We start from the raw sequence: 69,456 nt of genomic DNA, 5'->3' as shown, positions 1-69,456 counted from the left end.
GAACCCTGATTAAAACTCGTCTCTCTGTCTTCACTAGATGACAACAGCAACCAGAGCTCCATCGCCGACTCGTCTCCAGTGAAACAGGAAAACAGTTGTAGCACCAGCCCCACCCCGGAGGCCACCAACGCGTCCCACCGCGAGAACAGCGAGGCCAAGACTGACCAGAGCCCGGACAGCAAGAGGGGTCAGACACACACACACACACACACACACACACACACACACACACAGCTTTGTAAACACCAAACACACTGCGAGCAGGTGTTAACGTAGCGCGGCTTCCTGTAACGACGCAGATGCCGCACAGCTGTGGCCACGTCGCTCCCCTCGAGACTTCAACCGACAACCTCCCTTCAGGTTTCTCTACCTTCAGGCTGATCTGATTCATTCCGGTCTCTCGTCTGTCTCAGTCAGACGATGTCCAACGAGTCAATCATTGTCTTCTCCATCACACAGTGATGAATTAATATTGAAAACAGGAAGTGTCTCTGCATGAACAGATCTGACTTCTTGTTGCTGTGCAGTTACTTCACACGACCACACCGTGTCATTAAAGTGTCAGGATCCTGTGTGTAGTCTTTCCTCTGCGTCTGTCCTCATGTGTCCATTCTGTTTCTGGTCCTCAGGTAAGAGCACCCCGTCATCAGAGACCTCAGAGAGAGCACAAAGTGCCAAGAGAGACAGTCTGTCCTCAGGGGAGAAGGACTCTTCAGACAGCAAAGCCACTCAGGTACCAAACACTTCAACCATGCAGGGTGACATGTGGCTCATCAATCAGCTGATTTCTCTTAAATTAAAGATCAGAATCTTTAAAACACAGAGGTCTGTGGAACAATAATCAGGACATTGTTCAAACGCCGCAGACAAAACGTCCTTTCTCCTTTTTCTTTTTTCATCCGCGTGGAGGCAGAAATCTAAAAAAACAGGACACACCAAACAAAACGCACAGTCACATTTATCATCGTTTGTTTCTTAACTGCTCCCACGTCGACTTCACTTCTACAACTGCAGCCGTAACGCCCGCGGCCCCGAGGCGCTCGCTGAATGCTGAATGGATATTTATAGTAACACGGATACAGTCGGGCCTTTTAATAACGACACGAGTGACCGCAGGGTGCTGCCGTCCTTGGAGCATGTGACACCATGTAAAGAATATCTCCACACACACACACACACACACACACACACACACACACACACGAAAGCACATGATAACGTAATAATCGGACTGAATCGTGGCGTTTGTGAAGCTGTTTGGAGGAGGAGCTGTTATTTTGACTTGATTAATTAACGGTGACAGACGAATCCTTCGTGGCGTCGATCATTGACGTAGCTGATCACCACATCGCCTCTTCTTAAAGCCGCCTCTAAAACTCTTGACTGGCTTTTACTTCTGATCAAAAACTAGACGAGTCGACAAGGCTTCCTCCGTCAGCGTCCTCTTCACTCTCTTCTCCTCTGCCATTATGTCCATAGAAGCTGCTGAGCCTGGTTACCTCCTCTTCTTCTTCCTGGTAGTCCGTAACACTTGTGGTACAAACACTCAGTCCGTCAGCTTGGCGGTGAGTTCATGATGGACAGTGAAGTAAACTGCTGACAGCTGTAGCTGCTGTTAGCTCATGTTAGCTCAGTCTGTTAGCTGCTGTTAGCTCATGTTAGCTCAGTTTGTTAGCTCAGTTTGTTAGTTGCTGTTAGCTCATGTTAGCTCAGTTTGTTAGCTGCTGTTAGCTCATGTTAGCTCAGTTTGTTAGCTTCTGTTAGCTCAATCTGTTAGCTGCTGTTAGCTCAGTTTGTTAGTTGCTGTTAGCTCATGTTAGCTCAGTTTGTTAGCTGCTGTTAGCTTATATTAGCTCAGTTTGTTAGCTGCTGTTAGCTCAATCTGTTAGCTGCTGACGGACTGGGCTAACATGAGCTAACAGCAGCTACAGCTGTCAGCAGTTTACTTCACTGTCCATCATAAACTCTGTAAATCACAGAGAGTTGAGGCGGAGCAGCTGGAGGACATCAGAGATGTGTGTGTGTGTGTGTGTGTGTGTGTGTGTGTGTGTGTTGTTCTCATGTGTGTGTGTGTGTGTGTGTATGTGTGTGTTGTTCTCATGTGTGTGTGTGTATGTGTGTGTGTGTGTGTGTGTGTGTGTGTGTGTGTGTGTGTGTGTTGTTCTCATGTGTGTGTTTTGTGTCTTGTCTCGTAGGATCTAGACGAGGAGGCCCCGCCCAGCAAGAAAAGCAAACAGGAGTCCTCATCTCAGGACTTTGAGGAGAGTTAAACGTTTGGGGCTGAGTCATTTCTCTCCTTCACCCTCCTCCTCCTCCTCCTCTTCTTCCTCCTCCTCCCTCTGCACCTCCCTCCATTAACTCTAGATAATTTAGGGCTAATGGATACACCAGCTCTCCTCCCACTCCTCCTCTCACCACCCTCACCTCCTCTTCTCTACCCAAACTATACCAAAGGGAGAATGGACGTCTCTCTTCCTCCCTCCTTCCCTCCCCCTTCTCCTCCTCCTCCTCCTGCCCTCCAGTTTGCCACCTTTTGCCCTAACACTCCTCTGCCACAGAGGGAGAATGGATATTACCTCTATTCACTGGTCCCCCTCCGTGCTTCCTTCCAGTTCTCCACACTTTTTCACTAATGCCAAGAGAAGCTCTGAACCCGGGGCTGCAATCCCCTCCTCCTCCTCCTCCTTCTCCACCACCTCCTCCTCCACCTCCTCCTCCTGCGACCAGGTGGAGGGGGGACGGCGCTGTCAGCCGGAAGCCCAGCCACCGCCAGGCCAGAACACACAAACACTGACCTGCATCTGTGACTAAAAGAGTTAACACTGGGGATCTGAGATTAGGACGAGGTCGATCCCGGACGCTGCTCTGAGACTCGTTTTTCAAACATTTTCCTGCTAACGGTTTAGCTCAGGATACCCGAGAGGCTAACCTGGTCTCAGATCAGCGTCCGCCGGGGTGGAACCTCCACCCTAAGACCACACGTCACGTCAAATCCTCCCGATTCGCCTCCTGTTAGACTAATGTTCTATATTTGTTTAGGAAATGTTTAGGGTTTTTTTCTCAGGAGGGTCAATGCACTGTTATGGTATGTCACAATCGATCACAGATAGATTTGCTGCTGTAGTGGAAGTCTTTTTTCTCTATCCATGAAAAGTTCTCCATTCACACGTTAGTTTGTGGTTTCGTAGACGAAGAAGACGACGGTACAGGTCGAGATGAAACCGATGAGTAGTGAGGACAGGCGTAGGCTAGCGTAGGTCCTGAAGGCGTGCCTTGAGTTGCTACGATTAAATACACGTTTGTTTGTTTCTGTTTTTGTTTTTTAGGTCAAACAGGTTTTGAATTACAAGTTTGGTGCCATGTTTGTTTTTTGTTTTTTTGCCTTATAATCATCACTAATTAATATTCAATACTTAGATTTAACGTCTTGTTTTAACTTGGAGTAGTTTTGTTTTGTCGAGTTCAGAGGACTGATGCCGGTTTCCGTCGTATTTCCAGCTGCTGATTAACGTTAGGCTTAATCAGCTTTGTGTGAACTCATCTGGAAAGGGCTCGATTTGTAACGGACGTTCACTCGTGTGTAAAAAGTTAAAAGATAGAGACCGGAGGCACTTAGCGTAGCTTAGCATAAAGACTGGATACGGGGGGAAACTGCTAGCCTGGTCCTGTCGTCCAAGACAGTTTGTTTGTTTAATTACTGTAAATTCTTCCGGGAAGTCACTACTTCCAGACAAGAAATAGTCCCGATACCAGGCTAGCAGTTTCCCCCCGTTTCAAGTCTTTATGCTAAGCTAAGCTAAGCGGCTCCTTGTTCCTTTTTATAATTACGATGCCTCCGCCGCAGTCCCGGTTGCTGTAAGTCTGCTCTGTTGCTAAATTACCTGGCGGTGAACTTGTTTGGCAAGGGCTTGATTTTTTTACATGTTGCAGCTTTAAGCCAGAGCCAGGAGGCACTTAGCGTAGCTTAGCATAAAGACTGGATACAGGGGGAAACTGCTAGCCTGGTTCTGTTCTACCGACACCTCCTAAAGATCAACACAAGATTTTATTTGTTCTGTCGTCCAAGACAGCTCATTTGTTTAATTACTGTAAAAAAAAAAAAAGATTTCTTCCGGGAAGTCACTGCTTCCAGACAAGAAATAGTCCCGATACCAGGCTAGCAGTTTCCCCCCGTTTCAAGTCTTTGTGCTAAGCTAAGCTAAGCGGCTTCATTGTATAAACGTGAAAGTGGCGTCAGTCCAACTCCCCCAAAATGTGGAGCTACTCCTTTTTAAAACAGTTGGCGACTGGAATTTGAACACTACCCAGAAATACTTTGAGTTTTGTCTTTATTTTTTATTCCCACACAAGATCGTCATCACAATCACATCTTCTAACGTAACATCTCCAAACCTCATGAATCAGAACTCCTCGACGCCGGTCTGGATCTTCTTCAGGTGGCACTTCTTTTTTTTTTTTTCCCCCCCGGCCGCCTTTTGAAAGCAGAAACAGAACCGGCTGCTGGGTTGGACTGTGTTTTTGTTTTTTATTACCCCATGTGATCCACCATCACGACTCGTATTTAATCACTTCTCATGTCTGTTCTGTGTATCACTACTTATCTACGACCTACGACAGAAAGGGTCCAGTCTTTTTAGCTCAAAACATTGGTTCTAATCCTCCTTCAAGGTGCTGTCTGTTGGCTGAATCCATACACGGGTGGCATCCAGATCTTGGGTTTTTGTGCAGATTTGTGCAATTTACTTGAACTTTATATTAAGTACGGATTCAGACCTATGACCTCTAAATGTTCAACCTCACACATGTTAAGATTTAGTTTCATTGATCGATTATATTGTGAACAATGGATTGGAATCAATAGAATCACAAACCAATGACTTCACGACATCACAAAGGGGCTGTAGTAACACTTTACGACGCAGAATTACTTGATCAGATTTCAACAAATCAGCATTCACATGGATGGAGAGAAAAGAAATAATTAAAAAAAAAAACAATTGTCTCAGTTTAGAGGATGGATTAGCATATACCTCATTCCCAGTCCAGCAGCGCTGGAACTTAAAATGCTATTGTATTGACATTAACAGTTATAAACAGCATTATGTACACTCAGTTTAAGAAAAAAAAAATCTCACTTATGTTGTAGCTTTCACCTGATTGAGCCGATTGCTTATAGTTTGCTCATAACTGTGTGTTTTTAAAAAAAAAGATAAAAAGAAAAAAGAGCTGTGAGATATAAAATCTTGTTTTTTTTTTTCTTGGGACCATTTTTTTGTTTCACTTTAGATCTTGTACAGATTTATGGTTTGGTTTGACTTATTTATTCCATCAGTAGTGCTTGGTTTTTATCATGTCCAATGGTTTTGTTTTCTTAATAAAATTCACAAAAAATGTTTTTTAGCCTTTCTGTTCCAAGTGTTTGTTACGTCCCACTGTGGTAAATATGTCCAGCTGTACTATCCAGCTGAGTATTTGTCCTGATTACATTACTTACTAACAGCAGCAGCTGATCTCACTGCCTAGTCCAGCAGCAGTCAGCCCAGCTCGGCGTCTGTCTTTCAGCCTTTTATTTCACCAAGCTCTCACCAACCACTAAAAGTCAGTCCCACATTTACTCTTGTCCGGCGGCTTCTTGCTCGCTCACTCTCTCCTTTTCTCTTCTTAGCTTCCTCCGTCAGCGTCCTCTTCACTCTCTTCTCCTCTGCCATTATGTCCATTGAAGCTGCTGAGCCCGGTTACCTCCTCTTCTTCTTCCCGGTAGTCCATAACGCCTGTTGGTACAAACACGTCGGGTACCCGTCGCTCTGAGCTCACCGCCAAGCTGACGAACTGAGCTAACATGAGTTAACAACAGCTAACAGACTGAGCTAACATGAGCTAACAGCAGCTAACAAACTGAGCTAACATAAGTTAACAGCAGCTAACAAACTGAGCTAACATGAGCTACCAAACTGAGCTAACATGAGTTAACAGCAGCTAACAAACTGAGCTAACATGAGTTAACAGCAGCTAACAAACTGAGCTAACATGAATTAACAGCAGCTAACAAACTGAGCTAACATGAGCTAACAGCAGCTACAGCTGTCAGCAGTTTACTTCACTGTCCATCATAAACTCTGTAAATCACAGAGAGTTGAGGCGGAGCAGCCGGAGGACATCAGAGGGAAAACCAGAAAACATTTCCTCCATAAAATATGATCCAGTTTCACCAGAATCAGTGAAATAGTTGGTGCTGTGTGACTTAGTGCCGTAAAGCGTTACGTACTTCTCCCGACCCGGAGCCCAAAGTTACATAGTGTGAGAACAGACGTACGAATGACGGAGACACCGTTCAGCTGATCACAGGTCAGCGTGGATGTCATCTGTCTTTTTCTCTTTGCATTGTCGAGTCTTCACAGAGATGAACTGTGTTTACCGACTACAGTTTTCTGAAGTGTTCCTGATGTAGTAATATCCTTTACACAATCGTGGGTTTTAATGCATCGCTGCCTGAAGCATCAAAGGTCACAGACATTCAGAGATTTCTCAGATTCTCTGGACTGAGTCCTGACAAATGCTCTTAAAACTGTGAACTCTCTTTCATACCGGACCATTATACTGATGAACCTGTTCACCTGTGGAATGACCCAAAAGACTTTTTTTTTTGTTGCTCCTGTCTAAACTCTGTTGGAACGTGTTGCAGGCTTTAAATTCAGGATAAGTCTATATTTACAAAAAAACAGCATTACATTCATCAGACACCACGGAGCAGCAGGAAAGACGGACACCACGACTGAAATAATAAGTCTGAATTACTGAAGTAAGCCTGGTTTAACAGGTAATCTTCATTTATTAAAGAGTCCCCCATGAGAGCATAAAAAATGGAGCAGACTCTTTGTGTGCTGGCCGAACCTCTCAGGAGTAAATGGATCTGGGGATGAAACTATAATGAGCGGCGCAGCAGCTAATCTACGCTGTCCTGTGAGCTGGAAAGTGGGTTTGATGCTCTCAGAGAGTTCATACTGGAGTTTAAAGAAAAACAAGACGTGCACACATGGTTTGTTTTCTTAGTATTTCTATTGGACTGTTCAGGAGTATACAGTACATAGAAAACAGTGACATTTCACACCACGTCGACATCTGTGAAACGGTTTTCAAACCCATTTTCTCGATGCCGCCTGAAGTTGTTACATATAAAACATTACACGGATAATTAGACGCTTCACTTATAAAGTACACAATGTTTTAAAGTCTATACAAACGGGGAAAACCTCCTTATACAATGTCAATCTTATCAACAGGGCAGAAAAATAAAGTGTAGTACACGTAAAAGCTTTTTCTTTTGGTCATGGCACCGTGTGCACGTTTATCAGAGGAAGCCTCCGATTAGTATTTACAAAGTGTCAATGGTTAGTGTGTTATTATTATACACGGTTACACTAGAAGATTCAATATGATCCAGAATTGTGCTCAAGAACAAGAAAAGTCAAATACACGTCGCTGTACAGGCTAAAAAAAGGAACGCGTCGACAGTTTGAGGAAACTCGTTTGTTCGCCTTCGAAACAGATGAAAACTGAGTATCAGATGACGTTATGACAATAAAAACAATAAAAACAATAAAAATGATGCAGCAGAAACTGAAATTCATTCATTCCTTGTCAAAATCTGGAGCCTACATTACCCACAATGCCACTCAACTACAGAGCAGCTACAGACGAGCTCACTTCTTTATAGATTCAGACCAAGCTGACTCACGTGACATCACTTGAGGCGATTTATCAGCTTTCGTATGGCTCGCTCTGGAGCCACTTAAGACTACATTACCCACAATGCCAAAACAACAGTTCAGGTGGAGATTCGGGCGTGTCATCTTAGTAGTGAGCTACTAGCCTCAGGTAGAGATGAAGAACAGGTAAGTTTCATTCTGACTCGAGTGACATCACTTTCAGCGACCTATCAGACTCTGCCTACATTACCCACAATGCCACTCAACCGTCGACTGGAGATTTGGGTGTGTTATGCCACTATTGTCTAATGCAGCCTCGAGTAGAAATGAAGAGGTTAGGCTGATGCTGACTCAAGTGACATCACTTGAGGCGCTTTTATCAGATTTATCACTTTGTGGCGTTGTACAAATTTTTATAAAACTTTCCTCATAGACGCACGTCAGTCTTTTCATCTTAACTCTGCGACAGAAAGCGAATAAACGACTTTCCCAAACTGTCTCTGCTTCAAAGTGGGTGTCACGAAACGAGGCAGCGCGTCGACCTCTCGCTTAAAAACCACAAAGCTAAAGCGCTGAATGTTTCCGCTGAATCTTTAAAGTGGACGGTGCAAAACTACGTCAGCAGAGGCTTCTCTCGTTTCCTCTGGGTGAGTTCCTGTGCTTCCTTCCTGTACTACACCTAAACTACAGTAGTCCTAGTACAAGACTATACACCTTTAATCAGTGCTAGCTTATTTCCCTGTAGGAACGTCACCGGTTAGTGAAACATCAGACAATAAATAACAAAATGCAACAACTTCTTCATCAACTACAACAAATCCTCAGTGGCGTTAACCAAAATAATCCCATCACAACGTCCGTCCGGTAGCTGTTCCGTCTTTTTTATGAACTAATAATCTCAAATCATAAGACGACGTAGAGAGAAGTCCTTAAAGTGCTCAGAAAAGACGTGAAACTTCAACTGCACATGAAGAAAATGTGATTGTGACGAAAGCTCCGGAGCTAAACGGACTTTGTAGTGAGATTATTCTGACAAAAACAAAAATATTGTAAAGACACTTTATACAAAAACACAAGTAAACCGACCTTCATGTGTAAATAAGTGGAGTCAGGTCCACTCCATGAACATCTCATGGTCTTCTTCGGCTGAGTAACACAGTTAGGAGTTAAATCTGCTGAGACGCAGCTGAAAGGTCTGGAAAAAAAAAAGTAAGTGACTTTGGAAATTACAGTTTCAAATGTGAAGACTTCACCCGTGTCATGAAGTGTCATTGGTTTTTCCACAGCGGAGTGTTAGGGCCACCAACAAACTGAACACCACTCAGTTGAATTAAGTCGTAATATTCCGAGAACACATCAAAATATTTCAACAATTAAGTCACAATATGTTTTTAAAAATAGTCACTATTCTTTAGAGAAAGTCGGAATATTACGATGAAGAAAAGTCGGAATAATTTGAGGAAAAAGTTTAAAGAATAGAGTCGTTATATTTTTGAGACGGCTGTAAAGTGTGAAACTGCAGTTCCTTTAACGTCCACCTGAGGCTGGCTCCAGAAGTGAGTCAGTCTCCATAAGTCCCCATGTCCAAATGTCCAACTTCACAGCAGAAATAAACATGTTTACAGCCTGGTACAAAAAACAGTTTTGGTCTCTGTAGCTAATTTCCCCGTTCATGACAACTGTACTGAGGGTGAATTTATATACAACTCACCTGTTCACATTATATTAAGGCTTAAAGTTATGCAGGGTTAAGAGCGTGGACGCTTTGATTGACAGGTGGGTGTGGTTACAGGTGGCTCTAACACTCCGTTGTGGGTTGACAGAAGAGTAAAATATCATTAAACATATAAAATTAGTAAAACGTTATACATACATACATATATATATAAGTTTACGTAACATGGCAGTATCGCTCTCTGATTGGTTCGGAGCCGCACACGCTGAGGAATGTAAAAATCTGAAGAGGTGCTTCTTCAGTTTGATCTGTGCTTAAATGTGTTGCATCGTTTTTTTTTTTAAAGCCCCCAAAAGAACACGTGAAACATCATGCTTAATTTAGAAACAAAACAACAACACGTTAAAAACGACGAGTGCAGAGGACGGACGAGTCCTCTCGTTAAAAACATCGATATTGCACCAAAGCAGCATATTTGGACGAGCAGAGTTTATCTTTAGACACAGAGGGTTTAGATCAGGACGGTGGCTACCAGTGATATGCATAAATACAGTATAAAAATACAATATGGAAAAATCTTAGTCGGGAAACGTAGTGGGAGGGTAAAAGGTTTTTTTTTTGGAGCCTTTAGAAGGTCTGATCATCGTTGCAGGACTCCGTGGCGTGTCCGAAGGCCTCGCAGATGTCGCAGTAGGGCCTCTCGTCGGCCGGGTTGCCGTGATAAGTGGTGTGAGGTACGGAGTCCGGGCTCTGCGCCTGAGTGGGACAGTCCTCCGTGTCGTGGAGGTCGAAGCAGTCGCAGATGTCGCAGAACAGACGCGGAGTCGCCTTCTTTTCCCGCTTGGACACGCCTTCGACAAACCTGCAGAGAAAAGAGCGACGAGGACGGTTTAAGATCTGATGCCGTAGAATATAAATCAAATATTACACACTTCTGTTGCTGTTCATGTTTCTTACCCGTCAGTCCCGTCGTTGCCGTTGAACTCGGCCAGCGCGAGCTTCTTCAGTTTGACCTTCAGCTCCTCGTTCTTCCGCTGCAGGTCCACGATCACGCTGTTCAGGAAGTTGATCTAAAAAGAGACAAACAGGACGCAGATGAAAAAAGAAAACGAACAGGAAGTGATTCGATGACATATGTTGTAAGAAGCGTCCTGACAGTCTTTACTTGTCCTTCAGCGAACTCCTTCTCCTCCCTCAGCTGCTCCAGAGCGCCGTCGCCTGCAGACGGAGATCAGAGGACAGGTTGACAAAAGGAGAAGACGCCCAATCGGGCTGTTTGATTGGTCGAATCGCCGCCGCCTCACCTGAGGGTGGAGCTTCGATGTCTTCTCCCTCTGAGGCCTGCGTTCCCATGAGCCTTTGCTCCAGGCTGTGAACGCGGCCCTGCAGCTGAGCTTTGTCTCTCTCCAGCGTCTCCACGGCCGACTGCAGCGTCTTAGCCACGGCGTTTTCTCCTCGCAGCACGGCGATCTGCGGCGACGGAGCAAACGTGAAAACCCTCGAATAACACAGAGTGACGATCTGAAGACGACGTGACACGGTCGTGTGTGAGTACCTCGTTCCTCAGAGTTTCCAGCTCCCGGTCTTTGTCTGTGGGTTTCTGGAAGTTTGTGTCGCCCTCCATTTCCTGATCCGAGACAGTTTCTCTGCAGGAAAATGAGATTTGAAGAGAAAGAAATAAAATAAAACGTGACGTCGTCTTCATTTACAGAGCTGAGAACTAAATCAAATGTTTACCAAGTGAAATTAGCGTTTCACCTCAGTCTCTGTGTACATTTTAAAATCTAAAGTTTGACAGCTGACACATGTACTGGGTCTTTTCCTGTTAGTATAAAAACATTAAGAATCTTGATTTCTTGAACACAAACTGCAAAAAACAGTTTGATGAAATGTAACAATACATGAAATTGTATTGTTTGGCATTTTGGACCACCGGCAAAGAGGAGGTCATCAGGCCTGAAATGTGAGGGAATGCTGACAGGGAAACAGAGCTAGTGTCGTGCCAGAACAGGAGCTGGGCCTCTATGGACATAATGGCAGAGGAGAAGAGAGTGAAGAGGACGCTGACGAAAAACATTTTTATGGAGAAAATGTTTTCTGGTTTTTCCCTCTGATGTCCTCCGGCTCCTCCGCCTCAACTCTGTGATTTACAGAGTTTATGATGGACAGTGAAGTAAACTGCTGACAGCTGTAGCTGCTGTTAGCTCAGTTCGTCAGCTTGGCAGCTCACCGCCAAGCTGACGAACTGAGTGTTTGTACCAACAGGCGTTATGGACTACCAGGAAGAAGAAGAGGAGGTAACCAGGCTCAGCAGCCTCTATGGACATAATGGCAGAGGAGAAGAGAGTGAAGAGGACGCTGACGGAGGAAGGTTTTACACACTGAAGCTAAATCACAAAAATCTCTTTGTAATGTTGCTTTAATACGCAGATGACGCTGGATTTTATAACTCCAAAAAATAAAGGACTAAAGTCAGAAACTATGACTTCAGTATAAATTCAGATCTCATCTGTGGCTCGGTGGATTAATAGAGTTGTGAATTTTTACTATCTGCCCTGAAAATCAATTGTATCAGCAGCCAGCTGACGCCCCGACGTCGCCTCTGCTCTTGATAAATGAAGCTGGATGTGAAGCGGGTCGTTTCTCTGAATCACGTCTCCCGTCTGTCTCATATTTACCTGAGCACACTCCCCTCTCCCTGCAAACCTATTATTTCTGCTCTAATTCTACATCACCCCTCTATTTCCCTCCGGCCACCGCCGCAGAGCTGTCAGCTGCTCCTCGCCGCCTTCTTCTTCCTCCACTTTACTGCTCAGATCTTGCATCACGTTCACGGCTTTGATCCACGACTGTCGCCCTGCCTCGCCCGTCTGTCATCTCCACTTTATCAAACATTCACTCTCAACTCAAGTCGCCGCTCTGAGGCAGCCGCGAGATGTTTTAATCCTCTGATCGCTGAACTGAGACGACACAAAGTTTCTGTTCAACGGATTAAACAAAGACGGCGAATGGATCCTCAAACCACGTTTAGAAAGTCTTGTTGTTCAGACACAGACGGAGGTGGAAGAAGTACTCAGATCCTTCACTGCTACTATTACAAGTAATCTTACTCGTGTTAACAGTGTGCAGGCTCGTGTATCAGTGTTGTAGTACTCCAGATCTGTCCTGGTTTTGAAGGTGTCACCTCGGTGTCTGACAAAGAGGATTTTATTTCACGACTGCATCGATGTCACTAAACTGCTTGTGCATTGTCTGATCCTGGTCTTAACCTCTGCCGGGTCTCAGTACCCGGATACTACTAAAAGATACTAAGTTTTTTTTTTTTTTTAAGTATATATTTTTGGCCTTTTATGCCTTTAATGATAGGACAGCTGAAGATAGACAGGAAGCAGGGGGCAGAGAGAGAGGGGGAATGACACGCAGCAAATGGCCGTCCGATGCGGGATTCGAACTGGGGCCAGCTGCAGCGAGGACTATAGCCTCTTACACACGAGGCGGCCGCTTAACCCACTACGCCACCGACCGCCCCTAAAAGATACTAAGTTAATACTAACTACTAATAGAAGTATCCGAGCTCTGCTACACTTCTGGGAAGATTAGTCGTATGGTACTACATGTAATGCAGTAAAAAGTACTTCCCTCTGAGAGGTCTAACGCAGTATAAAGTATGTCCAAGTTGTACCTAAGTACAGTACTTTAGATTTATTCCAACACTGGACACAGAAAACTGAGAATCTGATGCAAAGTTGTGGTTGTAAGTTCTAAAGTTCTGAGAAACGTTTTGATAAACACAATAAATATCCTTAAATGTTCATGTAACTGCACTATAATGTGTTACAACTGATTTATTAACTGCGTATGTACTGTTTATACTTATACATGACGTATTTCTGCAATATCACACCACCACAATTAAAATAAACATTAGAAATACACGTGACGGCGACTGTACATTAATATTAATCTATGTTTATCAACTAAATTATTAAGAATATTTAAAAAAGATTCAATTTAAAGTCAGAACATGACTGAACTAAAGAGCACGTACGTGTGACGAACATATTTCTTAGTTTCTTACCTCGTCTTCATGTCTGTCTGTTCACGGCTGCGCTCCACATTGTGCTGAGAGACACACACACACACACACACACACACACACACACACACACATTTAAATAGAAGCTAAACCCGTCTGAGCTTCAGTCAGAGCGGGACAGAAATCCTCACGATGCCACAAGCTGTTAATCAAATCACTGTTTCTGACTTCAGGAGATCGATGACGGGATGAAGGAGATTGTTTATACAATAAAGATTTTGTAAAGGTCAGTACCTCCTCGAGATGCTGAGACTTCTGGGAGGCCAGCTTCAGCTCCTCGCTGAGAGGGAGAACAAAGAGAGAGAGACGAGGAGTCAGACATGCTGTAAAAACACACGGCAGTGTTACATGAAGAACGGCATCAGGATATTGGACTGAGCCTGTAATCTGTGTGTGTGTAATCAAAGTCAGACTCGGACAGCAGCGTAGACGTGTGTTGTTGTTGTCGTTGTCTGGGAATTTATGGATCTGGATATTTTTGGAGAAACTGGAATTCTCTCCATGTGGGTCACTCGTCCGGTCGGTGTCAGAGGAAGTGCTCTGAAGCTGTGACGGATGGGGCCCGGTCTGAGCGCCATCTGGATGGAATATTTTCCCCGCCTGCTGTATAATTACGTTGGCCACGCTTCCAACGGCATCCAGGAGGAGTTCAAGGGAAAGTGCACCAGAAAAACACTCCGACACCTGCACACTCTACCAGGAGGGAACACACTGCAGATGTTGCAGTGAGCGGAGCAGCTGAGGCTTTCATTACCGCTGGGTTATGATCCAAACACCATCTACACTCTTTAACAAACTGAAAGAAATGTTCAGTCTAATTAAAGGTCCACACTAACGGGATGCAGAGGCTCTGCAGCCACCAGGAGGCGCCCTCAAGCTGCAGGTTCAGCCTCTCAGTATATTTTAAATGAAAAGTGTTTTTATCTGTAAAGTAGCAGCTCAGTTTAAACTACAACAGAACCATTATCCCTATTGTTGGTTTGTTTTAATTGTTTATTCACGTTCAGCTTTTTGCTGAGTATTGTTCTTACTAGTTTTTTATCGGTTGCACATTAATATTGTATCTTTATTCATTTAAGTAAGTCAAGTTATTATTGTTTTTTATTGTTTTTGATTGGTGGAGAGTTTTTTTTTATGTCACCTTGTTTTTAAAGTTTACATTGATGAATGAACTGAAGTCGGTTTTATTCTTCAAATGTGACAGATCATGTGAAAAGGTTCAGCTACAAACTTTCATAACAATTATTACGTTTCCATGACTCCTGATTTCTTCCTCTGGGTCTCAAACTCTGGTACCAGCGGTGGAACGTGACCTCCCTCTGGTGGTACGTGGAGGAAACTCTGAACTATTTAAATAATAAATAAATTAATTAACATAAAACACTATGAAAATACTACATTTGAAATCAGCTGATGATAAGCATTATTAAGTAATATTTAGTTTGTTTTCATCGCATCATTCGTAAACGAGGTCTCTGCACGCCGAGCTCAAAACTCGTTAGCGATCATGTGATGATGGTTTAACCTCTGGGGAGCAGCACAGACAGAGTTTTGGGTCTGATTAGCAACTTGAGACGCGAGAACAGACAACTGCCGGTGGATCGCACACGGACTGCGCTCAAACATGATTCTACGAACAGAAAGCAGAACACTTCGCACACTGTTAAACACATTGTATGTGCACAAATTATTCATGAACACAAAATGTGTTTAGCTGCTGTATTTACCGGATAAAACAATCGAGATCTGACCTGCAGTAACACCAGAAACAGCCCACACATCTGGGCTGTGGTGCTGACAGCTGCTCGCTCTCAGACGCCACAAAAGCCACATTGATTCCACACAAACACACACACACACACACACACACACACACACACACTCTGATGTCAGCCTTGTTGGAGCCAGGCGGTCCAAGCTGGGAGGAGAGACGGAGCGATTACATAACAGCAGCAGAGCGAGGAGGGATGGAGGAGCACATTGTTGGGAGGAGACAGGATGAGGACGGAGGGAAGGAAACGTAGTGAAGCCTGAAGATGTTTGACATGATTCCTCTGTATATAAATGTTTGAGTTTTAAATGCAGGAGGATGAAGCTGCTCGCGGGGTGTTTGTTGACATTTTCTGTCTCCATCTGCTCCTCCTCCTCCTCCTCCTCCTCCTCCTGCAGGATGCTACACGTTGATGACTATAATTCAGCCAGTTACATCCATCTGGAGCCGTGACGCCACCGCTCGGGGTCTGATGACTCGAGGGAGGTGTGTCAGGATGATGTAAAGACTCCACAACACACACACGTGCAAACATGCTTCCACACACACACACACACACACACACACACACACACACACACAACCTATAAATAGACGTGGGCGTGAGGCTGGAGATTCAGCACAAACACAAAGTCAGGTGAAAAAAGCCAGAGCGAGTATTTTTACTCTCAGCTGAGCGAGCAATCAAAGCTCTGCTCTAATTAGAATTTTAATGAATTTGTTGCCATGCCAACGCCAAGTAGCCTGTTTAAAAGGACCGTACCAACCGTTTTTAATTTTCTGCACTCGGGTCATAGCAAACAATTCGCTTGCAGTATCTGTGCGACTTCAGCAGGACACACACGTGTCCATGAAGCTGCAGCCACGTCACGCCACTTTGCTCTCCAGGGTTCCCACATCTTCTTTAGCGTCAAATTCAAGGTCTTGTCAAGGACTTTCAATGCCAGATTCCCTCAAATTCAGACATCATCAGACACAGATCGTGGTTCGTTAGTAAAGTGAATAAAAGGAAGCGATGCAGCATCACAAACAGCCGTGCACCGTGTTCGACGACACCTCGGACTGGTCCAGTGTTTTTCTTTCGTACTTCGTCATGACAGAGTTAACCAGAGTTCATTTGATGGAAAAAGAAGGTTACACTTCTCTTCCTGAGATTTCCTGTTTGGAGCCACGATTGCAGCATTTTTTCAACCGTTCATTTGAAATCCGCTCACTAACCTGTCGTATCAGGCTGATACTGAAACCAAATATTTAAGGAGACACAAAACTAATTGTAAACGACATTCCAGCGATCACAACATTTATTTTCATTAGTATTTTGATGGTTTAATATGTCTTGAAATTAGGAACCACTGCCTGAATTTAAATTTAAACACCCTCAGATTTATTTTCTATTTCATATTCTGTAGTTTTCACTTCTGCACGTTCAGCGTCGACTGTCAAAGCTGCGTTTTTATTTCAGGGTGTCACAGTGAAGTCTGTTCTTATTCGTCTGCATGTTTACACTGAAGCTCAGTCATGTGTCTTTAATATGCTTTCTCACATTTTGATAGAATAAATGTGACTCCAAAGTGACTTTTTCCTTCAGGGTTCCCACATCAACTTCAAGGACTTTAAGGACTTTCAATTTCCAGCATATTCAAAAGGACCTGACGTGGCATGGTTTGAGACACAGATTGTGGTGAAGTCAGACAGCAGAACGTCGCACTTTACTGATTTCTTTTTTAAACTTTCATCGAGGTCACAGACTTCCCGAGCGCTCGTGGGAACCAGCGGCTCATCCGGAAATCTAAAAACTAAAACGAGCATTAAAACTGCTCAGAAAAACGATTTACAGCGAGGACTCACGCTTAAAAAATGTTAGCGTGGAAGCCGGAGCACCCCAGGGAGTTTTCTTACTGTGATTATGAGTATTGTGCATTGTACTCCACTCCGACCATCATATGCATAATCACATAATAGCACCCTCTGGCTAATTATGGGCTTTAAACGGCAATTTTAAAGCATATTTACAAGTGGAAGCGTCTCTCTGGAGAGTTACAGACGGAGCCACATTTATAACACATTCGACATTTCAGTGTGAGACCACTGCAGACAGACTGACCACACCGGCCGGCTGGGGGTCAGCCCTCAGCGGAGACCCACGGCAGGAAAAAACACATCAGTTCTCCTCAGCACTCACATTTCCTTGCAGAGGACTCCGATGCGCTGGTTCTCCGAGCTGCTGCGCTCCTTCGACAGGCTCAGCTCGTCCTGGAATTTGGAGTTCTGCTGCTTCAAAGCCTCGAGCTGCAGAGGAGCAGACAGACGGAGGAGAGACAGTCAGAAAGGACGTACACAAACAAAAGAACATCACGGCTGAAATGCTGCTGCACTCGGACTGGATTTATTTCTCCTGGTGAGCTGATTCTGACATGATCTGCCCTCGTCAGTGATTTTAATCCTCTCCGGAGTGCAGTCATGTTTCACCTGCATCGCAGCACCAATTACAGCCACGATTACCTCTGAACAAATCGCCGAACTCGAAGGTCATCCTGTGATTTAAAGCGAGTCCTTGTTATTTAAAGAAACACCGGCATTAAGGTCCGTTTGGTAACCAGGACGATGGCAGAAAAACTTAAAGGTGCAGTGCGTAGGTTCAGTGTATTTAGTGACATCTAGAGGTGACGTGTGCAACCGACTGAATACCGCTCACCTCCAAGCATGAAGGATAAACTACAGTGGGTGTGAAAATATCCCTCTGTAGATATAAAAGTCACATTAAGGTAATAAAAAAATAATGATTCTTACTAATTGAGGTTTATACACACACATGAAAACATAGTTATGTGTATGATATTAAACCCTGGACCTTTAAAGCCATCAGGAGAGCAAGAGCTCGTCCAATCCATTAAAACTGTGCAGAATCAGCTGTTAGACACTTCCTGTTTGCAGCGTATCCCCCGATGAACGGACGACGAACACCGGATTATTTTCTAAAACGTAAAAATGTGACGATTCTCAGCCGAGTTCTGTGTTTCAGGAGGATTTATGGACGTTTATTCGAGATAAAATCCACATAAACGTCAGAGCACTTAGAGGTTTATCCGACCGACAGCCCAAAGATATTCAGGTTATCATTATATAAGATGAAGTGTTGTTGCTTTAAAAAGTTGCTGATTGTGGCAACACCCCAAGGTTCGAGGTTAAGACGGCAACCATGAGCCACAGCGACTCTGGTTCGAGTCCAGAGACCTTTGCTGCATCTCGCTCTGTCAGTTTGTAATAAAAACCTTTCACACACACCCATCGATTAAACTTCAATTTAGTTCAGAAGCTGGAAGAGAAAAGAGAAATTCTGGGTCATTAAGAGCGACACAGCACTTTGATATTCCTGATGAGTCAGCAGAGAGCAGGACGCATTCAGTCCACGTGAAACTAAAAATAAAAAGCCAGACAGACGTCAGCGCATCCAACTTCACCTCATGCAAACTTCTCAGAAATCATCAATTCAAAGTGCGAGTCGGACACGTGCGGCTTTAAATCAGCAATGATCAATAATTAATTAACAAGTATGACTTTTAAATCAATGCTTCTGCTGCAACCGGCTTCAGTTTGACAAAATAAAACTTGTGTATAGCTTCACACAGCAAGCTGTCCGACGCGTTACCAGCTGTGGGAGTTTCTGACTTTTTAAAAACACCTCGGTGTTTATCTGCGGAGCGTGCTCACACACACACATGCAGAATGTACACAGGTTATCTGCTGGGTCGCAGGACAGAAGAGAACAAACACACTGCTTCCTGCTTCAGTGACAGAAAACGTCCTTGAGCTGCCGCACACAGTCCCAGTTTCTTACCTGGTAGTGAGGCGAGTAGATGCTGCTGGAGTAACCCTGATGCAGAGCAGCTACGTCCATACCTGCACAGCTCAGCGCTGCTGGATCTCAACGCTACGCTCACTAAACAGCAGCAGCAGCGTTGTTGTTGTTGCTATGCCAGCGTTCAGCTTCTCTCCACAGCAACACGCACAGACTGACACAAGCCGGGCATCAATAAACCAGCAGCTCGTCCCGCCTGCACGCTGCCAGAGGGAAATGGAGAGAGCGTCGCCTGAGCTTCCTCCCTCCCTCCCTCACACACAGTCGGGTTAAAGAAGCTGAGCACTTCCATTATGTAAGCCAGAGTAAGCTCCTCCCCTCCTCTCTGCCTCTCTAACAACATATGTGCACACACACACACACACACACACACACACACACACACACACACACACCTTCATTCAGAGTTTAACGTGGATCACAGAAAACACGAGATGATAAAAACAAGCAGAGATTAATCTCGTTTGTTTGATGTGTCAAACACGACCTGAATGCAGCTCGTTAGCAATTAATCTGTTATTTCCTCGATTAATGGGCTAAAAAAATGTCCATGTGATGCATTTAAACAGCTTTTTAAACGATTATTACTCCAAAACCCAACGGCATTCAGTTTACGGTCACAAAACACTAAGACATCCAGAAGATTTCCACAACTGAGAAGCCAACAGACCAAAAACATCCAGAAATCGAACAGAAGAACTGCAACACAAAACACGTTCATGTTTGTTCTGTGACCGGTTCTGCTCCACGGCCCAAAAATATTCAGTGCAACGACCACAAAGACTGCAACGACCGCAAAGACTGCAACGACCACAAAGACTGCAACGACCGCAAAGACTGCAACGACTGCAACAACCACAAAAACCGCAACGACTGCAAAGACCGAAAAGACCGCAAAGACTGCAAAGACCGCGAAGACTGCAAAGACCACAAAGACTGCAACGACCGCAAAGACTGCAAAGACCACAAAGACTGCAACAACCACAAAAACCGCAACGACTGCAAAGACCGAAAAGACTGCAAAGACTGCAACAACCACAAAAACCGCAACGACTGCAACGACCGCAAAGACTGCAAAGACCGCGAAGACTGCAAAGACCACAAAGACTGCAACGACCGCAAAGACTGCAAAGACCGCAAAGACCGCAAAGACTGCAAAGACTGCAACAACCACAAAAACCGCAACGACGGCAAAGACCGTAAAGACTGCAAAGACTGCAACAACCACAAAAACCGCAACGACCGCAAAGACTGCAAAGACCGCGAAGACTGCAAAGACCACAAAGACTGCAACGACCACAAAGACTGCAAAGACCACAAAGACTGCAAAGACTACAAAGACTGCAACGACCACAAAGACTGCAAAGACCACAAAGACTGCAAAGACCACAAAGACTACAAAGACTGCAACAACCACAAAGACCACAAAGACAGCAACGACCAGTTGGAGACTTTTGTTACATCTTCCTCTTATAAAAGCTTAAAAAAGACAAAAAACAAAGATGGAAAATAACTAAGTGCATTTACTCAAGTGAAGTAAGTATCTCAGAGTTGTACTTAAAGTACAGTACTTGTACTTCACTACATTTTGGAGGCAGTATTAAACTTTCCACTACAGAACTTACTGTTACTTTCCTGACTGGTAATACATCAATAAGACTTTGAATGCAGGACTTTTACTTGTAACAAAGTATTTTTACAGTGCGGTATAAGTACTTTAACCGATGGTAAAAAGACACAAACAATTCATCCACCATCAAGTTCGTTTGATCGTTCAAATCATTTCAGCTGAGGATCAAACAGACGTGTGACAGCACGAGGCGAGAGAGGCCGATCTCAAGTCAGCCGTTCATTAAATACAGCAATGTTCTGTCCAGCCAGGCATCGCATCACACACACACACACACACACACACACACACACACACACACACACACACACACACACACACACGCTGACATGTGCAGTATTACATCACAACCTACAGTAACACGGCTGAGCGGAGACAGATGTGATAAATAAATAATAAATAAATGACGTGTTTGTGTCTGTCATGTACAGAATATTTAAAGTCCACAGAGTCTGCTGTTGGTTCGTGTTTTTCTCTGCGTGTTGTCTGTTTGTTTGTCAAATGTTCTGTTTGTTCTTTACATGTTTGTACAGCAGGAAGTTCATTTCTCGTGTTCATTTTTAAATCCTTTAGAAGCAGCTCAAAGTTTTTTCAAACTTGTTTTTTTTCCATGCTCAGTTCTTTATGTTTTCTTTATATTTTAACAATTTGCTCGTGTAAAACTCTTTGTGACCTCGCTCTGTGAACGCTGCTTTACTAAACACGCTTATTTTTATCTGCACAATAACAGTACACTGAAGAAACGAATACCTAATCATCTTTATTTATCTAAAAGTTCTGCAGTTTGTCACACTGTGATGAGGCTGTAAGCAGATACGATGAAACATCTGTAACTGCTGCATATTTATACAATTCATGTGATAAATATGATCAATACAGTTTTTAATTAATCTATTTAAGTTTCACTCCTCATAAAAACTCAGCAAACCCGACCTGATGAAGGCCATGGAATGCAGCTGAAAGACGTTTATTATATTTTATAATTAAAATATATAACATTATATAATCTGCCTTCAGGTCTACTAGATCTACTGTTTATAGACCTGTTACAGATCAATTATACTGACAAACTGGAAAGTAATTACTTTTACTCAAGTACTGTACTTAAGTACAATTTTTAAATACTTTACTCGAGTATTTCCATTTTCTGCTACGTTATACTTCAACTCTACTTCACTTCAGAGGCAGATACTGCACTTTGTACTGAGTTTGATTTAAATCCTGACGTTCTCAGACGTTTCTCCTTAAATCACCAAGAACAGCACACGCAGGCCCATGCCCGAGGTGACTAAAACAAACACCCCCAAACAGAAAGCATGTTCACATGTCTAATCTGCTCTCTGTTTCTCTGGCTGTCATGATGCCGACTGATCTCACCGAGTGGAGATGAATGCAGGCGAGGCGAGAGGGCAGCAGAGAGCTGCAGACGGCAGGTGGAGCGCGGGTGGAGGAGCGGCGGCGTGGATTTTAATCAAAATAAATAAAAGAGGTACAGACGGTGGTGAGATGTGGACGTGAGAGGAGAGAGAGGGTGAAAGAAGGGAGGGATGAGTTCACGGTGTTTCATGTGCGGCTGATTAAATGCGATCACATGTCACATGTGCTCGGCGGAGGGTCCTGATGTGAATACGTAATAAAAATCTCTGCAGGCTACAAATGATTAAACTAATGCACGTGCAAATCCTTTCACGGGGCTGCGCACACGTGAACGCACAGACGTACATCAAGCTTTGGATTGGATGAAGCAGTGTGCACTGCTCTAATAAAGTGTTTGTCTGTAACTGTAATGTCAGCTACAAAAGTCCAAACTAGGAACTTTCAAGACGTGAGGCTACATGTGGCAGAGGCCATCTGGGAATACCGTTTCCATGAGAGGGTGTACACACGGTACATGTCAAAGTTACGTCAGTTTCCTGACAGATCGTTGCCAAAAGCTGTTTTCCTTGAGGCTCACCTGTGTCTGCAGTGTCTTCTTCTCATTCGTCAGCTGCTCCAGCGACAGCGCTGTCCTCTCCGACTTCTCAGTGGCCTAGGAAACAAACATATGAATAATATTTATCTACACGTGGTGCGATAACGGGCACGTTTGTTTAGAACGCATGAACTGTGTCTCATCCTGTCATCTGTTCTGTAAACAGATGGACTGATATCTACTGATTTACCATCCCAGAGCTGTATTTTTACATTTATGTAACATTTTTTTGGCCACTTGGGGGCAGCAGAATCAAACTTTAAACACAACATTGACATATTATCGCCTTATAAAGCTGATACTTTGAACTTTGTCGGCAAACAGTTGTTTCTTTAGACATCCAGCAACATTATCATTCATTTAGAGTCTTTTAGGTCTATTTGTTGGGTTGGAGCTAAAACAAAAAGCTGAAAGATGCTAAAACGTCTATCAGCAGGGTTGTGTGTTGGTTCTCTGAGGGTTTGAGACCCTCACACTGCAGAAAGTAGTCTGTAAATGTAGAAATATAATTTTTCTGATGTGTGGTACAAAAGGCACAAAATGCTCAAGTCTAATCGGACATTAGCGCTTTAAAAAAACAACATTGTTGCATTAATAGAGCGGAGAGATCAGAGGTCATTAGAAATCTTGGTTAAAAAAGGAAAGACGGCTCTTTACTGAGTCAGCCATCGAGCTTGTTCAGCTGTTTCTCGTTTTAATCCGTTTGTACAGAGCTCCGTGAAGTGAGAGCAAAAGTATGAACACTGACGTTAGAGGAAGAGAACAAAACACTCTTAAAACCGCTCAGATGTTTCACGTCTGCTAAAACACAAGCGCATAAATACTAAATGAGCAGAGTGTTTCTGTGGCTTCAAACACACCACAGAGTTTCTTTAAAGTTACACAAAGAAGGCGCGTAAGAATACAGAATGTTAACATATTAATAAACAGTATTTAAAGGTCCCCTTAAAGTCCGACTATTTTATTTCTGAGTAAAACACATAAATATATACAGTAAACGCAGTTTAAAGCAGCAACGTCCAAAGCTTAAAAAAACTGCAGTTCCTCTAACGTCCACCTGAGGCTGGCTCCAGAAGTGAGTCAGTCTCCATAAGTCCCCATGTCCAAATGTCCAACTTCACAGCAGAAATAAACATGTTTACAGCCTGGTACAAAAAACAGTTTTGGTCTCTGTAGCTAATTTCCCCGTTCATGACAACTGTACTGAGGGTGAATTTATATACAACTCACCTGTTCACATTATATTAAGGCTTAAAGTTATGCAAGATTAAGAGCGGGGACGCTTTCATTGACAGGATTTCAGATAAGCCAGGAGGCGGAAGACGCAGGAGTCTATCAAACATTTGCAAAACATTTTATTAAAATGTTTTAGAAGCTGCATTGTTTACGTTGGCTTGCAGATTCTTCAGAGTTTAGTTTATTATTATAAATTACTGTTTATGTTCACGTCTACTTTAAAACTTCATATAATTGTTTCTTTCTTTCTTTAGTGGGTGTTTCATTTTACACTTGAACAAATCACGATGACGAGCAGCTGACAGACTGAGTAGATTTATGAAATAAGAATGAGAGTTTGATGTTTTTAACAGCATCAACACAGCCTGAGGCCGTCGGCAGCTTTCGAGGAACTCTGAATGAAATGAAGGATGGTTTATTAAAGGAAAGGCTACTTCAACGATTTAGTTGTGACATTTTTCAGCGTTTCCTTCCAAGAGCACCACAAACAACTCGTTTTAGTCTGCGAGCAGCCTGACTGAGCTATCTCGGTGAGAATCAGCAAATGCCAACACGCTGATTCATCGTCTACAAACGTTATCCGACCGTTAGCGGCAGTCAGAGCCGTGACTTCGACTCTGTTCAGAGACAGAAGTTCTCCGGCTCTTTTGTGTGCGGTGTCAACACAACAATACAGAGACTGTTGACATCCTTAAGGCGTGATGTCAGCAGCAGCAGCAAACTGTGTCCAGAGACAAAGCTCTAAAAACCCCACAGTGCACGACCTGCATACATGGAGGATTCAGCTGCTAAAGATTCAGACAGAGCTCAAAGGGAGTGAATGGTAAATGGACTTATATAGCGCCTTATATACACTTTTCACACACATTCATACACTGATGGCTTTGGCTGCCATGCAAGGTGCCAACTGCTCATCAGTTTGAGGACCTCACACACCGACGGCACAGCCTTCGGGTTCAGTATCTTGCCCAAGGACACTTCGACATGCAGACTGGAGGGGATCGAACCGGGGATCTTCTGATTAGTGGACGACCCACTTGTTTATCCAAAGCTATGTAAATAAACGACTCCAACAACGCCTTATCAACTTTAAAGGTGATGATATGTCAGTGTTGATGTTCATGACTTCTTTCTGCTGCCCACAAGTGGCCAAAAACAAAAATCTGCAGGTTCAAGTGAAAGTACAAATGTTTCATCGGTTAAAACTGAATCTGAGGGGTCGTGATGATTAACGGGAAAGGAAGGAAGGAAACACAAAGTCCTGATACACAAATCTGTCGCTTCGTTTTTTGGACTTTTCTGCCATTATAGATAATTTACTTTTTTTTGTTCTGAGGGGTGACAAGGCAGCTAACATGTTGGGGTCCTCTGGTTACAGCGATCACGCAGGTTTTTCCATTCATTTGAGCGGTGGTAGAGCGTTTTGTCCGCCAGAAAACACAACGACCTGCGGAGAGTCGGACCGAACTTTTGCAGCCCGACATCATGCTGTGGACGTTAATCAGAAAACTAGAATGAAATCTGGTTGTTTTAGTCAAGATTGTGCTAAAATAGATTTATATATAAGTTCCCTGTTAAGGCCCAACCTCCAAATTCCTGCTTTGTTCCCATTAATTCCCATGGAAAGTTCCAACTTTAAAAAATTTCCAGAATTTTGCAACCCTTGTTGTTTTGTTTCTTTCATGAAGCAGCTTCTAAATCTGAGTCTGACTGAAATTCAGCTGTAAATAGAAACACAAAGAAGTTTCATGTCCTTTCCACAACAGCGGCTTAGTGACACAGACAGTGAATGAGAGTGAGCGAGCGCTGGCCTCGATGAAACTGGTTCATCGCAGAATTTAAAGGTTCTTTCCTGATTGTTTCATATAGACACTCTCCCAGCAGCTGATCCTGTCCGAACATACTCTCAGTCTTTAACAACGTGTTGTATTTTATGACCTCGTGTTTTATGTAATGTGGCACTAAAACATTCATCACCACACATTAAAGTAAACACCCAAGAGACACAAAACATCCCGACTTAAATACAACTGTGTCAAATATTAATCTGAAAAGTAACAACATCAGTATCTAAAGTATGAAGTCACACAGACGCCTACCTGTGTCAGCTCCTTCTCTCTGCACTCGCCCTCCTCCTTCAGGGTCTGATAGTCTTTCTTTGACTGCTCCACACTCTGCTCCAGTTCTGACAGGAGGCAAAACATCGACTGTAGCAACAGAAAAATAAATCAAACACAGCGAAGACGCGTCTGACGTGCTCACCTTGCATGGTCTTTGCCGTCCTCCTCTTCTCCTCCTCGGCCGTCTCCAGCTTCTCTCTCTGAAATGGAGAAACGTCGGGCTTGACTCGGAGCTAATCGCTCACATAGTAACATTCTTGTAGCTTGAGCTAACCGGAGGATAATGAGCGGACGCAGAAAACATGCGAGGTTTGTGGATGAAATGCTTCTCTTAATGAGGCCACGTCTTTACAATGCCCACGAGCAAGAACACGTCACAGTGCAAAACAAACACATGTACAGTTACAGAGTGGACGCTCGCAGACTGCCGGCCGGGGGAGTCAGACATAATCACAGCTGTTAGAATGAAAACAATTAGTGCAGATGTTGATCAGCTGCAAAATTAATCAACTATTTAAAACCTGACACACTTTCTGGAAACTTTCCATGGGAAGTATTTTAGAAATATTCCAAATCGGAAACTCCATGGGAGTTATGGAATTTATGGTAATTAAGTGTAAATTAGGGGTAATTCAAACAAACTGTATCTTATGTGTCTTCAACAGTCTCTGTGTGCTCTGGGCTCTAAAGTGTGGTCCAGGTACAGAAATCACCTGTGCAGGTAGGGGGCGTGGCCTCAGTGAGCAGTGTGCTATGTGCATGTGACTGAGGAACAGCAGATATTCGAGTGTACCTGTTGTTTTAGTCAAGATGATGCTAAAATAGATTTTCCCAACTATATTTAAGTTTCCTGTTAAAGAGCCAACCTTCAATTTAAATGTAAATTCCCAGTTTGTTCCCATTTATTCCCATAAATTCCTGTTAATTCCCATACATTCCCATTATTTCCAATAAATTCCCATAAGTTCCATGTTAAAAGGGCCAACCTTCAATTGAGTAAAATTCCAGTTTATTCCCATAAATTCCTGTTAATTCCCATGGAAAGTTTCCAAGTTTGAATGCGGGACGAAGCTGTTTAGAGTGAGGTAACTTTATATCTACAATATAAAAAATATACAGTTTAAAAAAGGAAGTTTCGTGACCCCACATGAAGCTTTCGTGACCCCTACGGCTGGTCGGGACCCTCAGGTTTGGAACCAGCGCACTACAGCACGAAAGGTGTATTAATCCAACATGTAAAATAGTCCCTGAACGAATGCACGTCCCCCTGTTTGTTTTCTAATTCAGCGCTATCTTCCATCTGTTTACTCGTGATCGCCACGTCCTGAGTCTCGTCCTTTCTCACCAGGCTGGTCAGCTGTTGCTCCAGAGAGCTCTTGTCCTGCTGTAGAGACTGGAGCTCTTTCTGTTTGCTCTCCACGTCGACACTCAGCTCGCTGATCTGTCGAGGACACACGGTATAGAACGTACAGTGTTACGTATGTGCATGTGAGTGCAGCCGTGAATTATTCATCTTCACAGTGGCTTTAACAAACCAAACATAAAGAGGACGTATTCATATTTACATTACGGGATAAAAGTAGGGTTGTAAATAGAAATGACAGTTTTACATCGTGCCATAAATTAAAAATCTATTTTACAAGCAGCTGCTGCTGAACGAACCAGCTGACGCTCTCCACAAACCTTCTTCTCCTGAGACTGAGCCTGGGCCTTCAGGCTGCTGATCTGCTTCTCGGACAGAGACGCGGCGTCCTCCTTCTGCTGCGACGCCCGGAGCCTGAGCTGGAGGTCCGCCACCTCCCTTTCCAGCTCCATGATCCTGGAGCGCTCAGACACCGTGGCCACCTACGGCGGAGCATGTAAGAAAGGAGGCATGAAGGCAAAGAGGAGGCAGAGGAGAGGACAGAGGAAACCTGGGCTGTGTGGTGTGAACAAAGTGTGACTGCTTTAACCTGATCACATGAAATCTGACTATAACTAACAACTATTTATATATTATTGATTCTTTCCTGATACTTTTTTGTCTGTAAAACATCAGAGAATTGTAAAAAGAAACGTTAACAACGATCTAGTTTGTTATAAATGTATGGAGTAGATAAATTAGGATGTTTAAAGAGTTACTATATCAGAATAAAACCATTTATCTCAGACTCCTCGACGTTTCAGTATAATACAATAAGCAGCACAAGAAGAACAAACACTTCCACAGTTTTCTACTGAATAAAACCTTCAGGAACATCGTCTCTTTTTTTTTGGGATATATTTGCTTCATCAGGAGGACCAGAGCGTCGTCTGAACCACCGACAGAGAATCTGGTGCGGGCAGCGATTCACCGTCTTACTGCAGACTGAGACTTTGACTCGTCAAACAGGTCAAAGGTTTTTAACCTTCTGGTTAAAGAGTAAAAGGATGGCAGTGTTGTACATTTTTCTGTCTGTCAATGAATCCCATGAAAAGACCAAAACCAACAGCGAATGTGTGTGTGTGTGTGTGTGTGTGTATAAATGTGTAACATATTTTGTTTGATGTAACAATAACAGAACAAACTGATAAACTGTTATGATAACAGTTATCCTAAATAATGAACGCAATAACTGCAGGAAGATTAACTTATTATTTAAATATTGCATCAGAGATGAAGTCTTCTTGATATTTCAGGAACTTTTTATACAATACTCTGTCTGTATTACCTATTTATTTACTTCTTAACAATCATGCTTCTTCTCTGACAGATTTAGTGTTTTCTTCTCACTTTTCTATGACTGTTACATCTTTTTAGGTTGTTTTACCTGCGTCCTTCTCTAATACAGGAAGCCCACAAAGCTTTGGCGACCCCTAGAGGTTTGAACCAGTGCACTAGAGCAGTGTTTTTCAATCCTGGTCCTCAGGGGGAACACTGACCTGCATGTTTTAGATGTTTCCTGCTCCAACACACCTGATTTAAATGAGTGGCTCGTTATCAGGCCACTGCAGAGCTCGATGACGATCGTTTGAATCAGGTGTGTTGGAGCAGGAAACATCTAAAACATGCAGGGCAGTGTTCCCCTGGAGGACCAGGATTGAAAAACACTGCATTCGAGCACCAAATGTGTATCAATCCACCGCTGAAAATAGTCCCTAACGAATGCACAATTTCCTCCTGTTGGGTTTTAAAAACTACAGTTTTAGTAACATGATTGAGCCGCCTTTAAAAAATTAAACTACATATTTATGAACAGTTTTTTTAAGTTTGATGTCTTCGGTAGAAACCTGTGGATACACTGTGGGTGCAGGAAGCTGTGAAGTCTAAAAGGGACGAGGCTAACACATCGTTGGTTTTGAATTTTTCATGGGATTTGCTGAAGAAGAAAAACGAAGGCCGACATCGTCAGAAGCACAGGCATTTCCAAACTCTATCATTTGAAAAAAAGAAAATAAACTCTCATGCACGCATGCATAACTCTGAGTATGGTAGACCTGGTTATTAGAGAAGCTCAAGGCCGATGAGATGTTAATGTCCCTACGCCAGAGCTAATCGTCTGCTAGGCCACGTGGGAAGAAACTCGTGATTAATCTGACAATTTGCATCGCTGCGGTTCCTTCGATATATTCTGTACATCATTATTAGACCTAGTGGAGGAGGAGAGGGAAAGTACGTCACTCAGTCCGGCTGTGGGACCGGGACTGCCAGCATTACCCTAGTGTCCTCTAAATCCCTCTGGAGTTTTTCAGCTTTGGTCTTTTCAAAGAGCAGGCTCTGCTCAAGCTCCTTTATGTGGGCATGCTCCAGTCTGGTCTGCGTCTGTTAGTAAGAGAGAGCAGGAAGAGAAGGAGAACAAACACCAATGCAACACTGACATGCCAGCTTTGTGCCAACGGACAGAGAGAAGACAGGACTTTAAAGAGAAGGCCAGGAAGTAAGAAGAGCACTGACGGCTTCAGCATTTCAATGACATCAGTCGGCCGTGAACAAAGGAGAAGATTATCTGCTCGTTCTGCTCTGAGGAACATCAGGGGTTAATTATTTCAATCATCTCATTCTGACTCTCAGATTTATTTCTCCTCTACCGCCGCTTGTTTGCTGTGAATCCTCTGATGGGTGAAGGGAGATGCAGACGAGAGAGAGGAAGATGAAAGCGTGACGGCGAGGCAAGACAAGAAACGGGCATGTGGACGGAAAAGATGACGAGAAGGAAGGATGGTGATTCAAAGCGCCGCAGATGGGTGGAAAAATCTGAGAGGAAGGGTGAGTGAATTAAGCATGAATGAATAAATCAAATGAGCGGGAGGAAAAGACGTGAACAGGAGAGCAGATGAATGATTCAAAGAGTGCAGGAGAAGGAAGAACCTTAGACAGAATGACTGACTTAATCATCAGATCTCAAAACTCAAAGCGGTAATGCGAGTTAGTGCAGAATATCTGAACGTTTTAAAGATGTTTAAAGGGGACAGTCCTCAGAATCGTCCTCTCACCTGTGGTCCAGATCGACTTGGTGTGCGCTGAAGTTTGGAGATATCGACCGCAGACATGTCTGCCTTCGCTGGTTTGTCGGTTTGTGGCTGCTCAAAGCGCCAAAACGGCAACAGCAACGTGTCTTTCCAGGAAATTATGACTCGAGATAATCCACAGAAGATGTTGTGAGCAGTTTGATGTAGGAACTAGTTTCTTTCTACCGAACTACACCCACCAACCGTAGACAGAAACACGCATCTTCTCATGGACGAGAGGCGTACAAACATCAACAACGTCCTCGGTTTAGACAGATAGGAACTATCTCATCCTGTTGGGGATAGAATATGGATTAAAGATTATTTTGGGGGGCTTTATGAACTTTTATTTTGACAGTAAAGAGCCACAAGTCAGAATCAAACCCTGGGACTTTGTGCATGGGGCACTCGTCCATGAGAAGACGGTGATACGGTTGGTGGGTGTAACTCACGGAAACATCTTGAGTAAACGGGTCACGATTTCTGGAAAGAGACGTTCGTGTCGAGTTTTTAAAACTTATATATTTTGTGTATTTATATCCAAGAGGAGGCAGACATCTCTACAACTGATACACAGGTGAGGAAAAAGATCCGATTTTGGGGTGAACTGTCCCTTTAATGTGGCATTCAACAACATATGAACAGAGCAAGTAGAAACAAAAGAGATCCTGACACTCGTACACAGGAGAGCGCGAGGTCGACAGTATTTGTGTGATCACATCATCCTAGCCTGACAAGTTTAAAGCTGCAGTGAGTGAGAGAGAAGCTCGAGTTACCTCCAGGTCTCCTTTGGTGATGCACGCTTCCTCCACACGAAACTGCAGATCTTCCACTTTTCTGTCAAACAGAAAAACATCTCAGACAGAAACGTGAAACTGGACTGTGTCACGTCACGTCAGGTCAAGTCAGACCACCCACCTCTTCTCCTCCTCCAGCTGGTTGAGCAGCTCCACCTTGTCTCGATCTGCTGCCTCCACCAGCGAACGCAGCTGATCCAACTTCGCCTCCATCTCCACCGCGTACTGTAACACACGGAGTGAAGAGCGCTCAGCGTGAGACGGTCAATGCAAACTTCATTTAGGGAGCTGCAGTGCAGCGAATACACAGCTATGTGTCGCTAAATCCAGAATTCTGTCTTGATTCATAAGTTTGTTTCTTTTTCTGTGTCCGACCTGATCCTGTCCTTTCCTCAGCAGCGTCAGCTCCTGCTGGACTTCTCCGGCGTGGCTCGTCGCCTTCGCCACCTCGCACCTCTCCAGGTCTCTCTCGGCCAGCAGCTGTTCGATGTGCTGCTGCTTCTCCTTCAGAGCCTCCTGCAGCGCCGTGGTGCCGGAGATCTTACGAGCGTAGCGGGCAGACGTCTCCGTCAGCTGGAGGAGATTCACATTTAACATTTTGTTTGTTATTTGATATTGATGTATTAATATTGTAACACACTGAGGTTAGGATGCAAGAACAACACGAGGTACTCTTCATATTTTAAATTTGACTGACATCAAGCGAGCAGACAGGAAACAAATTAAATCCAGCACGTTCAATTTAAACATTTTATGACTCGACAAATACGTTTATTCAAAATACTTCCTCATCGTGCTGATAAAAAAACCACATAAATCTGAAAACGTATTCAATGTAACAAATCAGCACGGCGTCAGCGTTAACCTGTCCAGAGCACAGAGTTCTGTTTGTGCTCGGCGTGGGAGGAAAGAAAAGGTCACCTGCGTGACCTGAACTCTTTGTTCTGTTGTCACAACATTCGATATCGGCACAATGTCTTGATTTGTTTTCTGTGTCGTGGGTTAAAGTTTCTGTTTCCTGTCTCACGTTTGTGTTTGAAGTGTTTAAAGGAACACATTGGACCTCTCGTGTTTCGAGGAGCGGAGCTGTGTTTATATTTCTGACATTTACACTGTATCACGTGTTCTTTTGCTCTTAGTATGCTTGACAGAAATTACCAGTCCTGCTCGGCTGGGCTTGCCGCCGATGGAGGAGGTGGCAGAGCTGAGCGAGCTGATGGAGGAAGCACTCGGGCTCTTCTTCAGGGTGGACCTCCTCCGTGAGCTCTTGGCCTTGGTGGGCGTGGTGCAGGGGAAGCCGATTCGTGTCACCTTGTGGACGGGAGCGAACAGGCCGTACCTGGGCATGCACTGGAAGTATCTAAGAGGAGAGCAGCTGGTTCAGGAGCAGCTCCTGTGTACGTTCATGTCTGATTGTTAGAAACAGATCGCGGCTTTACCTCGTCCCCGCGACAGCTCCGTCATTCTTGCCGAGCGGTTCGTCTAGCTCCACTCCACACCAGTCTCCTTTGGCAAAGTCGGTCTCTCCCAGAAACCGGACCACTCCTGCCTTTGTGCCGCCGACCTACACGCAAAGAAAGTTCAGTTTACCGTTTTTAAAATGTATTCACAATCAAGGTCTTGGCTGTGTGCTCATGGTGTCCTGTGGCCGACTGGCTTACCCACTCATCCAGTATTTATAGCTGAACTCCTCTGACCAACACTCAACACAGTTTGAGTAAGCATATTTGATACTTAAGTGGAGTCAGGTTTATGTTGACGCAGCATCTCTGCACCAGTAACTACATCACAGCGTAACTCAGAAATGCTTTGCAGGCTGTGATGTGCAGGCGACACTCTCACACAGCGGTAAACATTTTGGCTCCACCTGCATTTATATTTTAGAAAATAAAATAGGTATAAATAGGTACTGTTATAAGAGTAGAGTAGTTCCCTTGGTAAATAGAGAAGTGCGTAAGGCGTGAGGTGTGTACGGAGCAGTAGGTTGGCGGTAGGAGCTTGGTTCATTAAATAAAAGTCTGCTGTGTCTCAAAGTTAGGCCCAGAGCTCCTGTATGTGTCATTCAACCCGTCTGCCCTGCACTGTGCTGGCCATCCACAGTCCGTCAGCCGAGCGGGAAAGGTTAACACTCGGATCAGAAGCTGAGACTTTGCTTCTAATATCTGCCAGAGAAAGCTGTGATGGATGACTGTGTGTCGCCGAGGCTCGGAGAGGAGCAGACGCCTCCACCTTTGATTGGTTGATCTAAACTCCTGTCTGGAAAGGTCATTTAATATCGCTGGATCTTGTCATTGTTGTGACACGTTGGTCTCACAGACGTAGTTTTTTGTTTACTGAAATGATTTCCATTGTCTGATTTCTTTTCTTTACGTTGTTCTCGATCTAAACGTGACACTGCTTCCTCACAGACACATTTTAACACCAATCTACAGTGTAATCCAAAGAACGCATGCAAACCAGGTGAACACGGAGCTTCTTACCAGCACTCGGTCTCCCAGCCTCAGCTCCCTCTTCATCTTCTTGGTGGAGTCGGGGTCTGAGATGTTCGACACCGACTCGCTGGACGTGAGCATTCGGTTAAGTGCGGCGCTCGTCTTTATGCTGGTGCCCTGAACTGAACAGAGATTTTAGTTTCAGTCGTGGATCGAGCAAACAGCAGGACGCTGTTTTCTGTGTTTCCACTGAGAAACACCGTCTTACCTGTTGAGGTAGTGCCAGCAGGTGCGGGCTCGCTCGGTGCCGTTGCTCCTGGTGCTGGACTGGCCTGCCTCCCGTTCTCCTCCTTCTCTGGCAGTGCGGTCTTGGAGAGCTTCGAAGGCCGCGTGAAAATCCCTTTACCATCCTCGCACTGGAAGTACCGGACTCCCGCCACGGACCCGTCATTCTTCCCGATAGGCTCGTCCAGCACGATGCCCGCCCACTGCCCGGGAGCGAACTGCGTGCCCCCGATGAACTGCACGTAGCCGGGCTTGTTGCCGTTGACCCAGACTCTCTCTCCGATCTGGAAGTCCGCACTTCCCTCCTGGGTCGGGGACGTCACACTGCCGGGGGACTTCTCAGGAGGAACGGGCTTTGGAGCGCCTGCAGGCACAGTTATGTTTTAGTTACAGAGATGCTCCTCCTATATTTGATCTAATCTGTCATTTTAATTTCTCTAATCTTGTATTTTCATTGTGGCAGTAATCGTTTCAAGTTCAACTGATGATTATTTTCATTATCTGCTCATCATGTCTTGTAGAAAATGTCCATCGCAAGTTTTTATGTCTTGTTTTGTCTGACAAACAAATCCCAAAAATATTTATCGTAGGAAGTGAAAACCAGAAAATATTTACATGTGAGAAGCTGAAATGACTTTCATTCAACTAATTGATTAATTAATGAATCATTTCAGCTCTGGATGAGAATAATGTGAATTTCCCACCTTCCTCTCGTTGGTGAACTGTAATAATTGAACTTTTTAATCTCAGTTTCTGTGACAGGTTTTGAAACAAGAGTCAGTCAGTGAAGAAGCTGATTAAAGGATGGAAACCGTCCATGTCTTCAAAGCTGCGTGATATTACCGTCATTCATATTAATTTTTTACTCACAAATGTTCGTACCGGACGATGGAGACGTCTTTGTTGGGACCCCGGATGGACGGCTGATTTTACTCGGGGGTTTGAGCCCGCTGACCTTGCCTGGTGTACTCATGGTTCCTTGTTTGTCCATGATGGGTAGGGAGGACTAGGCCTTCCCCACCACCCCACAAAGTCCCAATGTGATGGAAAGGAGCTGGAAAAGACCAAAAACGACGTCACCATGAGTCAAAGTATAAAACAACATTCTGATGAAACACGATGAGGATGGAGTGATACCAACTGGTACCATGAGTTTATAAAACAGAGAAGCTAATACTTATAATAAACAATTATTCAACCATTTAAACAGCTGCTGATTCTTTTTCTGTTGATCGACTAGTCAATTAATAAAATTATATTTTGATTCAACATCAAAACTTCCACTGCCTTCAAACATTACACCCTGGTATAACAGACAAGTCACAGCTCACTGTTTATGACCAAACTATTTATTTTCACCCGTGTAATAAACGTGGCGTCCAGCTGGACTCGTGTCTTCACGGCTCAGCGAAAGCTGATGCTGATTTTCCACCTCAGACACCAAACTGAGACATTCCTCCGTCTCAAAGATCATCTGTAGGTGTTTGGTCTGACTGGGCTCCCTTTTTATTCAGAAAACAGACGGTTCACTGAGAGAGAGAGAGGCCAGGTCAGGACAGACGTTATGTTTCACTCTGCACTCACAGATTCAGCATCCAACTATTTAAAGTAAAAAAAATAAAGCAGAATTTTATCAAGTTTTAATTATTTTATTGAACACTATCATGTAGTCCACGAGCTCAAATGTGTGGCTTCAACAGTCTCTGTGTGCTCTGGGCTCTAAAGTGTGGTCCAGGTACAGAAATCACCTGTACAGGTAGGGGGGCGTGGCCTCAATAGCCCTGCAGTAAGCAGTGATTATGCTAAAATTCAAATTAAGTTCTTATCTTTTAGGTGAATGATGGGAGCCAGCTCCAGTACATGAGCCGTTGAGTGATAGTAGAAAAAGAAGCAGCATTCGGACCTTCAAAAAAATTTAAAACACAAAGGCAAAAGCCAAGCTGTCGTATCAAGCAAGGTCCACAAACAACCTTCACAGACACATGAGAACTGTGCATCCAACTGTGCATTTTTAAAGGTTTTATAGGTGTTTCAATCTGCTTTGTGTAGCAGAGCAAGTTAGTGCATTCAATGGGCGGTTTCAGAGAGTTACAAGGTAACAAAGGTACAAAGTAAATGCAATGAAAACAACTGGCTACAGCAATTTATTGATATTAAAACATGTAATTTTTACTTTTGAATGATCCAGTACACAGGATGTTTTGAATATATACATGATATATGTGTACACATACAACTCATAAGTCAAATCAGCGCTAAATCTGATCTGGTAACATGAAAAACTGTTTTGGAGCTGAAAGAGTCGGCACTTCTTGATGAGCTGAGTCAAATGAACTGACTCCCTAAAAAGAACGAACTTCCCATCACTAACTCTACGCCTCACGATGATAACCAGGTAAACAGGAGCAGCCTTGTGTCCGCTGTAACATCACCTCAACAAGGCTGATCCCTCCTGCCCAAAACAACAAGCAGCCGAAAGAGTCGGCTCTTCGTGATGAGCTGAGTCAAAAGATCCGACTCCCTAAAAAGAACCGAACTTCCCATCACTAACTGTATGCCTCATGATGATAACTAGGTAAACAGGTTGACGTGATGTTACAGCGGACACACAGCTGCTCCCTACTGCCCAAGCCGGTGCTGCCAGACCAAAACAACAAGCAGCCGAAAAGCCGAAAGCTCTTCTTGGTGAGCTGAGTCAAATGATCCGACTCCCTAAAAAGAACCGAACTTCCCATCACTACTAACCAGGTAAACAGGAGCAGCCTTGTGTCCGCTGTAACATCACCTCAACACGGCTGCTCCCGCCCTCCCGAGCCGGTACTGCCAGACCAAAACAACAAAGATTCTTGGTGAGCTGAGTCAAAAGATCCGACTCTCTAAAAAGAACCGAACTTCCCATCACTAACTGTATGCCTCATGATGATAACCAGGTAAATATGTGTTAGACCAAAACAACAAGCAGCCGAAAGAGTCGGCTCTTCTTGATGAGCTGAGTCAAATGATCCGACTCCCTAAAAAAAAAAAAACTTCCCATCACTAACTCTATGCCTCATGATAATAACCAGGTAAACAGGAGCAGCCTTGTGTCCGCTGTAACATCACATCAACACGGCTGATCCCTCCCTCCCACCCAAGCCGGTGCTACCAGACCAAAACAACAAGCAGCCGAAAGAGTTGGCTCTTCTTGATGAGCTGAGTCAAATGATCCGACTCCCTAAAAAGAACCGAACTTCCCATCAGTACTAACCAGGTAAACAGGAGCAGCCTTGTGTCCGCTGTAACATCACCTCAACACGGCTGCTCCCTCCTGCCCAAAACAACAAGCAGCCGAAAGAGTCGGCTCTTCTTGATGAGCTGAGTCAAAAGATCCGACTCCCTAAAAAGAACCGAATTCCCATCAGTACTAACCAGGTAAACAGGAGCAGCCTTGTGTCCGCTGTAACATCACCTCAACACGGCTGCTCCCTCCCGCCCGAGCCGGTGCTGCCAGACCAAAACAACAAAGAGTCGGCTCTTCTTGGTGAGCTGAGTCAAAAGATCCGACTCCCTAAAAAGAACCGAACTTCCCATCAGTACTAACCAGGTAAACAGGAGCAGCCTTGTGTCCGCTGTAACATCACCTCAACACGGCTGCTCCCTCCCGCCCGAGCCGGTACTGCCACACCAAAACAACAAGCACACCTTGATCCTCTTTCGGTTTAAATCTAAGAACCATGGATGCAGAAATCACAGCTGACAGGCGGGTGAAGCTGGGACCGGCCCCGGCGGGTGTTTGTTTGTGTCTGGGCTGGGCTCTCTGGAATAACTTGGGGTGTAACACTTCTTCCAACAGCCTCTTACACATTTAATAACACAAAGCCGGTATAATTTGATTAAACATGTTGCTCAGCGGTGCTTAAACTTGTTATTTTTCAGGTTTTATATCTGTGTCGCTCAGAGGCTCCAACTGCCAACGTTAGCCGGGCTAGCTTGGGGGAAAAACCCCGAATAAAGGCGAATAAAGACAGACAGGTGCGGGAAGAGTTGTTGTGGAAGCTTACTTTGTCTCTCTCGGTGAACTGGGTCTCGGTAAACGGATGCTGCGGGTCGGGTTCGGTCGGTGTAGCGGGAACTCGCTGCTCGGCACCGTTACATGTTTTTCCTAGCCCAGCCCGATGACGTCACCGTGGGAACCAATGCCGCCTTCACGGGACCGAACGAAAGCTCGGACATCCGAGTATCGACGTGTTGAACAAAACAATTTCTTCAAGTAAAAATGACATGTATTATGTCATGAGTTAGAAATATTATTTATTATGGAAAACACAATGTAACAGCATGCAAAGAATGTCAATATGAAATAAATTGCTTTTATAGTATCAGTTGGAAATTAAAGGTCCGGTGTGTCTATTTTACAAAATATAATAAGTAACTTTTGGATAAAACAAACTGATTTTTTTTGCCTTTTTACAAGGCAAGTAATGATTTAAAATAAAATTCAAAAATACAAAACACATTCAAATTGTAAATGGGACCCCCGAGGAAGCCAAGGTATTTAGCATCAGGAATATTGCCGATAAATTCCAATGACCTTCATGAACTACACTACAGCTGCTGAAACAGTGATCATCGTGATCTGGACTGGACTCTGAGGTAACAATTCAGAACACAACCATGACAGACAAGGACAGAAATCACATTACATCCAGGGAATATAAGAACAAGATATACTTTATTAATCCCCTCATCTGGGAAATTCTTTTTTCACTCAATTTTTTTATTTACATGCATTTTTAACCACAAACACACATACAGTACAAGTACAAGGCTCATAGACATGCAAATGTGGACAGAGGTGGTGGAGTGATAAGCAGCCAGCCAGACCGGCGCCCTGCGAGCAGTTGGGGGGGTTCGGTGTCAGGAGGTGAGCTGGCACCTCTCCAGCTACCAGTCCACCTTCTATATTTTCGGTCCATGCTGGACTTGGACTAGCCACCCTCTTGACCCCAAGCCAAGTCTCTATGGACTGAGCTACTGCCGCCCCCACATAACACAGAGGATGAGTGAATATCAACAACTGGAACTGGACGATTTTGAACACACTGATCACAACATCATGGATTTGTAACAGGATAGAGATCCGGACAGCAATTTTTTCTCCACCATAAAAAATAATTGCTGTTACTACACAGATGATCAGTGCAATGAGAACATTAAATCTGAGGTTAAATAATCACTCATTCATTTCAACAGCAGAAGCTTATATGCCAATTTCAATAACATTACGAATTATCTATAATAATTCAATATAATAGCAATATCTAATAACAACAAAAGAAATATTTTTGTTTGCATAATCAAAATAAACACTTTAATCAATCAATCAGTTCACACTAATACTCAGCAATCAATTTCTCAAGCACAAAAACATAAAAAAAGGCACAAAGGTATTATCCTAATGTTTGATTTATCCATTAAAAAACAAAAATGTAACATTATCGTAGCCAAGGGACAAACGAAACATTGGCTCTGGAAATGGATTTCAGGGTGTTGCAGTCTAGCAACTACAGTGCTAGACAAAATTAAATGATACACACTGGACCTTTGAAGGAACCAGACAAACTAATACAGATGGCTCGATACCTATTTTTGGACTTTTACAATCATTTGCGGTGAATATATATCCCAAATGATGAATATTTTAAATTGCAAAACCCCTTCCTTTACGTTTTATTATAGTCATGGAGTAGGGTAATAAAGGTTTAATCAATAGCCAGATCTTTAACACACGGTATGCATTCATGGAAAAGTTCAGAAACCTTTGTGGTTTATACCCTTCTACCGTCAGTGGTGCTTGTTCTGAGTTGAAGTTGTGGTCTGTGGATCGTTCCTTCCCAGCAACTTATTCAGGAACTTCTTGAAGGCGCCGTTGAAGGCAGGGCTTGATAAATAATACACAACAGGGTTGAGGACGCTGTTGAAGTAAGTGAAACACACTGACGTGTAGAAAGCCAGGTTGGCCTCTTCGAAGTATTTGCAATCATCATACCACACCTCTAAGATCCACATAGCTATGCGGCATATTGTGCTGGGAAAGAAGCAGATAATAAAGATTAAAGCTACAGCCCAGACAAATTTAATAGCCCGTTTGATTTTATCATCTACGACCAATGTCCCGTTTCTCAGCTGCCATGTGATTCTGATGGTGCAGAAAGCGATGATTAAAGCAGGAAGGAAAAACTGGATGATGTAGAAGGTGTTGTGCCAGGTGGAGAGGGGACTGAAGCCCATGCAGATGTTGAAACTCTCACACTGCGTATGGTTGTTCTTGCGGTAGAAGTGCTCACTGGTAAGAAGATATCCAGTGGCGAGAAAAACCAGACCCCAGAGGCCGAGGGAGACCCAGAGAGCCTTGCCTAGGCCCATTTGGTTGATCCAGTTCATTGGGTAGACGATTTTCAAGTAACGATCGACAGCCACGGCCGTGAGGAAGAAGATCCCCGCCGCACGGTTGGTGGCGAGCAGAAAGAGCAGGATACGACACATGGCATCGCCGTGGAGCCAGTTTTTTCCACGCCTGTAGTAGTCAGCCCTGAAAGGTAGGCAGAACAGCACGATGATGTCGGCAACAGCAAGGTGAGTCAGGTACACGGCGTTGGGTTTCCACACGTCCATGTGGAAGATGAACATCCACAGGGCGATGAAGTTCCCCATCAGTCCAAATATGAACTCCAGAATCAGTACCGGAGGTAAAACCTGATCCAGGATGGGCGACTCGAAGGCGCAGCACACGTTCCCCTGAGAGAGATGCATCCTTTGAACTGATAATGAAGCATCAGCGACGACCTGCTGCGCTTTATAACATCAATATAGATATGCTGGACCAGCTGACTTCTCCTTTAGTAGGAAATTATGTTTGCTTTTATGCAAACAATTCCTGAACAAACATGCACATTAACAACTGTGCAGTATGTTACCTCTGGGGAAATTATTTTTATAGGTGTATGGAAATGGGTATGGAAAGGGGGCCGAGTTTACAGGGTCCACAAAGATACTGCAAGGTGTGCATGGAAAATGCTCACCTACGGGGTCCTGAATTTTGTGCTACGCTGCTTTGGACTGACCCAGAGGAACATGGGAACAACTATGACTGTTATGTCTGGGGAGCGTTCCCTCATTATCCCAGAAAGAGTTGTTACTTTGACTCTCTTGGTGAACTGAGTCTCAGTAAACGGATGCTGTGGATGGGTAGGTGTAGCGCACCTTGCAGCTTTTTAAGTCATTTTTCGAGCCCCAAACTTCGCACACGACGACATCACTGTGGGAACTAACGCTGCCTTCACACGACTGAGCGTAAGCTCGGACATCTGAGCGTCAAAATGTTAAAAAAAAGACACAAAGTACCACATGGTTTATGTTGGTTATCCTGACGTTTGATTAATTTATTGAACAGGAAATGTAACAGCATACAAAGAACTATGCAAAAAATACACACACACAGAAAATCAGAGTGAAATGCATGACTTTTACAGTATTAGTTGAAATGACCTTAATGCTCACTACCCTCCTAGACTCAGAAAACCTCAGTTGAACTTATTTGTACTGTAAATATTTGATTGAGTGGCAAAAAAAAGCAAAAAAATCAGATATATACATTACATCACTAATTTGACAGATTTATTCACCTTTCCAAACATTTGCAGTGAATATATAATTAGTTTTCCTCACAAATGAAGAATATTTGTCATTGTTAATGGCTCATAATTACTTTAAACACAGCAAACACACTCACAAGCGTACCTATACAGGTAAACAGCACTCAGCAGGTTATAATTATTTTAGGTGGGTATTTTTGTTCTTAACAATTACAGCAAAACCTCTTCTCTACATTTTACTGTAAAACTTTATCAACAGCCAGGACGTTAACCGTCTAACCTCTCTGCTTTATGACCTTTTACCATCAACGGTGGAAATCTCGTTCTCGGATGATTCCTTCTGATCTTTGTCATCGCTCCTTCCCAGCAACTTATTCAGAAGCTTCTTGAAGGCGCCGCTGAAGACAGGGCTCGAGAAATAATACACAACAGGGTTGAGGACGCTGTTGAAGTAAGTGAAACACACTGACGTGTAGAACGCCAGGTTGGCCTCTTCGAAGTATTTGCATTCGTCATACCACACCTTTAGGATCCACACAGCTATGCGGGATATCGTGCTGGGAAAGAAGCAGGTGATAAAGATTAAAGCCACGGCCATGACAAACTGAACGGCTCGCTTGATTTTACCCTTTTTGTCCAAAGTCCTGTTTCTCAGCTGCCACGTGATTCTGGTGGTGCAGAAAGCGACGATCGAAGTGGGAAGGAAGAACTGGACGACGTAGAAGGTGTTGTGCCAGGTGGAGAGGGGGCTGAAGCCCATGCAGATGTTGAAACTCTCACACTGCGTACGGTTGCTGTTGTAGAAGAAGTGCTCGTCGGCAAGAAGATATCCAGTGGCGAGAAAAATCAGACCCCAGAGGCCGAGGGAGACGCAGAGAGCGTACCCAAGGCCCATTTGGTTGATCCGGTTCAACGGGTGGACGATCTTCAAGTAACGATCGACAGCCACGGCCGTGAGGAAGAAGATCCCCGCCGCACGGTTGGCGGCGAGCAGAAAGAGCAGGATACGACACATGGCATCGCCGTGGAGCCAGTTTTTTCCACGCCTGTAGTAGTCAGCCCTGAAAGGTAGGCAGAACAGCACGATGGAGTCTGCTACAGCCAGGTGAGTCAGGTACACGGCGTTGGGTTTCCACTCGTCCATGTGGAAGATGAACATCCACAGGGCGACGAAGTTCCCCATCAGTCCAAATATGAACTCCAAAAACAGGATGGGGGGTAAAACCTGATCCAGGATGGGCGACTCGAAGGCGCAGCACACGTCCGCCTGAGAGAGATTCATCCTCTGAGCCGATAACGAAGCATCGACGACGACCTGCTGCGCTTTATAGCGCCAACACAGATACGCCGGACCAGCTGACTTCTTCTTTGGTAGGGAATAGTGTTTGCGCTTCTTGGACAAACACGCTAATTCTTTAGTGGAGTGAACATCTGTGCACTGTGTGCTATCTCCGGGGGAAGTGGTATTGACCCAGAGGAGCGTGGAAACAACTGTAAATGTTATCTGTCTGGGGAGTGTGTCCTCATTATAAAACTATTATGCAGGGGGAATAGGTTCACTCATGGGGAAAGAGCAGGACGCCTGAAAAACAAGTAACCCGCGGCCGTTTACCGAGATAAAACAAGGCGACCACGACCAATCGAAACCCTGAAGAAATATTTTAATGTTTGTTTTTTTGCAGCACACCTGATGAAAGAACAAACTGAAAGAAGACGTGAGTGTTCAGGTGAAAGGTGGAGGACTGAAATTTATTAGCCTACAGTTTGAGTGAAGAACATTTGGGAGGGATTCACGTCATACCACACCTTTGGCAAACGAGAGAAAGCAGCTATGAACTAAAAAAAAAAAAAAAAAAAAAAAATATGCCAAGTGAGTGGCCCAAGTCCGCAGCTTTTTTATGAACAGTAAATAAAATAGGTATAAAATGACTTAATGTGTGTACATTTGGCCAGGTCTGTTGCTGTTACAGGTCACATCCATTTCAGTAAAAGTGCATATTTGGTCTTCACTTCTTCACTTCACCCAGATCGTCGATGCTGTCGTCATCCACCTGCAGCAGAGAGACGGAGAGACCGAGCTTAACGGAGGTTGTTTGACATTAAAAGGAGGTTAGACGTTCCCATGAAAAGACTAAAACCAGCACTGAATGTATCGATTTATGTAGTGTGTGCGCGTCAAAGCAGGGTCACTGTTCATCCGACCATTTCATGTCAAAAAGGTCGAATGTGGGCGATCATACAGTCGTTTCTTCAGGTCACTGTTTGTATGGAGGCGAGCTTACTGCTAACGCTGAGCCAACATTTCCTACTGCTGTGATTTACAGGGAGGCGGTCACAGGAAACTCAGTATATTTAAGTTTTGTGCTGAACAGTGATTGTTCATTAACACATACTGTACATACAGCAGAGGTTCCCAAACCTTTGCATGTCAAGGACCTCCACCATAGATGCACATTAAACCACTGACCATCAATTTAGGAGGATTTCGTCTAAAGAAAACTCCTCTGAATATTTTTTAAGACTTAAAGATCTTCATGGACGATCGCTGATAAATTTAACTGTACTGCTTTACTTCCAAATAACGTGACACAAGTTCAAATATCTCTTCCTGCTGTTGGTGGAGACCGTCTACAAACCACTCAACGACACAACCCCCAACAAGTGCACCATCTACCCCTGTTTATCAGTGTGTTACCTCCTTCAATGAACGACTTCTGGCTCTGTTACTCGTTCGTTCAGGACAATCCAGACTTTTCTTGTTTGTTGTTCCCTGTTGGTGGAACGTCCTACCAGTTCCTAACAGATCAGGGGCGTCCCTCTCTACCTTCAAACCTCCTGAAGACCTCCAGCTCTTCAGAGAGGACCTCGTCCATCCCTTTATGAACTGTTACAGCACTTACTGCTGCAACACTTTCTTACTGCACTGTACCTTGATTGTTTCCTTCTCTGCAAATGTAAATTTTAAAAATGAAACTTTATATTTGTGACCCATTTTTAAAGAGTTACGCCTTCGGCAGGAAGAAACCGGCTCAGTGCTGAGAGACACTGACACGTTGCTGGTTTTGGCCTTTTCGTCGGATTTGTTGACGGTGAGAAAAACACAGAAAACCTCGACACAATGTTTCTCTATTTATCTCACTCAGCTTCTTGGTGGACAGCTGGTGTGCAGTTAGATATTCTCACCAGCCTGCTCACTTCCTGTCCTCTGTGTATCTAACACAGAAACCAGACGTCTGCGCTCACCTCAGGCCATTTCTCTTGAATCACGTCGATGATGTCGTCTGTAAAATCTCCCTGAATGATTATTTCATCCTCTGCTGTCACGGAGGCACCACAAGAGAATTTCTGGGCGAAGAACCGCTGAGCCTCTTTGAGTTCAATGTCTGCGAGAGTCACACAGAGTGGATGTTAAATAACAAAACAGATTAACAGAAAAGAATTAACGATAATAATAAAAAAACAGGAGGGCTCTTACCAAACGTTGCCAGGCCGCACACCCGTGTGACGTATTTCTTCTTGGCTCTTGGGATTTTTGCTATCGTGACTTTCTGAGGCACCGTCTTCTTTTTCTGTCTGATCTGACCTCTTCCACCTTAAGAAGGAAACAAAGCAAACCAGATTAAAGCTCGTATAGTGTCGATGCACGTGTAGAAACCTGTCAGGTTTCAGAAATACGTTTATCTGCGTGTTTGCAGAGCATGGTACGACTCGACTCGACTACTTTTATTGACTCCCTTCTCAACGGTCGAGGGACGCCGTGTGAAACTGCTGTGACGTCATCTTTAACGCAACAAACCTGAAGTAAAATACAGAGGCGATGGTTTGTTTGTCACGTCAAGGAGACAAACCCTGAAGACTGTTTCGTGTGCGTGACGATTCTTCAACCGTCTTCACTCCCATCGTTTAAAATCGATTCGGCTCACTTTGAATCTCAAACGAGGCTCAACAACACGGACTGTCTCTCTGATGTTCGGGGGAAAGTAAAGCGCCACGTCGGACTAGTAAATCTAGCAGCTCGCTTGCTCGATTTGCTGCCAGTAAAGGGACGCTTTTATTGTGAAGGAGTCACAAAAAAGTGATTGTGAGAAACAGGAGACACCTGCCACCCTTCTTCTGATACCTCTTGTTGGAAAGAAAACTGACTGACCTCTTTATTTCTACAAGACTGTTTGCTGTTACCACCAATAACCACAGACATCTACCAGGGCTGATATACGAATGATAACTGTTTGACACCCAGAAATAATATTTTAATGTATGAATAACAAAAGAAGATGCTCATATTTGACGGCGTACCTCTCTTCTGTTTCTTCTTCTCCTCGTCCTCGCCTGCAGGGGGAGCTTCTCCAGTGCCGGTTTCCTGCTTGGGTGCGTTCGATGCCGGACCAGTGAGACAGAAAACAAAGAGGAAAACATTAAAACCAATCCGGCGACAAAACGCTCACCTTTTGGATACCTGGATCTCTGTTTAGTAAGAGGATAGCCGCTGCTTTTTTTGGAGTGTGGAAAACATGTTGCAGCGTCAGCGTCTCTGAGCTGCCAGCTCTCGGACGTCAAAACTCCAGAACGCACAAAGAAAGTCTGCTGGTGCTTTGACATTCACCTGAAGCAAGTTCACGGCTGTTTGTCACGTTTCCGTGTGCTAAACGTGTCGTAACGTTGGCTGAGATAGCAACTCGGAGAGGCTGCGAGAGTCTGAGCAGAGTCTGGAGACGCTGAGAGTTGGTTGGTGATGAAAGCTGCCACCATATCAGCCAACAGCAGAAATTCAACTGCAGTAGCCTGGCTTCACCCAGCAGAGGGAGGCCGCTGTGTGTATTTATAGAACAGGTGTGGCCAACTAGTCAGAGACTAAGAGCCACTTTTTTTCTGTGTTACTGCAAAGAGCCACATCATACACATGGGCACTAGGAATGTAACGATACACTCAACTCACGACTCGATTCAAGTCACGATTTTTTGTTCACGATACGATTTTTTAAAAATCAAAATGAGCTACAGACAAATTCTGACCAAATAAAATTATCTTTTGATTTGTATGAAAAAAATCTCTCTTTACAGAAACTCTCAAACAGTTTGTGTTCTTATTAGGGCTGCCAGCAAGCAGCTGATCTGACCATTACCTTTCAGCTTGAAGTATGAGCTAACTGAAAATAAAAACAATTAAGATGATAGCTCATTAACCCTTTAATGAGAGTCCACGGCCCCGGGAAACGGCGAGGTCCGGGTGCTGTAAACGCAGAGCCGGTCGCGGCGCACCACCTCGGAGGAAATGCGCCCGGCGGGGGCCAGCCAGCGCCGGGGAGAGGTCCCAGGAGGGGATCCTCCCGCACGGTGCGGAGTTTAATCCCCCGTGCAGACAGCGCGGAGTTGCGGAGAAGTTGAACAGTGATTGGTTAAAATTGCAACACCGCCCTGAATTCGCGGGGATTCACTGAAGTTGCGTTGAAGTTGCAACATCGTGAATTCCTGGAGGGTCTGTGTTATGGGATCATTTACGGTACAGTCAGGCCTGACGCCGATTACCACTACTGCGCGCAGCAGTGGAAGCTGCAGCCACAACGTAACCTATTTCTAATTTTAAAAAAGACGAAAAAGAACATATCCTACTTCTCTCGCATTCGCCAAGAATCGCGATTCATTTTTTCTGTCACGATGCATCGTTACATCCCTAATGGCAACGCCAGCTAAGCATATTTGAAGCATGTCATGTGAAAGCTCCTGAAGAGCCGCATGAAACTAGTTAAAGAGCCGCATGAGGCTCGGGAGCCGCGGGTTGGCCACCCCTGTTATAGAACAATACTTGTCTATATGTCATACGCTGGTTTGAGGGTTGAATTACACAAAAAAAGCACAAGCCATAACAATATTATAATATTTTATAAATCTCCACAGCCCAGCTCTGTTCTGAGCTCAGATCGTACACTCACCTACAGTCATCCTGGCAAACACATCTGGAAAGTTCTTCTCAAGCCAGTGCCTACATTTGGCTGGCTCAGGCATGTACTCGCAGTACTGCAGAACACAACAGCTGAGATTCAGTCACGTGTCAAACAACAGTCAAACACATCTGTGAGCGGAGCCGCTCGATAGACTCAGACTTACCTCCGTAGGCAGAGAGCACACTGTGGAGGGAAATAAATCACAGCGTCAAGTTTAGGAAAAAAAAAAGGCACCAAAATAAACCGAGTTATATATTTTTAGCATGAATTCACACGTCAGGATCGGGCGTCACGGCGAGTCGGAGCAGGTTGGGGTGAGGGGAGCTGAATGTAACCGCTGTGAAACAATCAGGTGATAACTTTTTGTTTCGCTGACTTTTATCGAGGCCGACGCTCTCTCGATGTTCTCGACCAAAGCACTCTCTCGACTCTGCGAGTCTGCTACATGAAATACACAAAGTGAGAACACACACAGGTAGATTATCAGAGTTTAGGCCGTGAATCCACCTGGATACGGTCAATGGTGAGGTCAGGAAGGAAGAAAGTGTTCAGCAGCCTCTGATGTCTTATGCTGGACTATTTATTGACTTTAAACCCCAAGATAACACCACAAATACTGTATCTATTATGTCTATGAAGGCAGCAACAGGTCTCTGTGACCCTGGACACCACAGTGTTGAGATAGACTGGCACCTACTGTTCCCAAACAAAGCCAAACAACTAATACTGCTGAGGACCTCAAGGCCCACACGGGACCTCGTGTTACCTAAGGAGAGAAAACTCCAGAACAGAAATGACTCAGAGACATTTCCTGTGGAGGTTTGACTGATCTGAGCGTCTGATTGGCTCGTCATGTCACGCTCCGACGAAAAGTTGGATCTGGATCAACCTCTCTCTCTCTCTCCTGCAGACCGGGGCGTTTTTTGCTGACTGAAATTAAAGGAAAAACCTTCTTCTTCTTTGCCGGAGCGTCTGATCTGACCGTGTGAATCCAGCCTTACCGTACCTACCTCCGCAGTAAAGGACTTTCAGTGGGTACTTTGAATCCGGATCGAACGTGCCGTGATCTGATCTGCTCTCTGAAGAACCAGAATCCATCTCAGTAGTAGCCATCACAAATTATCTGAATGAAAACACAAAATTAAAAACATCACATGAGCTGCTGCTGTAAATTACAGATTAAAGTCTCAGAAATACTTTATTAGGGCCCGAGCACGGCATGCGGTGCGAGGCCCTATTGGATTTCGAAAGTTTAAAACATTTGACAGCCTATATCCCCTCGAAAACTCACGAAAATTTGCCTACCCCCCAAAGTCGGGTGTAAAGTTACGTATTTCAGGGGTCTCGCACATGGACGTACAAAAATGGCTCTACAGCGCCACCTAGATGTGCGTTTTCGGAGGGGCCCCTCGCCACGGTTTCATCCACGTGTACGAAATTTGGAGGGAGTATGTAACATACCGAGACGCACAAAAAAGTCTCTTGGTGCCCCGGGCTACAGCGAAGCGTACGGCGTCCAATTGGTTCCAAATTTTGCCTTTTCGTGTTTTTGCCTCATTTCCAGGGGTCGCATTTGAACTAACTCCTCCTAGGGATTTCATCCGATGTGCTTGAAACTTGCCGTGTGTGTTCTCAAGGACTCAACAATGAAAAGTTATCAAAATCACAACTTTTCATCAGAGGGCGTGGCCGTGACGGCGCGTCAAAGTCAACGCTGCCGATTTTTCCGAAAAAAATAAAATAAAAGACTCCATTGACTTTTTGGCTGATTTTCAGGAAAAAGTGTTGGGCTATCATATACTTCCTCAGAGCTGTCTGAAACTTGTTGTGATTGTTAACAGCAGTATTATGCACAATTCGGCTGCATAATTAATTAGGGGGCGGGGCAAAAGCGCTCTATAGCGCCCCCTGGATTTTTTCTTTGGAACAGCCCAGCCACAGTTTTGGACACAGAATTATGAAACTCAGCCGAATTGTAGAACATGGCAGGACCTACAATATAATATAATATAAACACAATATAAAATCACCATTTCTGCTGTTTCGCGCTGGTTGACAAGGGGTCGTGTTTGAACGAACTCCTCCAAGGGATTTTATCCAATTCACTTCAAACTTGGTAGGAGCATTCATATAGACTTTCTGAGTAAAAGTTATCAAAATTATGAATTTTGTGTGTGTCTAGTCCGGCTGTAGTCTGGGTCTAGTCCGGGTCTAGTCCGGCTGTAGTCCGGCTGTAGTCTGGGTCTAGTCCGGCTGTAGTCTGGGTCTAGCCCGGGTCTAGTCCGGCTGTAGTCCGGCTGTAGTCTGGGTCTAGCCCGGGTCTAGTCTGGGTCTAGCCCGGGTGTAGTCCGGCTGTAGTCTGGGTCTAGCCCGGGTCTAGTCCGGGTCTAGCCCGGGTGTAGCCCGGCTGTAGTCCGGGTCTAGTCCGGCTGTAGTCTGGCTGTAGTCCGGCTGTAGTCTGGGTCTAGCCCGGGTCTAGTCCGGGTCTAGCCCGGGTCTAGTCCGGCTGTAGCCCGGGTCTAGTCCGGCTGTAGTCCGGGTCCAGTCCGGGTCCCAGTCTGGGTCTAGTCCGGGTCTAGTCTGGGTCCAGTCTGGGTCTAGTCTGGCTGTAGTCCGGGTCCAGTCCGGGTCTAGCCCGGCTGTAGTCTGGGTCCAGTCCGGGTCTAGTCCGGGTCTAGTCTGGGTCCAGTCTGGGTCTAGTCTGGCTGTAGTCCGGGTCTAGTCCGGGTCTAGTCCAGGTCTAGTCCGGGTCCAGTCCGGGTCCAGTCCGGGTCTAGTCCAGGTCTAGTCCGGGTCCAGTCCGGGTCCAGTCCGGGTCTGGTCCGGGTCTAGTTTCATTCATCAGGTCCCGGCTGTCACCGTTAGCTTTAGCTTAGCGTGCTAACGCCGCTAGCTGAATAAAGACAGCAGAAGAAGAAATGTTTTGTAGTTTTTGTAGTTCTTCACGTACCTCGTGATTTTCTCTAGTGACTCTTAAACGTGTTGTAGTCCGTGGGAGCCGCTCGCATTCTTCTTCGTCTCTCTGACTCTTTGTTTATTTCATTCTTCGTTAGCTTAGCTTAGCTTAGCGCAGCGCGAGCACGCCGAGTGACTGGGCGAGCTTCTTGTTCGGTGGTGGATGATGAGCATGCGCGGTGGGGATGCGCAGTAAGAGCCGCCCTGGCGGTCGGAGGACGAACACGCACACAGCAGCAGATTAAAAAAAGGTAAACACCAGGATAAAATGATTAAACCAAAGTCTTCTTCTTCTCCTTTGGGCTTTTCTCTTCAGGGGTCATCACAGTGAATCTAACTTTGTCTTCTGCATCCTCTTCTCTCACACCAGCTCTTTCACTCATCCATAAACCTCCTCTTTGGTCTTCCTCCTGTCTGGCAGTTCAAAACTCAGCATCCTTCTACCAATATATTCACTATCTCTCTTCTGGACATGTCCGAACCATCTCAGTCTGGCCTCTCTCTGACTTTATCTCCAAAACCTCTAACACAGTGGTTCTTAACCTGGGTTTGATCGAACCCTAGGGGTTTGGTGAGTCGGTCTCAGGGGTTCGGTGGAGCCTCCGCCCTGGAATTTTTTATACCATTTGTTACAACATATCTTTGTGAGCAATCGTTTTCGAGGATGCTGGACATAAAAACTAAGAAAAGGAACAGACTTTGCTGTGAAAATGACATGAGACTGGCACTTGCCAAGGTGAAGCCACGCATATCTGAACTGGTCTCTCAAAGGCAACAGCAGAAGTCACACTGAGGTAAGTTGTTGTGAGTTCATGCACTGTGTTGGTTTTGTTATTTGAACAAGGTGATGTTAATGCACGGTTCATTTTGTGCACCAGTAAAAAAATCTTATTTTATTTTTTACTAAAGAAGGGTTCGGTGAATGAGCATATGAAACTGGTGGGGTTCGGTACCTCCAACAAGGTTAAGAACCACTGCTCTAACATGTGCTGTCCCTTTGATGTAACTCATTCCTGATCCTATCCATCCTGGTCACTCCCAAAGAGAACCTCAGCATCTTCATCTCTGCTACCTCCAGCTCTGCCTCCTGTCTTTTCCTCAGTGGCACTGTCTCTAGACCTGAACAACAACATCGCTGGTCTCGCCACAGTTTTGTATTCGCATGTTTGATTTGGCAAGTTTTACGTCGGATGCCCTTCCTGACACAACCCTCTGTATTTATCCGGGCTTGGGACCGGCACAATAAGACACTGGCTTGTGCCCCCTTGAGGCTACATTATCATCATTGAGTTTATATATTTCAAATATAATAATTAAATGAATTATCTCTTTGTTTTTATGTGTTTTGGGCAGTAAAAGTTAAATAAAAATGTCCTTTAGCACATTTCTATGGTGGCTTTTGATCTTGCTGCACAGTCTATGCAGACTTGCATGCATGTACAAATCACCAGCAGTAAATATTGTGCTAGTACTAGTATAACTACAGTTGCAAGCCTTTAATTAGAGTTCTGTAAAGCTTTTGATGGGATAGTTAGGTCCTAGAGATGTGGGGACAACAGCTGCACAGAGGGGCCCAGTTTGATTTTGTTGTCATGGGGCCCAAAGTTCCTGGCGCCGCCCCTGTCTGGCTCTACTGGTTTTCGGTCATGCGTGAGTTGCCGCTGTTTCCTCATGGCTCTCATGTCTCCACACAGATGTGATGTAACCTTCCTCACATTAATACATGACACAAACACAAATGTCTCCACCGTATAGACAGCATACAGTTTAAAACAGTTTAAAAGACAAGGGACATCAAAACATAACTACATGCATATTTAAAATGTAAATATATTTGCATAAATATATATATGCACGTGTGTATCTATCTATAGACGTTGTAAACTGGATAACGGACTGTTGATAGTGTATTGGAGCAGGAGGAGGAATAAACATGGTTTCTACAAACAGTTCTGTACATGAGGTAGATGGATATAATATCTATGTACAACAGACTAAATGTAAACAGTCGGTAAATAAATAAATTATAATGTACAAGTATTGCACAGATGTTGTTGTTGAGTTCTGTTCTGTTCTGTTTTTTGTACCAGGCTGTAAACATGATTATTTCTGCTGTGAAGTTGGACATTTGGACATGGGGACTTATGGAGACTGACTCACTTCTGGAGCCAGCCTCAGGTGGACAGAAACCTCCCAGTCTGCTGAGATTTGAAGTTTCTCACCAGGAGAGGGAGACAGCGTCAGGTTCAGTGTCTGATATAAAAGACTTACACATGTCTTTCCTCATTCTTACTGCTCATGTTGTTGTTGATGTCAGAGGCGTCTTTCTGGTTCAGCAGCATACCTCAGAGTGTTCCTGGAGTGTCTTCACCGGGATCTGGGTCACTGCCATGTCCAATAATCATTTAAACCACACGATAGTGACAAGAAGTTGTGTATAATCACAATTAAATGAATTTAGTGACATTTAAAGACATAATCATGTGTTCCTGTTGCAAGGTGTGCACGGGAGCGGTGACATCCTGCTGGTCAAGAAAGTAAATAAACATATTTCCAAAAATCATATCTTGTTTGTTTAAAAAAAAAAATTCTGGTGTTCAGGTGAGTCTTTATTTAACATACAAATATAAGATTGGTGTCGATCTTCTGATCTAACTCTTGGCCAGAAAGCAAAGCAGAAAACCTTCAACATTCCCAAAATGTCTTGAAGGTTTGGTACGTGTCTTGTGGTTTTGCAGAAAACTTCCTCCTGGCTGCTGTTTACTTACAAAAACGAGAGTAAGTTCTTGTTCTGTGCTTTTAGACAGAGACAGACGAGCTGTTTCCAGCCTTTATGCTGAGCCAGATATCAAAGTGCCATCAGTCTTTTCCCAGCAAGAACACAAATAAACATACTGAACTATTCCTTTAACAACTGATCCCTTTAAGCCTTCTTTCTTCTGTCCATGTGTTGGAGGGAATACCCTGACATAAAGTTTCATGGTGCTTCTCTCTCTCTATTCTTGTCCACGGGGTGTGGCGGCATCGAGAGTTCCTCCTTTTAGTTTGGGTGTGTTAAGACATAACAGCTTTTTTTTCTTTCCTCTAACAGGTATCTGAAACTTTCATCCAAATCCCTGGACAGATTATTTTATATGTTTTCTAAATCATTATTACTGTAAACTCTGCACCTGTATGCACATCTATACTCAGCTGTATCACATTAAAATCATAATAAAAATACACTGTCATGAATTGAAAACATTTTTAGAACCTTCATCTTGTTTTTCATTTGGTGCCAGTGGATTCATCTGCATGTTTTTTTGGGGGGGATGTACCAGAGCTGACTTCTTCTAAAAGCTCTGTTTGAGATTTAAACAGGCTGCATTGTGTGAAGTGGGTGAGATGTGAAACCAGTCCTACAAGGCTGCTGACTGGTGCCTCCTTATATTGTCTTTCCAGTTTCACCGCCTTCAGATGTGTCTGGTGACTCCGAGGAAAAGTCGATAGCTGTTCATAGATTCTACTTTTTATTTGTAATCTAAAAAAATATATAGATTAGAGGTATTTAATAACCTGACAGACACACCTTTCACTCATTTGGCGAGTTTAATCCAGTGCGCGTTTTTACGCAGTTGGAGAGCTTTTTACGCACAGCAGAGCGCTTTGTTTACTTGAAGGTAGGCTGTGATGAACTGATTTGGAGAAGCGAATTAAAAGGAGGAAACTTCTGGAGAGCACAGGTGAGGAGCACCTGGACACCTGGAGCCTGATCACTGGGGATTCATAGACTTTTAAAGTTTGCGTGGAGCGCGGCCACAACATGAGCAAAACGAAGAACAAAAGCGACAATAAGACGGAAAAAGCTTTGGCTGCGGAGAAAGAGCAGTTTGGTAAACAGCAGGTGAGTGATTCAGATTTTAGAAGTCGTTGTATGTCTTATTTTGTTCATAGCTGGTTTTTAGTTTGTTAAATTCAGAAAAAGTGACGCGTTTGTTTCATATTTCAATGAAAATATTGCACATCTTTATATTTCCTCTTTGATTGGGCTTGGAGACATGTTGTGTCCCAGCTTTGTCTTTCTGGTTTTATCTTGAAGTCTCATCTGTTTTGACTTGTTGACCTGTGTGGCAGCTGTTTCACCTGCTGATGTCTCTTTTCTTTCAGCTCCACAGCATCAGCAAAACTGTCGCCACCACTGAAACACCGCCCAAAGAGAAATATGTGCGCAGTATCCTTTTCTTTCCACTTCACAGGAGTGTTCACAGACAGCTCTGTGAGCAGAGATTATGAAAAACTTCACCCACTTGTTGTTTTATGCTTCATCTTGTGCATCAGTGTTCTGAAGTTTCCTTAACAGCTGTGCAGACATCATCATGGGTACACATAAGGAGGGTGGAGCCACCACCTTCTGGTCCTACATCCTGAACCTGCCTCTGTCCAGCAACTCCATGGTCAGCTGGAAGTTCTGCTATCTGCTGCACAAAGTTCTCCGGGACGGACACAGAAATGTGAGTTTGACTCTGCATCCTCTGGATCTCTTTGGTTTTCGTCTTTGTTTGTTGTCTTTGTGATCTCATTGGTTTGTGTCTGACCTGCAGGCTGTCAGAGACTCTCACAGATACTGCCGCAACATTAAAGACATGGGTGTCCTCTGGGTGAGTAACTGAAAAATACCAAATTAAAACTCTGTTACAAGTCAAGGTCCTGCATTCATTGCTCCATATATCAGATTAGATTAGACTCATCTTTGCACAAAGTCCTGAGACACTGAAATATAATGAAGCATCTAACCAGACGTGCACAAAAGTTCAGTAACCTTCAGATTAATGTGCACATGCATAGAGATACAGATAGATAGATATATTTTAAATACTTTAATATACATATACAGTATAAATAGAGTAAAATGGGCACACTTAAATATATACAGCACATGCAGTTGCAGGATAAGTGTAATAAATATACAGTGCAACTGGTGGACATTATTACAAACAGCTACATATGAACACACTATATACAGTTAAACAGTCCTGTGACGCCTCCTAGAGGGCAGGAGGACAAACAGTGTGTGACCGGCACATGTTGTGCTGTCACATTGTTAGATTGTTCATGTTAGAGCAGGAAGAGGTGGAGACAGTTTGAACATCTGTACAGTTTATTTGAATGATTGACATCTTCAACCTTTCATTTCTTTTCTCCAGGGAAACCTGCACGATCGATACGGTCACATCGTTGCTTTGTCTGCCAAGTTTCTCTGCCTCAAAATGGAATTTCACGCAAAGGTAAAACTATTAAAACTCCTTTTCACGCTGATTCTTTCTGCACTGTTACGTGCCACCTTCATTCTCTTCAAGTCATCGTCTCTCTTCTTTCAAATCCTGCCGACAACCCCGACTATGTCGTGGCAAACTTATCAAACGTACCCACCATGGTTTCATGGTTTATACAAAGTTATGTGACAACCTCTTTCCTCACAGCACAAGGCGATTCCAGGCAACCTGGAGGCGAGTGACGAGACGTTGGACAGGGAAGTAGGAAATGACCCGACCAAAGTGTGAGTATGTGTTCTTGTTGTTGAGCAGCCGCCACATGAATACACTGTTTGTCATGATGCTTCATAAACGAGTGTTTCATGTGTTGTAGGTTAGACATAACGCAGGAACTGCTGGACTACCTGGATGCTGGACTGAAGATGTCTGAGACAGGTGAGTCCATGTCTCCACACAGATGTGATGTAACCTTCCTCACATTAATACATGAAACAAACACACATGTCTGATTTACATCCTGGCTTTCTGACTGGAGAGTTGGTGCCACCTCACAAGCAAACTCTTAATTATCGGTGGATGGGAACCAGCGTTCTTTCACCTTTTCCTTGACCAAATTTACGAGACATTTGGACTGAAACGCAGCTGAATAGTTTCTGACTTCCCCACCAGTCTGTGACGCTCTTTAAATCTTTTGTCTAAAAGTCTGAATAATTCCCCAAAACAGCCGGACTCTAGGTTTTGTCAGAAGTTTGTTGGGGACTATTTTCATCAGTGGATTAATCCACATTTGGTGGGTGTTTGTGGTAATGAAGGAACAACAGTGTGGCTCACTGATGTGTGTTTAACATAGACTGTAAAAAAAATGGACATAGTGTCCGAGACGTCACCAATAGGTCTCTGAGACCAAAACTGTTTTTTGGACTTATGGAGCCAGCCTCAAGTGGACGTTTTGGCTTCATTTCTTGGTTATTAATAGTTTTTGGACAATAGTGGAGCTGTATGACACAAAGGAAGAAGACCTTGATACACACAGTACTTGTGTAATGGGATTTCATGGGATTCATTATGTGTCGTGTCCTTTAATTTGATTTATCTTTGATATTTTTAAGTTTTGCGCCAGCTCGACGCCAACGGGGCCAAATCTACAACTCCAGCCGGACAGTGCAGACTGACTCCTCTGATCCCGCTCATACTGGACTGCAGCTTTCTTTACCACTTCTCCGTCCTGATGATGTTCAAGCTGCACAGCCGTGAGTGACTAAATCTGTTTTTTTCATTTAATCGAAACCTCACTGTGTTACATCGAGCCTGAAATCCATCGTGTGCTCTGGTTTGTAGGCATTGCTCCAGATGTTCTTCTGGGACATCGAGAGCGCTTCCGTGATCTATTTACAGGGTAGGTTGTGTGTATTATTAGGCAAAAACACGCTTTTCTATCATATATTTGTGGGTTCTCTCAGTGACAGCGGCGTTTTCTCCTGCAGCCTAACACAGTTCTTCGACAGAGCCAGAGAAATGGAGTTCTTTAAAAGCATCATCCAGATCCCAGATCTCCCAGATGTAAGTACAGCTCTTTAGAAATGTTTCCATGTGTACATACATTTGTTTTGTGCTGTTTTCCCATCATGCACATGTATTCTGTGCACAGGGTCCTCCAAACTTCCTGCGTGCCGCCGCCTTGGGTGAATACAAAAAGCCGGTGGTGGTGATGCCCAACGAGGAGCGTCACGAGGAGGAGGAACCGGAGCCGCAGCCAGAGTTTAGAGAAGCACAGCAGATCCCACAGGTTTGTTCACATGTGAGTCAAAGGATAAATCCTGGTTTCCACCTCCTCCACGGCTGATACAGCGTTTTTATCATCGCAGTACTATTTGCTCAGCCAGATGGGAGCTCCCGACGCTCCGCCTGAACAGAGGGATTCACAGAATGACAGTCTGAAGAGAGAGTTAGAGGTGCTCAAACCAGAGCTGCAGCTCATCAAGTCTGAGGTAAGTCACAATAAAGCTGAAACATACACATGGTAGTTGTAGTCTTCTCGTAGTTGCAGTCTTCTCGTAGTTGTAGTCTTCTTGTAGTTGTAGTCTTCTCGTAGTTGTAGTCTTCTTGTAGTTGTAGTCTTCTTGTTGTTGTAGTCTTCTTGTTGTTGTAGTCTTCTCATAGTTGTAGTCTTCTTGTAGTTGCAGTCTTCTCGTAGTTGCAGTCTTCTCATAGTTGTAGTCTTCTCGTAGTTGTAGTCTTCTTGTAGTTGTAGTCTTCTAGTAGTTGTAGTCTTCTCGTAGTTGTGGTCTTCTAGTAGTTGTAGTCTTCTAGTAGTTGCAGTCTTCTAGTAGTTGTAGTCTTCTCGTAGTTGCAGTATTCTCATAGTTGCAGTCTTCTTGTAGTTGTAGTCTTCTAGTAGTTGTAGTCTTCTTGTAGTTGCAGTCTTCTTGTAGTCGCAGTCTTCTCGTAGTTGCAGTCTTCTTGTAGTTGCAGTCTTCTTGTAGTTGTAGTCTTCTCGTAGTTGCAGTCTTCTCGTAGTTGCAGTCTTCTTGTAGTTGTAGTCTTCTCGTAGTTGCAGTCTTCTCGTAGTTGTAGTCTTCTTGTAGTTGTAGTCTTCTCGTAGTTGTAGTCTTCTCGTAGTTGCAGTCTTCTCGTAGTTGTAGTCTTCTCGTAGTTGTAGTCTTCTCGTAGTTGTAGTCTTCTCATAGTTGCAGTCTTCTAGTTGTCCTTCTTGTCCTCAGGCTCAGAGGTGTGTCACTGAGTTAAAGGCTCAGGTGAACCGTCTGGAGGCCGAGGTCGAGGACCAGCGCACCCACAAACAGATGGCCATGGTGGAGAACGAACACCTGCGGATGGAGGTGGAGAGTCTGCGGAGCGCCAACGCCATGAGTGTCGGGGCTCAGATCGGCTTTAAGGAGGCGGACAGTGAGTATGAAGATTTGTTTCCCAGGTGAGAAAGCTGCACGATTGTTGCTGAGTCTGACTGAGACGTTGTGTCCTCTCCACCCCAGCGAGAGCTCAGGCAGCAGAGGTTCGATTCAGTCAACTCAAAGAGAGACACGCAGAGCTGATCACCAGCCACGCTGACTTAATGAAGAAGGTACGCTGCTCTGCAAACTTCTTGCTGAGAGTAGAATGAAAAGATCGATATCACTCGTATCTGTGCAGTAGATATGATGATAGATGTGTGTGTGTATTTTTGCAGAACGCAGAAACGGTGAAGCTTCTGTCGAGCACAAAACACGGCCAAGACGACCTGCTGAGAGCCAGACAGCAGCTGGAAAACGAGCTGGAAAATCTACGACAGGAGAAGAGAAACATGGTGAGCCTCAGCTGACATCACCTCCTCGTATCATCCGTCTCTCTCTGAATATTTTCCCTGAATGTTGAACATGTGTCTCCTGATCAGACGAATCAGCAGCAGCAGCAGGTCGAGCGACTCAGCAAAGAACTGCTGGAGCAAAGAGCAGAGCTGGCTCACCTTCGCAGCACTCTGGACAACAAAGAGAGGGTGAGACTCGATGGTAATGATAATTATAAAAACATTAAACCTTAAAGTATTATCAGTGAAACTGTGTGTGTGTTCTTCAGGAGGGATCTCAGACGAGCAGCAGCCTGGCAGCTCTGCAGGCGGAGCGCGATGTGCTGCTTCGCTCGGCCCGAGAGAAAGACGCCGAGCTGTCCTCGCTGAGACAGCAGGCACAGCAGCAGCAGGGCTCCCTGGACCTGGAGAGAGACCGGCTGAACCGAGAGCTGGAGGCTCTGAGAGCCCAGCTGCAGCAACAGGTACCGACTGACCACGGCGGTCTCTTTTGGACCGCCTAGACCTCTTAGGGGTCTGGATCAGAGTCAGAGTCAAACACAAAGAAGCGAGTTACTTTTCTCTGACTTTTTTCAGAGATACTTGGTTCTCAGTATGACCATGATGCATTGCTGCAGTTTAAATCACCCAACAAGATATGAAGTAGTTCAAATGAGCTCAGTCTTAAACATCTAGAGCAGCAAAATGCACAAATACACATGAGTACAGCAGGAATATGAATCCAAAAACCTCAGATAGAATAAGGCGAGTACTTTTACTTAAGTTAGTTTTCTTGTAGTTTTTCACAGTGAGGTATGAGTACTTTTACTAAACGTTCCTTCCCATAGCTCGCCATCAACGCGGAGCAGAAGCTGGAGATCGACCGGCTGAGACGAGAGCTGGACTCGACACGAGCAGAGCTGTCGCGTGCAAACAGCGCCCTGCAGAGCAAAGAGATGGTGGGAATATTTCCTGACGTCATCTACAAGTCCTCTTAAGAGAGAAAACAGATGCTGACAGTTGTTTCGGTCCTCAGAGCGGCACCCAGCTGAGCGGCACTCTGGCGGGGCTGCAGGCGGAGAGGGAGGTGCTGCTGCGCTCGGTGAGGGACCAGGAGGCCGAGCTGAACTCCCTCAGACAGCAGGCTCAGCTCCACCAGAGCTCCCTGGAGCAGGAGAGGCAGCGGAGCAGCATGGAGATGGGACACCTGCACGCTCAGTTACAGCAACAGGTGCCGCGCTGCGTTCCTGCCTGCACGGTGAAGCTGCTTTTTAAATTTCACAGTTACTGACGAGCGTTTGTTTCAATCAGGCCTGTCGTGAAGGAGAGCTGACCCACAAGCTGCAGGAGGAGCAGTTCTGTCTGCTGCAGTGTGCTGTGGTGGAGGCCGAGGGCATCATACTGGACGCTGTGGCCAAACTGGACGATCCCATACACGTCTGCTGCATCAGCTCGCCTGGTAAAAACCCTTATGTTTCATTATAGCTGCATTATAGTGAGTAATAGGCCTCTTATTGAATGTCTCTGTGCTGTTTGTTAATGCTTAATCTTTCAGATTATTTGGTGAATCGAGCTGAAATCACTTTGGGTTCGATCGACAAAATGCAGCAGAGTCACTCGGTCTACATGGCAAACAGGAACGGTGAGTGAGCTGTGTGTGTGTTCAGGTTTAAAGATGGATGAAGCTATAAAACAAATGATGGATACAACACGAGAAGGTAGGAGGCGAACAATGACCAGGAGAGGAGGTCAACCCAGAAACCACGTGTCTGTGTGTGAATGATCAGGGTGATGAATCAACTAACAAGTAGCTTAATTTGTGTGCACGTGTCCTTTTGGGGGGTCCCACATGTACGGTATGTGGTGGCAGTGGATCAGGCTCCAGGTCCAACCCCCTGTGAAGGTTCTCAGTCATCCAGGTCATCTTTCTTTGAGAAGAGTTGAATATGGAGCAACTGGTTGTGGATTAACTTCTAGAACTGAAGAAGCATTTTAGATGAGAGGTGAAACATCTTCTTGATCTCCAACCAAATCCAGGTGCCTGTTCACGTTGTGGAGGCTGATGTAAACCTCTGAGTTCTGTGCCTCTTAGTGCAACAAAAACGGGAGACATGTGAATGAGTACTGTATGGATATTTTTAAAAACAAAGCAAAAGACACAAAGCAAAAAGGTGTGTAAGGTGACTGGGCAACAGTCAACATTGTTGGTTGCTTTAAATATTGTGGGTTGTGGATCTGGAGAAGACCATCAACCATTTGTCGCGCTGAACCAGTCTCACACCAGACAGGAACCAGTGGCCGAACCTAGGGTGCATGCTGACAACCACCAGACCAACCCATCAGAGGGAAAACCAAAAATCCCCATAAAATATGATCCAGTTTCACCAGAATCAGTGAAATAGTTGGTGCTGTGTGATTTAATATTCGTATTATCTAATGCTCCTCTCTTCTTTTCAGATGCGAGCGGTCTGCTGCGAGCGGTCACACAGTTTTCTCACCTCGCCGCTGACACGATCGTCAACGGAGCAGCAACATCTCACTCTGCTCCGACCGACCAGGCCGACTGTAAGAGACTCATTCACACTGTGACTGTCACATTAAACACATGACTGCACGGACACCAACACACACTCACACTCCTGTTTCTTCAGGTTTAACTGACAGCTGTCGGGACTGTGCCAACAACTGCCTCCAGTTCCTGAGGGATCTGAAGATTCAGGCCAGTCTACCGAGAGCGGATCCCACCGCGGTCCGATACACTGTCCAACGCATCCTCGCTTTGGGACAGGTGAGACAGGAGTGACATGATATGTTAAAGGTGTAAAGGTTAGCAGAATGACCCAGCAGGGTGGTGCGCACCACAGTTTGAGAACTAGTGATAGAGTCTAGAAGACAAGGACAGCTGAGACTGATGGGAGTGTCATTAGTTTTAATTGTATCTGGTCTTAAACTAAAGTAACTGAAAACAAAAATTTCACAGCAGCGACCCATGTGAAACTTGAAAAGTCAGCAAACTCCATCCTCTGGGGACCACGAATCAAACGGTTGACGTTTCACCGTCCTCAGTTTCAGTCGCTCGCTCCTGTAGCTCTAACTCTGTGAATCTCGTTTAGGATCTACGCCCCAAAGGACGCGACGTGCTGAAAGAAGAGCTGGGATACGTGGTGGACAAAGAGATGATCGCTACATCAACTGCCATCGAAGAGGCCGTGCTGCGGATGGATGTAATGACACACACACACACACACACATATACACACATCATGAGGGATAAACCTTGTGATGCTCAATATTTCTATTTTTGTTCCTCAGGAGATCCTGAATCAGGCGAAGAGAGACACAACCGGCGTTAAGCTGGAAGTCAACCAGAGGTAAGATGAATAATGTGTCGTCTAAAATGATTATTTTGAAGCTTCTCTTCACTTTCTTACCTGAAATCTGTCATTTGCTCTGTTTCTTCACAGTATCCTGGGATCGTGTTCAGACCTGATGAAGGTAACAAGTTCATCTTCTCTCTTTAAACACATTTCCATGAACTCCTCGTGATTCATTTTCACTGAGTATTTCTTCTTCTCTGGCTCTTTTCTTATCTCCAGGCTGTTCACATGCTGGTGACCGCCGCTACTGACCTACAAAAAGACATCGTGGAAGGAGGCAGGGTGAGTTCATGTCACCTAAAGTTCAGATTACGAAAGAGCTTCAGATTTTCTCCCTTCAAGAGCAGATCCAGCTCCAGTTCTGACATGACACTGGATTCCCCCCATTCATCTGCATGTGTTGTTCCCATAGGGTGCAGCGTCTGTCACTGAATTTTACGCCAAGAACTCTCGCTGGACCGAAGGACTCATCTCTGCCTCCAAAGCTGTGGGCTGGGGCGCCACCCAGCTGCTGTGAGCATCGATACAAACACATAATATTATCAGTTTTATGATATTTTTGTTCTGAATCTCAAACTATATGATGAACCTGTTCTTGTGTTGTCAGAGACTCAGCTGACCGGGTCGTGGGTGAAAATGGGACGTACGAGGAGCTCATCGCCTCTTCGCACGAGATCGCCGGGAGCACCGCACAGCTGGTCGCCGCCTCAAAGGTACAAACTGGAGTCAGAGTGTTTTCCTGAAGCCGTCCGATCACTTCAAATGGTGCTTCATCCAACAAATGATCTAATAAGCATGTTTCCGTTGATTAAAGCAGACGTACAATAAAGGAAAGAGACGCAGTAGCTGTGCCGCTCCACAGTTGTTATTAGTTTGTTGAATTTTCTTTAACCTACTCCTTTGATTTCACGTATCACACTTACATAACATATCCAAACATTCATTCACCTCATCAGTACGTGACCTACAAGCAAATTCATCTCACGGTAAGAATCTAAATGTGCGTGCCGGAAGTCTCGTACAGCGTCTGACCGACTTCACGACAGGGTTTGGCGAGAACCTTTTTCAAAAAGGTTGTGTGAACTAATCCTTTTAATAATGTTTTGTCTGAGATGTTGCATGTAGAAGACACAACGAGGGTAACTCTAATCACGCTTTCAGGCCGCCGTCCGCGTGGTGCGTCATTAAATGTTCTTAAATTCTTACGTTGGTTTCAGGTGAAGGCCGACCGCAACAACAAGAAGCTGTACACGCTGCAGCAGGCATCGCGTCATGTAAGAGACATGGCCGCTGTGGTCGTCACATCCACCAAACACGGGCAGAGGCAGATCTCCGATCAAGGTGAGAGGAAGTGGTGACATTAAACAGGATGTTTGGGAAAGTGGAAACAAGATGTGAACATGACATTGACATATTATCACCCACATTTGGAGATGAGGAGTGGTCACTTCTTTCCAGCTCGACACCAACAGATTCTTTCATTTGCAGACTTGTAGTCTTCAGATCCCGTTAACGAACTTCGATGTCTAAAATCTGAGAAATTTTAATCCAGTGCTGGTGCTAGATGAAACATTATCAGAGTTATTACAATTCATCCTGATGGGTACATGAATGTTGTGAAATATTTCGGTCTGGACCCCACATTGCTAAAAACATTAATAACAGCAGCTTTAACTCTGACGTGTTTACAGGTCCAATGGACTTCTCTGGCATGTCTCTGATCAAGCTGAAAAAAGAGGAAATGGAAGTTCAGGTGAGGCGTTCAAATCCTGAATTTGTCCTCATGTTTTGTGTGTCTACTGTCGAGTGAAAGCAGCTGATGATGTTCTTCTGTCTGGATCTCTCAGGTGAAGGTACTGCAGCTGGAGAACCAGCTGGAGCAGGAGCGAGTCCACCTCGGGGAGCTGAGGAAGAAGCACTACGAGCTCGGCTCCTCCGTGTGCATCGAAGACGAGGACGGGGCTGAGAACTTCCCGCCGCCGCCGCCGCCCACTCTGCTCGACTCCACACCAGCAGCTCAGTCCTCTTCACAGACTTACCTGAACACCCAGAGCTACGCGAGCACCAATCCCTTCGCACCGGCTCAAACACAGGCGCCGCCTCAGTCGTACACACCAACGCAAACCTACACTTCACAGGCACAAACCAGTACACCATCTCAAACCTACACCCCTACACAAACCTACACCCCGTCTCAACCCTATACTGCTCCTCAACCATACACCCCATCCCAACCCTACACTCCGTCTCAAACCTACACTCCGTCTCAAACCTACACTTCACAGGCACAAACCAGTACACCATCTCAAACCTACACCCCTGCACTAACCTACACCCCGTCTCAACCCTATACTGCTCCTCAACCATACACCCCGTCTCAACCATACACCCCATCCCAACCCTACACCCCATCCCAACCCTACACTCCGTCTCAACCCTACACACCCTCCCAGCCTTACGTCCCAGCTCAGCCCTACACACCGAACCCAACCCAAAGTTACTTAAAACCTCTGTCACAGCCCTCATCAGAAGCATCCGCCAACACCCGGCCTAAGTCGCCGTCTCTGTCAGCCTCGAGGAAACCCAACATCTTCACCAAATCTGGAAACTTGCTGAAGAACGCGGTAGGTGTCGAAACCAACCCGGCTGGAGGTGGATTTTTCAGCTTATACTGTGCGCTTAGTAAAAAATTAATATATGTGTTTTGTTTTTTCACTTACAGTTCAAACGAGGTGAAGCTGGAACGGGAGAGTCTTGAAGCTTGACTGAAGAAGAATACTGGAAATATACGTAATATTAAAAACACTGATTTTTAATCTCTGCCTCTGTCAGAAGGTTGCAGGAATCTTTTTTTTGTAATCATACTGAAGCTACTTACTGTTGTGTTGAGTTGATTTATTAAAAATCATAAATTCATCTGCGCTTTCTTTCAGTGATTCTTCTTATTTACTTCCCACTCGAAGTCTCTCATTAGCTTCAAACATGGCCAGGACTATTTGAAAATTAAGATTTATCTGATGTGAATAGTTGCAGTCAAAATGTATAACAGATTATAGAAACTTAAACTATAAAATGTTTTAATTTTCACACAGGAAACTTTTTTTTACTGCACTCTGAGTACATTTAGCAGATGATACTTTCATACTAACTTAAATAAAGTGATAAATACTTCCTCCATGCTTCTTGGTTGTGTCAGTCCTGACTGATGAAGGTCTCTTCATGTTGTCACATTTTTCAAACAGCGACCTCATCTGTCTGTTATTTCTGTCATGCGCAAAACAAACTGCAATCTCACCACCATGGAAGTAGCCACTGTAGACTCCCACAGGGACCAAAGTGGAGCCCAGTCAAGTTAGAGGAAGGTCAGAGAGAAACACCGGAATCAGATCAGCAGCATCTTCAAAATAAAAGCAGAATACAAGTTGATTGTTGATCTTAGAACAATGAACATTTCTATTTGCAGTAATACAATAAACAATAAATATTAACAGGTATAATATGTACAGACTCATTTTCAGGACCTCGTCAGCACAGTACTTATTAAAATAATCAAATTATATACAAGTAACTGACAAACAGTGAACCTCAGTGCAAATCTTTTATCCCAAATTCTACTTTAAATAAAATAACGAAACTATAAATATTCATGTGTTCATAACTTTAATGTTGACAGCTTCATATACTGCTGGGTGGCTTAATTGGTAATAATTAGTGACGAAATCTTAACTTAAAATCTGAAGTAAATGTATTTTACAGTACATGAGTATTTACATTTTAGATGAAATAAATAATATAATAATAATATAATTAATACTACTACTACTACTAATAATAATAATAATAAATGCTGCAAGACAGTCGACGATAGTGGTTTTATTTTGAAAGGCTCATAATAAAATCAACATCACCATCATCATCAACAACAACAACAACAACAACAATAACAACAGTAATAATAATAGTTATGATAATAATAATAATAAATGCTACAACACAGTGGACTATATTGGTTTTATTTTGAAAGGCTTATAACAACAACAACAACAATAACAATAGTAATAATAATAGTTATGATAATAATAATAATAAATGCTGCAACACAGTCGACGATAGTGGTTTTATTTTGAAAGGCTCATAATAAAATCAACATCATCAACAACAACAACAACAATAACAATAGTAATAATAATAGTTATGATAATAATAATAATAATAAATGCTACAACACAGTGGAGTATATTGGTTTTATTTTGAATGGCTTATAACAACAACAACAACAATAACAATAGTAATAATAATAGTTATGATAATAATAATAATAAATGCTGCAACACAGTCGACGATAGTGGTTTGATTTTTAAAGGCTTATAATAATAATAATAATAATAATAATAATAATAATAATAATAATAAATGGTGCAACACAGTGGACTATAGTGGTTTTATTTCGAAAGGATAATAATAACAATAACATTAAGAATAATAACAACAGTAATAATAATAGTAACAACAACAACAACAATAACAACAATGATAATAATAACAACAATAATAACAACAACAACAACAATAATAATAACAACAGTAATAATAATAATAATGATAATAATAATAATAAATGCTGGTGATTTTATTTTGAAAGGCCTATAATAATATATAATAATAATAATAATAAATGCTGGTGGTTTTATTTTGAAAGGCCTAGCCGGATGTTGGCAGTAACGGTATGGCGGCCTTGACCATGGCGGTCAGAGTGACGGGTAGGACGCAGGACGGAGCTCCGCGATGGGCCACAGCCGATATTTATCCCAAACAAATCAAACTCACCCCCGGGCTCCGCGGTCAGTGATGGCCCGGCGGTAGTTCCGCTGTTTTCGGCTCTTTTAGCGCGTTTTCGTTGACAGTTCGCGGCGGCGGAGCGGCAGAGTTTCGCTAACTTAGCGGGATTGTTGTTCCCGGGGAAAGGAAGTTTGCTGCGGCGGAGGAAACACCGGAGGAAGCCGGGCAGGGCCGAAGAGTCCCGACATGGAGGAGTCCGGCTCGGCCCTGGAGAAGAACGTGGCGGACCTCACGGTGATGGACGTGTACGACATCGCCGCCGTGGTCGGCCAGGAGTTCGAGCGGATCATCGACCAGTACGGCTGCGAGGCTCTGTCCAGGCTGATGCCCAAAGTGGTGCGGGTGCTGGAGATCCTGGAGGTCATGGTGAGCCGCAACAGCATCAGCCCGGAGACCGAGGAGCTGCGGCTGGAGCTGGACAAGCTGCGGCTGGAGCGGCTGGACCGGCTGGAGAAGGAGAAGAAGCACCGAAAGGTCCGACACACAGCGGGCAGGGACGGGCCTGACACCCGGGGTGCACGGATAAAGATTATACTAAATAATATATTAAATATTATATCAAATAATATATCAAATATAGTGTTTATAAGTTAACAAAACAAACAGACTCAGTGTAACAGGGCCACAAAGTTACTGGGATTTAAGTAATCAGAGTATTTACTCAAGTAAAAGTACCCCAATTCATTCAAAATTTACATTATTAATATAAAATGTAATCAATAAATCTGATTGGATTATGATTAGCAGAGGTGAAGGAAGTAATCAGAGTATTTACTCAAGTAAAAGTACCCCAATTCATTCAAAATTCACAGTATTATTATAAAATATAATAAACAAATATACTATGATTGAGATTGGAAGAGGTGGAGGAAGTAATCAGAGTATTTACGCAAGTAAAAGTACCTCAATTCATTCAAAATTCACAGTATTAATATAAAATGTAATCGATAAATCTGATTGGATTATGATTTGCAGAGGTGGAGGAAGTAATCAGAGTATTTACTCAAGTAAAAGTACTGCAGAAATACTCCATTACAAGTATAATTACTCCATTTTAAAACTTACTATATGTATTATCAGAAAAAGTACTTAAGTACTAAAGTAACTTAACTTAAATATATCCAGTTTATACTTTTTACTCCACTACATTTGGCAGCTGTAGTTACAAGTTACTTTCCAGATTCAGAGTATTACTTTAAAGTATAATCAACAAATATATCCTGATTCTGATTATCAGTGGTAGAAGAAGTATTCAGATTACTTACGAAACTAAAAGTACCAATGACCCTGCAGAAATACTCTTTTACAAGTAAAAATACTCAACAGAAGTACTCAATGAAGAGAAATGAGCTCTGTGAGCGATGGTGGAAAGTAACTAAGTACATTACTGAAGTACTGTAGTAGTAGTAGTAGTGGCCGTTTTATGTGTTTTACTTCAGTATAATTTTGAGGTACTTGCACTTTATTTAAGTAAATCCAATTTATATTACTTTATACATATTCTTTTTACTTCACTACATTTATCTGGCAGCTGTACAAGTCATTATGATGAGTACTTTACTGAAGTAAAAGTACTTGAGTAAAATACGATATAGGTTTATTCAAGTTTTTTCTTCACCTTTTCTTTGTCGAATCTTCATTTCCGAGGAAACTAAAGCCTGAAAACTGTTTCCCTCTGAAATACAGATGAGTATAGTATCCAGAAATGTGTACTCGAGTACAGTACTCAAGTAGATGTGCTTGATTTAACCCAGACCGATAGTTCCTGTTTGTTTGGCTGCAGATGAGACATTCGCTCCTGACTCAGCAGGAAAATGTTTCTCCTCTTTCACACTCGCAGATATATTCGTCCAATTAGTCATCCAACCATAACGAAGAAGTAAGAGACACTAAAACATCAGAGCATGAGCCAAAACATACACAGTAAGACGTCTGTGCTGGATTTAATCAAGTACTAGAGTTTCAGTAGAGTACCAGGCCTCTGGGAAGCAGTGTGGAGGAAGTACTCAGAGTAAAAGTACAAATACAACCATGTAAAAAAGTACTTAAAGTACTCGTTTTAAACAAAAACGGCACATGTCATGGACATATTATTATTATTATTATATAAAGTATATAACAGTATGAGATT

At 44.0% G+C, this 69,456-nt stretch overlaps 7 protein-coding genes across 16 annotated transcripts in view; 3 read left to right on the top strand and 4 right to left on the bottom strand.

The window, feature by feature from the left end:
* bcl7a (BAF chromatin remodeling complex subunit BCL7A) overlaps positions 1-5,393 on the top strand; it is a 9,535-nt gene extending 4,142 nt beyond the window's left edge. For both annotated transcript variants that reach the window (XM_019278684.2, XM_019278686.2), the window contains exons 4-6: positions 38-187; positions 630-733; positions 2,196-5,393. In XM_019278684.2, the coding sequence (XP_019134229.1) occupies positions 38-187; positions 630-733; positions 2,196-2,270 (329 nt within the window). In that variant the 3' untranslated portion in view covers positions 2,271-5,393. The remainder of the gene's footprint in view (positions 1-37; positions 188-629; positions 734-2,195) is intronic.
* A 4,104-nt stretch (positions 5,394-9,497) lies between these two features.
* On the bottom strand, positions 9,498-38,229 carry clip1b (CAP-GLY domain containing linker protein 1b). 5 transcript variants are annotated; one of them, XM_027282072.1, is made up of 24 exons: positions 38,087-38,229; positions 35,406-35,575; positions 34,917-35,100; positions 34,030-34,410; positions 33,810-33,943; positions 32,769-32,893; positions 32,488-32,689; positions 31,705-31,902; positions 31,451-31,554; positions 31,309-31,369; positions 29,742-29,846; positions 27,749-27,910; positions 27,411-27,506; positions 26,208-26,265; positions 26,045-26,130; positions 22,692-22,766; positions 17,431-17,537; positions 13,712-13,757; positions 13,460-13,503; positions 10,937-11,027; positions 10,686-10,851; positions 10,538-10,599; positions 10,339-10,451; positions 9,498-10,243 (listed from the first exon to the last, which is right to left on the bottom strand). In XM_027282072.1, exons 3-24 carry the CDS (start codon positions 35,035-35,037, stop codon positions 10,009-10,011), a joined length of 2,772 nt encoding a protein of 923 aa, XP_027137873.1. In that variant the 5' UTR covers positions 35,038-35,100; positions 35,406-35,575; positions 38,087-38,229; the 3' UTR covers positions 9,498-10,008. The 5 variants fall into 5 exon arrangements, with proteins under 5 accessions (XP_027137873.1, XP_019134205.1, XP_019134206.1 ...); XM_019278660.2 differs by lacking the exon at positions 35,406-35,575; XM_019278661.2 differs by lacking the exon at positions 35,406-35,575 and having other exon boundaries at positions 10,547-10,599.
* Positions 38,230-39,674: 1,445 nt separating this feature from the next.
* On the bottom strand, positions 39,675-40,838 carry LOC104937606 (hydroxycarboxylic acid receptor 2-like). The gene has a single exon (XM_010753873.3). The coding sequence runs from the start codon at positions 40,836-40,838 to the stop codon at positions 39,870-39,872; it is 969 nt and encodes a 322-aa protein (XP_010752175.2). The 3' UTR covers positions 39,675-39,869.
* Positions 40,839-41,440: 602 nt separating this feature from the next.
* LOC104937605 (hydroxycarboxylic acid receptor 3) lies at positions 41,441-43,201 on the bottom strand. Its single transcript, XM_019278680.2, has one exon. The coding sequence runs from the start codon at positions 42,960-42,962 to the stop codon at positions 41,970-41,972; it is 993 nt and encodes a 330-aa protein (XP_019134225.1). The 5' UTR covers positions 42,963-43,201; the 3' UTR covers positions 41,441-41,969.
* Positions 43,202-43,402: 201 nt separating this feature from the next.
* denr (density-regulated protein) lies at positions 43,403-50,753 on the bottom strand. The gene is made up of 8 exons (XM_010753870.3): positions 50,573-50,753; positions 48,633-48,745; positions 47,786-47,805; positions 47,611-47,695; positions 45,977-46,066; positions 45,156-45,272; positions 44,924-45,063; positions 43,403-43,731 (listed from the first exon to the last, which is right to left on the bottom strand). The coding sequence occupies exons 2-8, from the start codon at positions 48,733-48,735 to the stop codon at positions 43,687-43,689; spliced, it is 600 nt and encodes a 199-aa protein (XP_010752172.1). The 5' UTR covers positions 48,736-48,745; positions 50,573-50,753; the 3' UTR covers positions 43,403-43,686.
* A 3,219-nt stretch (positions 50,754-53,972) lies between these two features.
* On the top strand, positions 53,973-65,577 carry hip1r (huntingtin interacting protein 1 related). Its single transcript, XM_019278653.2, has 33 exons — positions 53,973-54,460; positions 54,724-54,787; positions 54,925-55,067; positions 55,158-55,214; positions 55,761-55,841; positions 56,037-56,113; positions 56,203-56,264; positions 56,939-57,079; positions 57,168-57,225; positions 57,314-57,389; positions 57,478-57,615; positions 57,695-57,817; positions 58,550-58,733; positions 58,820-58,908; positions 59,014-59,130; positions 59,218-59,319; positions 59,400-59,594; positions 59,958-60,068; positions 60,146-60,340; positions 60,421-60,568; positions 60,665-60,751; positions 61,567-61,674; positions 61,761-61,897; positions 62,223-62,333; positions 62,422-62,480; positions 62,574-62,604; positions 62,706-62,768; positions 62,899-62,999; positions 63,094-63,199; positions 63,704-63,827; positions 64,178-64,239; positions 64,334-65,110; positions 65,209-65,577. Exons 1-33 carry the CDS (start codon positions 54,380-54,382, stop codon positions 65,242-65,244), a joined length of 4,044 nt encoding a protein of 1,347 aa, XP_019134198.2. The 5' UTR covers positions 53,973-54,379; the 3' UTR covers positions 65,245-65,577.
* A 1,599-nt stretch (positions 65,578-67,176) lies between these two features.
* Positions 67,177-69,456, top strand: part of rilpl1 (Rab interacting lysosomal protein-like 1) — a 13,689-nt gene continuing 11,409 nt past the window's right edge. For 2 of the 5 annotated variants that reach the window (XM_019278676.2, XM_019278673.2), the window contains exon 1: positions 67,183-67,799. In XM_019278676.2, the coding sequence (XP_019134221.1) occupies positions 67,512-67,799 (288 nt within the window). In that variant the 5' untranslated portion in view covers positions 67,183-67,511. Of the gene's footprint in view, positions 67,800-69,456 lie in introns of all 5 variants that reach the window. The other 3 variants (XM_019278675.2, XM_019278674.2, XM_019278677.2) reach the window with 3 other exon arrangements.

Source organism: Larimichthys crocea, chromosome IX (assembly GCF_000972845.2).
Source record: "Larimichthys crocea isolate SSNF chromosome IX, L_crocea_2.0, whole genome shotgun sequence".
Classification (NCBI taxonomy): Eukaryota; Metazoa; Chordata; class Actinopteri; family Sciaenidae; genus Larimichthys; species Larimichthys crocea.
The sequence above is the reverse complement of the archived record's forward strand: the minus strand, read 5'-3'. Positions and strand labels throughout refer to the sequence as shown.

Bases quoted from the DNA above. Each gene is read 5' to 3' on its own strand.
- denr (XM_010753870.3), bottom strand. From the start codon at position 48,735: ATGGCTACTACTGAGATGGATTCTGGTTCTTCAGAGAGCAGATCAGAT. The intron at 47,806-48,632 runs GTAGGTACGGTA...TTCCCTCCACAG, and splicing joins GAAAGTCCTTTACTGCGGAG to TGTGCTCTCTGCCTACGGAG. The intron at 45,064-45,155 runs GTAAGAGCCCTC...TGACTCTCGCAG, and splicing joins GTGCGGCCTGGCAACGTTTG to ACATTGAACTCAAAGAGGCT.
- hip1r (XM_019278653.2), top strand. From the start codon at position 54,380: ATGAGCAAAACGAAGAACAAAAGCGACAATAAGACGGAAAAAGCTTTG. The intron at 57,616-57,694 runs GTTTGTTCACAT...TTATCATCGCAG, and splicing joins AAGCACAGCAGATCCCACAG to TACTATTTGCTCAGCCAGAT. The intron at 63,000-63,093 runs GTGAGCATCGAT...TTGTGTTGTCAG, and splicing joins TGGGGCGCCACCCAGCTGCT to AGACTCAGCTGACCGGGTCG.
- LOC104937605 (XM_019278680.2), bottom strand. From the start codon at position 42,962: ATGAATCTCTCTCAGGCGGACGTGTGCTGCGCCTTCGAGTCGCCCATC.
- clip1b (XM_027282072.1), bottom strand. From the start codon at position 35,037: ATGGACAAACAAGGAACCATGAGTACACCAGGCAAGGTCAGCGGGCTC. The intron at 34,411-34,916 runs GTGAGTAAAAAA...CTGTGCCTGCAG, and splicing joins ATCGTCCGGTACGAACATTT to GCGCTCCAAAGCCCGTTCCT. The intron at 13,504-13,711 runs GTACTGACCTTT...TGTGTCTCTCAG, and splicing joins AGTCTCAGCATCTCGAGGAG to CACAATGTGGAGCGCAGCCG.
- LOC104937606 (XM_010753873.3), bottom strand. From the start codon at position 40,838: ATGCATCTCTCTCAGGGGAACGTGTGCTGCGCCTTCGAGTCGCCCATC.